Here is a 54629-nt window from a genome sequence, read left to right as displayed (position 1 = left end):
TGAATGTGGAGGTCACAACTTGTCCACCAGAGTGTTTTGGAGTTGTTGGATTGTGTATTTGATTAGTTTGATGAGGGAAAGGCAAAAATACCATGCGTCGTGCTCGTGCATGTGTCTCTGCCCCACTGATCTAAAAACAGCTTGCACCGACAATTAAAAGTAATCAACCTACTCCTAAGACTATAGGGATTATGGCAATAGGCAAATTTGCCAAAATGTTGAACTATCCCTTTAAAATCAGTCCACTTGTGTTTGAACAAATGCTGTACATGAACATGTGCATCTGTGTCACACACCCAGTGAACCAGGTGACAGGGATGTGGCTGCTGACGTTCATTCACAGCTCAGGCTCTGCACAATAACGTCATCTAGTGGAGCCAGGCTGTAATGACCGATTGGACGAAGAATAATCGACTGTTACCCAATGAAAACAAAGGCAGGCATATTTTAACTATTTATTTTCCATCAAGACAAAGACTGCTGTTGGTATGTTGGAAGATCTGAGGGAGGATAAACATTGTGTCTGCGGACCGGCTGCAAGCCTGGTGAGCGACAAGCTAAAAAATGTCTATGCACATTAAAATGCCTCATTTATACTGGAGTAATATGCAGCATTGTGTCTCCCTAGTGCACAAACATACACACTATGAAGTTGGAGATAAATACACACAGACACACACACACACAAACATACACTCTCACTCTCTCTTAAACACTCTCTCTGTCTCTCCTGCATTCATACTCTATATGTGCGTTTTTGTAACACCATGTCCTCCAACCACACACACACACTGATCTTGGAGGTGCGGTGGTGGGTGAGCTGACTGATGTACTGGCCCTTCAGACCTCATTAAGCATTTTAATTAACGTATAATTTAATCATGGAGGGAAAAGTTGTAGGAGAAAGATGACTGCAGCTTCACATGGCAGCAGCCTTCTTCTCCTTGTACGTAGCCATCATCTTCTTGATCTCAGCTATGGCTTTCCCTGGGTTCAGTCCCTGAGAGAAAGAGAGGTGGAAAGATCAGAGTCATTTTGATATTAAGAGAACTGGAGGGGGAGTTCAAACAACACCTGAAGTAAAGAGTGCACTCAAAAAACTGACCCAGGGCATGTGTTTGATTAACAAACTAGAAATATGTTCACATTAAATGAATGAATCATGTTTATGTTCATTAAATGATTTGTTCTTGTTGGTTTAACATGAATCAAGAAAAAATCAGATGAATTAGATTCATTCATTTCAATCCAATGAGACTGAGGTCCTTCAGATCAATGACTCTGATAGGGACAGCTACTGCGCATGCGCCACACCCACCGGAAGCAGAGACATTTCAAAAGAAGAAAAAAAAAGTCGGAGTGGAAAGTTTGATGGACGTTTGCCACCTGTGATATTGGTAAGTAATTTAGATGTATTGTATTAAATTAAACAGCGTGAGTGATGGATTGTACACATTAGACATTTGTGAGACATATTTTAGTCAGTCGTTTTTCTCAGTTAATGCTAACTTAACTTAACTTTGCTATGGCTAACAAAAACGAGTGGAGAATATGGGGGGGGGGGGGGGGGGGGGGGGGGGGGGCATCATCGTTTATGGTTTCTGAGTCCGTTTAGCATGTTAGCTTGTCCGTGCGTGTGTGTGTGTGTGTGTGCGTGTGTGTGTGTGTGTGTGTTCGCCTCGGTTGTGTGCTTTGGTTAAACAGCGTGTGACGTGCCAGGATGTAGTCATAGCCACACACAGTGACAGCGCCGCTCTACCGGCGTTTGTGATGGCTCGTCATTTTTCAGCTAAGAGCAGGCTAAATAACTGATCGACGACCGTGAGTTGGAGCTGCAGGTCTGGGAAGGTAGCAAACGGTCTAAATCTGTTTAAAACTATGATGCTATGAAAGCTGTGGTGCAGTAACTGAGGCTATGTGTCATCTCTATGAAGACATGTCATGTCCTTGCCCAGCTAACAGAAATTGTTTCATTAAGGTTAAGTAATAGTCTTCATATTTCAATGTATGTAATTGCAAATATTGTAATACTTGCCCTATTCACTACAGAAACATTATGTTGTATTAACCTTCTTAAAACAATTTCTCTTTTTTACCAGAAATAGCCTACATCCCAAAATAAAGGAGTGTCCTCATGCCCTGAGATTTTTGCACCTCAAAAATACATGGTAAGTTGTTAATATTTTTGTCTGTGTCTGTGTGCATTCATTTATCATTTGCTAATGTTTTTCTATTTTCTTTCTTTTCTTTCAGTGACGTGTATGTGGCAGTGCAAGCCTTGTGTCGCCAGAGTAGTAGGTAATTACTTAAACATTATAAACAACATCATCATTATGATCATCATTCTCTCTCCTCCTCCCTTGTCTCTGTCTTCCTTCCTTTTTTCTGTCCTCTCCCTTTTCTCTGTCCCCCTCCCTCGTCTCTGTCCTCCTACCTGTTCTCTGTCCTCAGACGGACAGCTGATACTATTGTGATAGTATTGTGAATCGATTTTTTTCCTTCCACCCATTGAGAGCCTAAGCAGAAGCAGGAAGTAACGGTCACCATGGGACCTCAACTCTGAAAAACTCGCCATTCAAATGAACGGGACTGAAAACTTTATTTCGTGGTCCGTTTGAATTGTGCCATGAGAAAAAAATATGACCTCTACCTGTTTAAAACATCACGTTTCATCCCGAGAAATCAGCAGTTTGTTGTAAAGCTATTGTAGAATAAAATTCAGAAGAATCTGTAACCAGAAAGACTACAAGTCGCGTAGGTGACGTCACACACCAAATGCCGCCCTTTCCCGTGTCAGTTGGTGACGTATTTTTTGTGGGACACAGATCTGTAGTCCGTAGAGCGGTCTTTACACAAAATACATTCTTCTGTTGCCGTTTTATGATAAACGGCTGATTTCTCTTCATGAAACGTGATGTTTTAAACAGGTAGAGGACATATTTTTTTCTCATGGCGCAATTCAATCGGATCACGAAATAAAATGTTCAGTCTCATTCATTTGAATGGCGAGTTTTTCAGAGTTGAGGTCCCATGGCGCCGTTACTTCCTGCTTCCGCTTAGGCTCTCTATAATATCATGATTGCACAGCTACAGTAGTAATTCACTGTTCATCCTTCCTGTGTTGTATATTGTTGTGATGTTCAAATAGGATGAGTGAGTGTATTGTTGATGTTTTTCAGATCGACAAAGAGTTCATACTGTACGCATATCAACTGTACCTCTGCTATCAACATTCTTTGCTGAGCTCGACCAACACTCTCCACTCATGATGGAGCTCTTTCGAGGGAAAGGTGGAGCGGCACGGGAAAAGATTAGACATATGGTGGCCATTTCCAAGGTTTGTATTTAATTGTTCAAAAGTTGTGCAAAAGTTCAGAGAGTCTGTTAATACTGTGGAGTTCCTTTTTGGAACTGCTGCCTAAAATGCAGAATATTGTTAAAATGGTTTCCCTTTTTCTTCAGGATGACACTACATACAAGACGAGCATGCATCCTCAAGTCCTTGCGTCTACCTGAACACAGACCATGAGAAACTCGTGAAATAATATATGGTGAGTTACATGCATGGGGTGTGACAAAGTAGCCAGTCAGAGAAAGCACATATTTACTTGTTGGATGTGTTAAATTTGAAGCAAAGGGTGGTAAATATTGCATATTAAAACGTGATACCCTACAACTAACCCTGTATAAATAAAGTACATTTTGCTTTGCCCTTGTTTTTCATCATCTGCTATTTCTCAAATTTCTGCAAGGCTGAAAACTAGAGATATAATTGGCTGAATGTATGTTTTAAATGTCCTAAAACAATATTATTAACCATTTTAATATATTTAGTACAAATCCTGGCCAGAATTGATGATTGTTGTGTAACATTATCATTTACATCCCTCAAACATAAATGACATCTGTTGTTTGATGCTAAGTACTGTTACTTTGAAAGCATAAATTAGAGCTCAATTCTTAGTTTTATTCATAAAATTTACTTTTATGCAGTGTTCTTGCTGTGGTTGAAGCCTATTTCCACACTTTGTCTAGACTCATATCAAATGTATGTATTGTCATATTTTAATCCATAGAGCGCAAACACAGAGGCCAAGACTTCAATGGAGCAATCTGTGATGGGAGTGTACGACATACAGAAGGAGGATGCAGAGCCTGGAGATGATCCAGAGGACATCGTCGTCCTGATTGAAGGTGTGGGGGTCCTCAGTGGTTTGGGGGACACTGCGATTGCCTGTGCTCTGTTATTTGGACTGTCTGAACCTGAGCTTACCCACCCACCCTCACATGCACTTTGGATGGGTGGAGGTTGTCATCCAAGGCACACAGCTCCTGAAAAACAAGCTTTTGAATAAGCTTGATGAAGACTGATTCAAGGATGGCATTTGCCCACATCTCTGCCAATGCAGATTTTTGTTTTTGAAAGTTCAAGATTAGAAGAAAAATGTTTCAACAGACAATTTAGTTTGCACAGTGGACTGAGATTAAGATTGTTGTCTCCTATGTTGAAAAGTCTTGTGTGTGTGTGTGTGGAGATGACACAGAACAGTGTTTTTGTGTATTCTACAAGCATTTGTGACGAAGGTTGAAAAAATGTTGCAAGTCTTCGAGAAAATGTGCTTTTCATTGAGTGCTGGAAGGATTTAAGACACTGTTTTAGTCAGCAGTTAAAGCAGAAGTAAGTGGTCCGGTCGTTTTCGCTAATGCTGCGTTCCAGCCAGGCTTTTGAAATCGTAAAAATTACAGCTTCAAGTCACAACTTACGACTTTGTAGCGTTCCAGGCAACCCACTCGTGTTTTTCCGACCTGTTTTACCGGTGAAAGTCACTATAACGGCCACTCGTAACTTCCGACCGGTGAACTCGTACCAGATCGAACTGGTACCACTTCACGGTCGGAAAAATACGAGTTTCCTTGAACGCACCATAACAGTCCTCGTCCCTACGTCACCACATTCACGGCGTCCCTTGGCTGCACACACAGCCCTGCATGCCGTTCTCTCTCCTCATTGGATAAAAACTGTAGGATACGATAAATGTTTTCTCCTCGGCTCAGAGCAGAGCAGAGGGACTGAGAGACCCGTGTTTCAGTCCAAACACTCTATGTAAGTGATTGCTGTCGGAAGATATAACTATTTAAGACTTATATTAACACAAATATATCACTTACTTCTGCTTTAAGTTGTACTGTGGCATATTGTGGAGATGCATCAAAGACAATAAGACAATGGTTAAGTGTCTATGTTGCACCTATGTTAAATAAAAATTGTAAACGTTTATGCTTGTTGTTTTATGTATGTTAGCTAAACATAATGCTTACACCAGCAGTGAAAACAACACAAGACAAGATATTAGTATACCAGACAAAACCTATATTAGTTAATCCAACATGATTTATATTAGTTTAACAGACAAAAACTATTTTAGTTCATCCAACATGATTTATATTAGTTTAACAGACAAAACCTATATTAGTTCATCCAACATGATTTATATTAGTTTAACAGACAAAACCTATATTAGTTCATCCAACACGATTAAATTGTGTTGTACTAACGTAATTTAATTAAATCAGACCAACACAATCAAGATAGATTGACTTAACATGATTTGTTTAGATGGGATATATATGGCATGATTAAATTACGTTCATCCAATGAATTCTTTTTTTGAGTGCATCCTTGTTTTCTTAGTTAACTTTAAAGTGATACGCCAACATTTTTCTTTCGTGTCTTGCCTCACTCCCGAGTCCATGACAAGCAGATAGACACCATCCTTTCGACTGTGCGTGCAGTAACAAGGCAGATAGAGCCGTATCGCCCGTAATTAGCTTAGCTCAAACGCTGGAAGTGTATAGGAAGGGATAGCCTGCCTCTTACCCAAGCCGAAATCAGCAGTCAGAAGCTGATTTCATTTTAGCTCTAAACTCTGTAAATATATCACTTTATCGACATTTCAAACATTTTTAGGCGAGAAAGTAGCCGTTTAGATCTGCAGTGTCATTAATTTGTCTAAATACCAGCTGTTTACAATTTTGTTCGGATGAATTTGGCGCTACTCAAGCTAGCCGTTGTGACCAACGCACTTCCGGTTACTTTCACAAAATAAAACACCCGTTGTCTTTTACATACAGAAAACCATGACGATAGAATTTGTGCTTTTACTTTGAAATAGGAAGCTAACCTACCCTCGATGAAGTTAGCTTGAACCAAAATAAACCGTCTTTGCTTGAACCCTCCATTTTGACCGATCTCATCCCGTTACCTGCGTTTGACCGTTCAAGATGCCTTACCGGAGAGTTTTGTCAGCTCTCAGACGAAGATCGGTCCGTTTAGAGTTGCTGAAGAGTGTCTCTGATGACTTTAGGTGGAGGCAGGCTAACACTACCGATACACTTCCAGCGTTGCATAAAAAATCTTTTTCTTGTACCTTGCATGAAAGACATAACTGAGAGACTGTGCATGTGAGTGTGGCTGCTGGTGTAGGATCAGTGCTGACAGGTTACCTTGGGGCAGGTCTTGGTGCAGTTCATGATGGTGTGGCAGCGGTATAGGGAGAAGGGATCTTGCAGCTTGGACAGACGCTCCTCTGTAAACTCGTCTCGTGAGTCGATCATCCAACGATATGCCTGACAGACCACAGCACAGGCAAGGTAAGGCTTGCTTTACAGGCATAGAAATACATACATTTAAAAGAAAAAAAAGCCAATAAAAGAGGGTTTAGAAGACTATAATGAATAGTTACGAATTAGAATGAATACTAAAATTATGTATTGAATTGAAGTAAAAGCAGCAAATAATAATGTTTTCAACCCTGATACACAACACACGCATGCTTCCAGTGTTTGGTCCTGAATTGAAGTGATTCAGAACACCGTGAGCCATCCTCAGTGTTTCTACGCTGCTACACACAGACACACACACACACCTGCATGAGCACTGCAGGTCCCAGGTATTTGTCTCCGTTCCACCAGTAACTTGGACAGCTTGTACTGCAGCAGGCACACAGGATACATTCATACAGGCCATCCTTCACAGGGAAGAAAATCAAGAAAATGTATTAATTTTTATTTTCAATGTGACTCTGAGTACGTGAAAGCCTTCTGTCAATGCCTTAACAATTTTTTTTTTTTTTTTAAATATAGCGACATACCAGCTTTTGTCGGTCCTCCACAGACTGCAGGTACTGCTCTTTCCCCTCCTTTGACTCGTCTTTCTTTTTTAGGTAAGGTTCAATAGACTTGTACTGGGCATAGAAGTTACTCATGTCCTGCAAAACACAATCATGAAGTCAGAAGAACAAAAATGTCAGAAAGGAACTAACAGAAGAAATCTAGTAAGTTACTTCTGAAACATGATACAGAAACGTCTCCATGTGTCAGAAGAGAAAACTTGTGAGAAATGTTAACCTGTCATCACCATGACATTCAAAACTTTATGAAAATGTTTAATGTTACTTACTTACATGACTAGGGTCATGGACAGTTACATGGCGTAGTGGATTGTTACTCACCGGAACGAGGTCTTTGACCACATACATATGTGGCAGGGGGTAAATCTTGGATGGCTTGGAGAGGTTGGTGTCAATCTTGTTCAGACAGGCCAGAGTGTTTCCTCCATTAATGTTCATTGCACAGGATCCACAAATTCCTACAGTAAAGAGATTTAAAAAACACACAGTGAGAATCATTTCAAGTCAATCTGAACTGTTTTCAACCTAAACTAAAACTAGAGTGTTTTATTACTGTGGTGGTTGGCTTCCACAAATTAGTAATTTTTTTTTTTTTAAAGCATCTGCAGGGCAAACTTAAACTTTGGTACATTTTCTTAAAAAAGATCAAAACAGAACAAAAGCTGCTCTATTACAACAGAGTTAGTTGACTCTAACTACTACACATTTATTACACAGATGTATGGATTGTTTTATTATTGGAGGTCAAATGAAACTAATGCATTTACAAACTATTTTTTTAGTTTATGAGACATTCCTTTCTAATGAGACTTTAAACAGTTGAGAATTATCGTGGCGTCACCCTCCAGCCTCCACGTGACTGACCTTCTCTGCAGGAGCGACGGAAGGTCAGAGTGGAGTCCATCTCGTTTTTGATCTTTATCAGGGCATCAAGAACCATTGGACCACAACTAGATGAAGAAGAAAACCAGTCAGTGAGTCAATAAAACATCAAAGTGCAACCGGGGACGACACTGCAGTGGTTTATTGCCATGGCGCCCTGGCACGGTGAGTCTCCTCAGGCTGATAAGAGTGGAAACGTGCCAGGCTGTCAGAGCCATCAGTGGTAAATCCACCTGAAGCCTGTTCTCAGTTCATCTATCATGTCCTCTGTTTGTAATTGCCCAGGTTACGGTTTACAGCGGCCTGATCACCAGTCACCACCAACACAGGTGAACATAACCAGAACTGGAAAAGCTGTTATTATTATTAGCATCAACATTGACCTTTAATTTAACTGCTGTTCATCAGAAGAGATAGGCTCCACTTTAACTCGGCTGTTGAAGCTTAATCTGTCTTCATTACTGTAACAACTGTAAACATTTACACCCACAGTCCCACAGGAGAGGAGGAGACAGGAGTCTCCACAGTGTTCATGTTTACAATAGGTAAGAACTGCCGAGGCAGTTTGAAAGCTGGAGCCCTGAGTGACACAGTGTTGCACATCGTCACTGTCCATGTCTCAGTGTTAAGAGCTGTAAAAGCTCTAAACCTACGTGTTGAGGTCGATCTCGTAGGTCTGCATGCGGGGCTTGTCTCCTGCCGTGTCCGGGTCCCATCTGTAAATCTGGAACTTCTTGACTCTGGGCTCTGGTGCTGGAGCTGCTGCTGTCTGGGCGTACCGCACCGCCTGGTAGGACGAGAAGAACAATCAGGAGGATTCTGTCCCTCTATCATTTTCAATATACACACAAGAAAACTGAATTTAATTTAATAATTTCTTTGCTCTTTCACTTTGTCTTCTGTCTTACTGAGTATTACAATTTATTATTTATCTAATACTCTCACTGCCCTGATAAGATACATATCAGGATAACGTCTAGCCCATGTGTTTCTAGGGTTCATCTGTAAAGTACTTTTTTGTAACATCAGTTTTTACTTAATCTTGCTGCTCCTTGAAGTAACTTAACTCCTACAAGTTATGGGTACAGAGGATCTTTTTTCCTTTGATCAGCCGATCAACTAGTCTATAAAATATCAATGAACAGTGCTGCATGTCATGAGGAAGTCTTCAAGAGTACCGTCGACCAACCCACACCAGATAAATGACATAATAATAAGAAAGGCAGCTAAATGTAATCATATCAAGGAAGGACTGAGCAGCAAATATTCAGCATTTTAATAGGAGTGACTGAATTGATCAACTGATGATCGAGCCGCTTGAGATTATGGACTAATCCATTCACCTACGCAGCTCTCATTTCAACCAGACACAACTACATCCCTCAGTATCAAGGATCAAACTCTGCTTCATGTTAACAGGCACTCAAATCCTCTGCAGGAACTAACTTTAAGAAGGACAAAACCATTTGCATGACAAAGGCGGTGGTAGTCTTCTCGTCCTTTCCCATTTGTTTTGCTTGAATTCCCCACATGACTGGAGCTATATTTAGCTGACCGGTGTTTACATTAACAACTAGAGCCACACCGGGGGTTTGTTGTCGACGTTTGATGCGGAACGCACCGACCAACAACCAGTAAACAACACTTTTTGTAAAGTTATTACATAGTTAGTGTTAACTCCTGCTGAAAGTTAGCGGTAGCTGGTTAGCAGCCAGAGCACAGGACTACGTAACACGGATGTCAGAGCATAGACGGAGCCCTCCGCTGTCACCCAGCATGGGTTACCCTGAGCCGGCTCACGGAGCTGCGCCACATGACCAGCACCGCCACAACACACACAATGTCACAATGTGTTTACTTATCCTGTTGTCTAACGTACCACCAGTCCTGTGGGGGAGCGGAAAGCCCAAAAACCACAGCGCCTCAAGGACGTGAGACCAGCAGCCGACATCTTGGAGTTTCTCTGACCTCCACTGCCTGCTAGTGCTATGGTGCTATCCCAGCATCCACCGCGTCACTGCTCTCAGGGGAGCGCGTGTTTCAATCACAGGCACGTGCCGGTGTTACTGAACCTCAGTGAGTTAACAGTTCGTGTTTTTTTTTTTTTTTTTTACTATTGTACTGTAAGTACTGAGTTTGTTGGTTAGTTCCAGTCTATGGTTAGTTCCAGGTAAACGGAAAGTCAGGGGGTTAGGGGGGCGACTCCAAGTCATTTGATATATATATATATTTTTTTTTTTAAGTAACACAATAGTAACTTTTTCATGGAAAATACGTTACTTTTTATTAATTTACTAACGCTGTAAGTTTTTGGGGGAAGTAACTACAACCAATAAGTATACAGTAACGTCCACTCCCTGCACACATCTTCCCCGACATTCCCGTCAGTAAACCCAACCGGAGCTTATGAAGCACCGCCGCCAGATAGCCCGGGTCTTAAACCGAGCGCACCCAGTCCGCCTCTGTCAGTCAGTCGCAGCACGGCGTGTTGAGTGAACCGGTCTCCTTGCAGGTGGAGCTGGGCTAAGGTCACTTAAAGCAGTGTTTTCGCTCTGACAGCAACAAGACTGCGGTGAAGCCTGGGCTTGGGAAACAAACATGGTTTTCCTGACCTTGTCGTGCTGGATCAGAAGCCGCGGACCCGACAGATACTGGAAAGTTCAAGAAGTTCTCAAACATGCGCGGGTAAGGCTGGGACTATTTCCTGGAGCACATTAGCTACCGTAGCTCACCTGCCTCCACACCGACTAAACACTGTGTTGTAGTCACCTCAGGAAACTAGACACGCAGCTGTTTATTCTCTGATATAAATAATGTATTTCTAATTTCTAATATGTGTTTCTGTGCGGTGGAAGCTTAACGCGTCCTCGTCGGCATGATGATCACATGTTAAAGCATCACGTCAGTGGTTGTGTTGTGTTGTCGGTTCCTCCACCAGCACTTCAGGGGCAGGAAGAGCCGCTGCTACGGCCTGGCGGTGAAGGCGGTGCGGAGGGCGTTCGTCTACGCCACCAAAGCCCGGAGACTGAAGAAACGTAACATGAGGACGGTAAGACACAAATACAGTATCATGCCGGGTAGGTTTTATCTGATGTGTCACCCAGTTTAAAATAGTTTAGCCTGTTCTCCTCTAGTCAGACCAATATTAATCAGTGGCAGTCCAGTTTTCTAGTGAATCCTGGGTAACATAACACAATGAAAACACTTGAATCCAGCTCACAGGAGGGTTTAATAATTATGAAGGGTCTATTACATAATATATACATTATAATGGACCTGAGTCCGTAATAAAGACTATCTATCTATCTATCTATCTATCTATCTATTACAGTACAGGACTTTGAGGTGTTCTTTTTAAAAACAACTGTTCATATACTCTGTAATTGTTGATGTGGTCTTGAACAAGTTAACCAGTGTGATACATCTCTTCTTCAGCTCTGGATCACACGCATCGCAGCAGCGTCTCGAGAGCACGGCATGAAGTATCCAGCCCTGATGCACAACCTTACAAAGGTTGGTTGTGTCGCACGTTTACAGCGTTGTTGTACCACTTCTCTCTCTAGGATCTCGCAGCTTCGACGTTTCACTTTACCATCTCTCTCTCCCTCCATACAGACCAGCGTCCAGCTGAACCGACGCGTCATCAGCGACCTGGCCGTCACAGAACCCCGGTCGTTCCTCTCGCTTGCTAAGCTGGCACAGGCTCGGCAACAGGAAGGCTTCGGTGCGGCGCTGGGTGACGGCAAAGAGCCTCCCGGTGTCTTCTCGCGTATCGTTTGCCTACAATAAAAAGGACTTGCTGCGGTTATGGATCTCCAGCTGATGTGTGCTTTAAAGAGCAGTGCCCTTGGAGTGTTGAGACGATCCTGAGTTGACCAGACTGACATCCACCACTTTGCTTCACAGTCACTTCATCTATCTAGGTATCTGTCATATAATAATCACATATGTTTACTTTAGTTTCCCAACCGAGCGACTTCCCTGGGGGAGGACGCTGCAGGACACGCTCGAAGGGCCTGTTTGATCCCTGGCCTCGGAGGACGGCTTCTCTCTCTCCATGTTGTGATTTTGCCATTCAAAGCTCAGTTTTCATATTTATATAAGAATATGACATAACCTAAAGCCAATTGTATTTATTGTCGATACTGTTCACTCTTCTGTGACATCTGTGACCATCCCTCAAGCTTCGTCATGACCCGAGCTCTCGGCTGACGATACGTAGCATAGCAACCGTTTGTCTGCAGACAGTCCTGCTCCTGCTATATTCACTGTCTTCAGTCCAACATACCTGTCAATGTGTGCCAGAGGTTTCCTACTGAAGTGTGTGAAACTGTTCCTAACTGCCCCTGCTATCATGATAGGAACACAACCTTTGTTAAGTTATGACTTGATGTTGTAATGAAGTTTTTTGAGGGGGGGAAAGGATGGAGGGTGATGATTTTTTGTGATGACTTTATTTTGTATCTATTTTACCCATTGTTGTGGTAAGACTGTCCTCATTATGTTTAGTTCATTAAACATTTTGATACATACTCTGTTCTCATTGGTTCTTCTCATTGAAAAGCATTGTTTTTATGTCATTCTACACATCTGTACAAACTGTTGCTGCCATTCCCCTGCAGATGTTCTCCCTGGTGGTGCATAATAACAAACACAAGGATGAAATAAATACAATTCAATTAACCAGTGGTGTTTTAGGAACACACACACACCCAGGTCTGCAGTCACACACTCCAACAGTTGTCCCTCTGCAGTTAGAGGTCAAATCCCACCGTGTCTGTGTCCTCTGTCTCACCAAACCTCCACCAGCCTGATGCAACCAAAGAATATTTGCTGTCAGTCCATGTGAATTGCAGCTATTGTGACCTTCCGCGGCTGCCGTATCAATTCTGGGTGGGATTACGTGAATGACCTCTGGTGAACACGCTGGTTCGGGCAGCCAATGAGAAGAAGGCGTGCTCGACCGGCAGCCAATGGCCGTCGCTGTTCTTCAGAGAGCCGCTGCGCTTCCTGGTGCACTTGCGCAGAAGTCCGCGGCGTGACACGCGTGTGCAGTGACAGATCAGTAGCTGCATGATCCTCCTGCTGCTCCACACGGAACCGGCCGACCTGGGTTTTTATTCCTGATAGCAACATGTCGTGGCTGTTCGGCCTGAACAGGGGGCAGCCCGAGCCGCCGGCCGGACTCCCGGCGCCGCCACCCCCGCCGCCACCGGCCGGGGGCTCCGGCGGCGGCGGAGATAAACCCAAGGACAAATGGAGCAGCTTCGATCCGACCGGGCTGGAGCGGGCTGCTCAGGCGGCCAAGGACCTCGACAAGTCCCGTAAGTGTTGAATGGCTGTGGTGGGCCTGTGGGGCTGAGTGGGCTCAGGGAGGTCCGTCCACATTGTGTGTGTGCAGCTGCTTCACACCGAGGCCTCGGACTCGGACCCGGACTCACCGTGCTCCTGTGGAAGTCCAGTAGCGGATGAGACCGAGCCTGTGCTGCCTCTCCTTCATTCACACTAGTGGGCTGGGTTCAAAGGTCATCACCTTGCGCCGTGGCTGACTGCAGCCTGATGTCCTCAGGCACAGTGACACACAGCTTACACTGCTGCTGCTGCCACCATTCATTCATTCATTCATTCATTCATTCATTCATTCATTCATTCATTCATTCATTCATTCATTCATTCAAAAATCAGAAAGGTCCAGTAAGAAGAGGAGGAGGGTTCCTGTCAGTCCTCAGATGGTGCTTTCTGGTTCTGGTTCTGGTTCTGTTCAAGAGTCTCAGAGCCTCTGTGCTTTATGGTGAACCAGTTTAAGTGGAACCAAAATGGGAGTCTCTGCAGCATTACTCTCCTACTGTCTGTCTCAGTAATCTTCAGCTTTGTGAATAATTTCGTCTTGGAGTTGGAGTGAACCCAGCCATGGCCATCTCTCAGAGTTAAAAGATCAGAATTACTTTACTTTATTTAGGCCCAATGGGAAATCCATACAACTTCTTTATTCTGCTTTCAGGCTTTCCTTGAAATTCTGTAGACGCCCAAATTGCCACAAACATTTAGTTTCTCCAGGTTGTGGTCGCTGCCTTTGTCCTTACTGTCTAGGATACGACATTGCCCATGATGTCACGGTTCCCAGGAAAGAACCAACTATTTCTAGTTGGTTCCCTTGAGAACCAACTTTTCAGGTTCTGCACCTGTTATGTTTCCGGCCTGAATGCGCTGTGTGGTGTGGAACCTGTAAGAGTCGGATCACTGAGCCACAGCCTGGATCAACTAGAGTCCCTCCTTGTGTGTAAGCTGCTGTATCTCTGATGTCTCCCTGTCCCTCTGTCCAGGACATGCTAAAGAAGCTCTGGACCTGGCTCGTATGCAGGAGCAGTCCACTCAGATGGAGCACCAGAGCAAAATAAAGGTACAGTACACACCTTACACACCTCCAGCCCTGCATCACTCCTCATCCTCTGCAGGACGGGGCTTGTGTCCTGGAGCAGCACTGACTGTCGGTGCTGCCCATGTGTGCTGTTGTGTTCTGAAAGTCCAACACAGAAAAAATAATGAAATTGAAAAGTAACGTGCTGCTCATTATTCACAGGATTAAAAGAGTATTAGAGCTAGAAATTTACATCAGTCAGTCGGAAGTCAGACAAATAATATAAGACAATCCTTTTTTCGTCCCCCAGTGGGGAAATGTACAAGGCTGCAAAAGCAAAAATGCAAAGAAATGTATATCACAGTAGATAGCAAATAGCAATAGCAGCAAAAAGAAGGCTGTATTTACAAAAGAGTATAATTAATGAATAAGAAAAAAAAAAAGTAAATAATACACATTCCGATTATGTTTTGTGTTGAGAACAGCTCTTGTTGTGGAGTCTGACAGCTGCAGGGAGGAAGGACCTGCCATAACACTCCATCACACATTTTGTTAAAGAAAATGTAAATTATGGCATTAATTGTGTCCAAAGTATTCATGTGGATGTGTAGCTTCAAAATACAGTCTCATATTTGCATCTCCACTTTAGCTCTATGTACGATGTGCAGCACAATAAAACATAAGCCCCATATGTAGCTCTGTATCCTTTTGAGGACTTTTTGGATAACCCAAGTGAATGTTGAATGTTCTCTAGTGTGTTCCTCCAGTGTAACTGATTGTTGGCATGTTTATATGTCACTGTAACAGGAATATGAAGCAGCAGTTGAACAATTAAAAGGTGACCAGTTAAGAGTCCAAGGTGAGGAGAGGAGGAAAACTCTGAATGAGGAGACGAAGCAGCATCAAGCGGTATGGACAGAACAGCTCTATCTTTTTCTTTTTTTTGTTATATTAAAGTAAAGAAGTATTAGAAATACACAATGGCACTGAACTAGAGTTTTATGGCTACAGTGATTTCTTTCTGCCCACAGAGAGCCCAGTACCAAGACAAGCTGGCCAGGCAGCGATATGAGGACCAACTAAGGCAACAGGTGAGTTTAGTTTGAAATGAATGAGCTATGTTTGTCACTATACCAGCAGTGCAATGGGAATATGTGCGACTCTCTCAGGAAATGCTTTGAAAAGAGCTGCAGTACCAAACTGATGGCTGTTTTACTTTCTGTTTTATTCCCATAGCAAGCCCTGAACGAGGAGAACCTCCGCAAACAGGAGGAGTCGGTCCAGAAACAGGAGGCCATGAGGAAAGGTGCGCAGTTCACCTCTGTTACACCGATGAGCGGGGTCATGTGGGGGTCATTCTGCAGCTGATGACCAGTGGTTTATGTACTTTGTTTGTCATGGCTTTTCCAGCAACGATAGAGCACGAGATGGATCTGAGGCACAAGAACGAGCTCCTGCGTATAGAGGCTGAGTCTAAAGCCCGGGCCCGCGTGGAGAGAGAGAACGCCGACATCATCCGCGAGCAAATCCGCCTGAAGGCTGCGGAACACAGACAGACTGTCCTGGAGTCCATCAAGTAAGACACACGGCCTCTTTTCTGATTTAACACTACAGTCTTTCTTATTTTTAGTATTAACAGAGTGTTAAAGGAGTCACTATCACACCACTCTATGACACAATAATACTCATGGTTTTATCGCTTAAGTAAGTGTCAACACCAGAAAGGCCCACTGACAGTGAATGTGTCTTTGCTTGTAGGACTGCTGGTGCTGTGTTTGGAGAAGGCTTCAGGGCCTTTGTTTCAGACTGGGACAAAGTCACAGCTACGGTGAGTCTGTTTCCATCCACAGTTAGTTTAGTGAGAGATTATATTAGAAACGCTGTCCAGTGATGGGAATAATGGCGTTAGTAACGGTGCAACAGTATTCCTCCGAGTAATCCAAAAAGTTACTGTTTCTCCCGTTATAACAATGTTACAGTTACTGACAGTAAAATGCGCTGTTACTTGCCTCAAGAAGTCCCATCACAAAATAATACACCCATTAAGAGTATGTTACATACATATTTCTTTTCAACTCGAAAATGAGAGGGGGCTACCCTGTGAAATAAAGTCAACTAGTTGGAAAAAAAGCCGTTTTATTTATTTTCGTTTGTTTATTTTCATTCGCTCCCCATCGGGCCGAAGAATGCCCCTTAGCCGTGGTATAATGAGCATATACCACAGCCTGTCGTGATATGTTGCTTTTATAAAACAGTTACCAATAATGGCAATATGAAAAAGGAATACACAATCAATTTCATGTCGTTTTTTATTCAATCAGAAATACATTATTCAATAAAATAGCCCCACTGTCAAAAATATAGTCCCACCTCTGAACTGCTCAATCCCCTCTACGATTGTTAACCCTCCCCAGAGGTGAAAGTTAACCTTAAACATGTGAATTCAACTACTTTAGTCCATTTTTTAACATCGTAAACATCAACTGTCTTTTGCTACGGACTGCAACAGTCCGTTGACATGGATACATGACAACACACTTCCATTCATACCAGTTGTTCGTGCCTGACGCGGAGTGATAGCCTATGCTGTGATAAGGCTTTAGAATAGTAGCCGTGGTATATGCTCATTATACCACGGTTAACAACCAATCAGATCGCCGGATTTCACCTTTCTGTTTTATAATAGTATTTATGCCACTGAGGACAGCCAACATATGAGTAACCATTCATGTCTGTCTTCATGTCACCAGGTGGCAGGACTGACCCTTCTGGCTGTGGGAGTCTATTCAGCCCGAAACGCAACAGGGGTGGCAGGACGTTACATCGAGGCCCGGCTGGGGAAGCCGTCGCTGGTGCGAGAGACGTCTCGCTTCACCGTGGCAGAGGCAATCAAGCATCCAGTCAAGGTAGCTGTTGAGGAATTCATCGTTTCATACGTGTTGTAAGTGCAGGTTATAACATGGTTCTGATCATTCTCCTCTTCCTTCAACCGTTCAGACGGCCAAACGTCTGAAGAGCAAACCCCAGGACGCTCTGGAGGGAGTGGTGCTCAAAGTAAGTGGACCTCAAACAAAACAAACGTGTTCTTATCAAAGGTCTGCAATCACTTGTCATCAAAGCATATTTTCTTTTTTCTTAGCCTTCCCTTGAGGAACGTGTGCGTGACATCGCCATAGCGACAAGAAACACAAGGCAGAATAACGGCCTCTACAGGAACATCCTCATGTACGGCCCACCGGGCACGGGCAAGACCCTGTTTGCCAAGGTACAGCTGAGTGATGGTGACTGTCACATACAGGACATGCACAGTGAGGCTTTATCTAACCGTGAGGTGTCTGTCTTTGTGCTGAGCAGAAGCTGGCCATGCACTCTGGCATGGACTACGCAATCATGACCGGTGGTGATGTAGCGCCCATGGGCCGCGACGGCGTGACCGCCATGCATAAAGTGTTTGACTGGGCCGGCACGAGTCGACGGGGGTACGTTACGATACCCGGCGGAGATTATTCTGATGATGTACAAACTAAGATAATGCTCAGAAAGATAAAGTAAGTTCTTTTTGTTTGCGTCCTGTTACAGGCTGCTGCTGTTTGTTGATGAAGCTGATGCATTCCTTCGCAAGAGATCCACTGTAAGTGTTAATGTGTTTCACTATACAGAAGTTCATCCCTTTTTTTTTATAACTGCACATCCCTTAATTTATCTTGAAGCACATGATTTGAAGATTTCATTCTTGTCTCTTGTAGGAGAAGATCAGTGAAGACCTCCGAGCCACCTTGAATGCATTTTTGTATCGCACTGGAGAACAGAGCAACAAGTAAACATGTTTTCATTCTGTGCCACACTGCTGCTTTAATCTCGAACCTTTACTGTTTCATACTCTTTCATCATCACAAAACAATGTCACTAAATTTCTTTGATTTTTTTTTTCCCCCCTGCAGATTCATGCTGGTGTTGGCCAGTAACCAACCAGAGCAGTTTGACTGGGCCATAAACGACCGTATAGATGAAATAGTCAATTTTGCTCTGCCGGGACCTGAGGAGCGGGAGAGGCTGGTGCGGTTGTACTTTGACAGATACGTGCTGGAGCCGGCCACTGGAGGGAGGCAGTGAGTAAAAATCCCAACACTAATTACACAACTGTTAAAGGGATATTTCAACATTTTGGCAAATTCGTCATAATCCCTATAGTCTTACTGTTGGAGTAGGTTCATTACTTTAATTGTCGGTGCAAGCTGTTTTTAGATCAGCGGGGCAGAGACGCAACGGAGGCTAATTGTACTTTCGCTCAAAACTCATCAAATACACAATTCAACAACTCCAAGACATTCTTGTGGACAAGTTGTGACCTGCACATTCACCACACTATGAAATAATCATGTATAATTATGTAACATTATGACGCATGAAGCAAATTCTGAACTACTTGCGTTTTTGAAATCACTCCACCCAGCAGTCCTGTCTGGAATGTAGTTCCGGCTTTGCATTTGCCTCGAAAACAACTCTGTCTCGTAATGTTAGATTATTATTTCATAGCGTGGTGAATGTGCAGGTCACAACTTGTCTACTAGAGTGTTTTGGAGTTGTTGGATTGTGTATTTGATGAGTTTGATGAGGTAAACGTGAAAGTACCGCTCACCTCCGTTGCGTTAGCTGAGCAGCTGCGTCTCTGTCCCGCCAATCTAAAAACAGCTTGCACCAACAATTAATGGTAATGAACCTACTGCTGTGACTATAGGGATTATGGAAGTAGACTAATTTGCTATGATGTTGAACTATCCCTTTTAAATAGGGCAGAAAACCTGTGCCACACACCAGGGATGCATATTGAAACAAGTAATAAGGTTCAGTCCTAATGTGTAGAGGGATGTACATTCTGTGGTTTAATATTCCTTCCTTTAAATGCCAGTGTGGGTTAGTTTACATTCAGGCCTGTTTGATTTGAAGGCCAAGAAAAGGCCTGCTGGGCACGTGAAGGTTAGCAGACATGCTGAGGCATTAATTGCAGATGTGTGATGGAGGCTGATGATAGGCCAGGAGGCTTTGAAGTGAGCTGCAAAAACACTACAAGACCTGAAAGACATTGCATCCAAGCCAGCCAAATAAACCCATATTGCTGTGTGTGTTTGTGTTCTGCAGGAGGATGAAGCTGGCACAGTTCGACTATGGTCAAAAGTGCTCTGAGATAGCGAAGAGGACAGAGGGCATGTCAGGCAGAGAGATCTCCAAGCTGGGCGTGGCCTGGCAGGTATGTTTCCTCAACTTGTTCCAGATCGGATGCTTTTTTTTTTTTTTTTTTTTACATTTTTATTCATTATTATCATCACAGACTACATTACACAGCTGATACTGATTTCTTGGTTCACAGATAGTATCAAAAAGAAAAAAAATCAGCATATCAAAACATAGCTGTTGTAAACATGTAATGTTAAATAAAGTGCTGAAAACAAAACCTGCAAAGTATTATATTATAGTATAGTATATTATATACAGTATTTGTAAGAAAGAAACAGAAACCAACTAAAAACAGAGACAAAAAGTGGGACAACAAAAGAACAATGATGAATCAAAGAGAGATAAGGGCTAGTAACAACAGGTGCATTCACTTGTAGGGAAACCTACAACTATATTGTCAATGTTTTGAAATATGTATATAAGATCTATAGGACAAGGCAATCCTCAAACCATCAGAGAGATGAACAAAAAAGTTAAGTGCACAGAGAAGTAATTTAGTTTGCCAAGTCTCCAGGATGTGACTGTGACGTTCGTACATAAGAGACCCATTTTGACCATGACTTTGTAAATGTATCCATTTGGATCGGACGCTTTTTATAAGATTTTATTTTCATTGCGTAAAGAAATGTGTAAAACACACGTTCTGCTTCATGTCGTCACAGGCAGCAGCATATTCCTCTGAGGACGGTGTCCTGACAGAGGCCATGATCGAAGCTCGGGTTGACGACGCCGTCAAGCAGCACCTCCAGAAGATGGACTGGCTGCACGGAGACGACGATGCCCAGACCCTCACCCCGCCTCCGGCTGGGACGACAGGCGGCGGAGGCAAAATGGGCTTCAACCTGCCTCTCAGCGAGGCACCTCAGGCTCAGGAGGTCATCGCTCCTGCCCTTGAGCTAAATGCAGAGTCGATCGCTCCTGCCCCTCAGATAAATGCAGAGGTGATCGCTCCTGCCCCTCAGATAAATGCAGAGTTGATCGCTCCTGCCCCTCAGATAAATGCAGAGTCGATCGCTCCTGCCCCTCAGATAAATGCAGAGTCGATCGCTCCTGCCCCTCAGATAAATGCAGAGGTGATCGCTCCTGCACCTGAGATAAATGCAGAGGTGATCGCTCCTGCACCTGAGATAAATGCAGAGTTGATCGATCCTGCACCTGAGATAAATGCAGAGGTGATCGCTCCTGCCCCTGAGATCAATGCAGAGGTGATCGTTCCTGCACCTGAGATAAATGCAGAGTTGATCGATCCTGCACCTGAGATAAATGCAGAGGTGATAGCTCCTGCCCTTGAGATGAATGCAGAGTCGATTGCTCCTGCACCTGAGATAAATGCAGAGTTGATCGATCCTGCACCTGAGATAAATGCAGAGGTGATTGCTCCTGCCCTTGAGATAAATGCAAAGCAGGAAGGCGACAATATACCACCTACCTCTGATACTGACCAATCAACAGAGAGCAAAAGTGCCACTGAACAGAACTGTGAAGATGCCGTCAAATCAGAAGCTACGACAGCAGAGAGTTTGGCCCAGCCTGCTGCCTCCACTGACAGTGAGGTCAAGGTGGAGAAGGAGGTCAAGGTGGAGAAGGAGGACAAGAGTGGAGCCTCTCCTCCGAAGGACGGAACTCCAGTTTGAGTCCAATGTTTTTTTTTCAATCAGGCTGAAAATTGAAAGAATTAGTGTCCTGCCCCTTTAACTAGTCTGCTACTTAATGTCCAATAATCTGATGGACTGTCTTTTATGACAGAAGATGAGTTAACAGGGTTTGGGGAGATGATCACTTAACAAACAACGTCTGAGACTTTAACTCTAACATATAATGTATACATTGTAAAGGTGTACTTTACATGGGAACCATTCTGTCTGTAATAACTATATAAATGTTGTGCACAGTGGAGTGTCTCTGTTGGAATGAATAAATGGGTCTGTGTTTTTATAAACACTACAAGTTTTGATGGTTCTTGCTGGGGCACTAAGGAAATGGCCAGTGGACAATGTAGCTGCTGGTGGAATTTAAAGGGATATTTCAACATATTGGCAAATTCGCCCATTGCCATAATCCCTATAGTCTTCCCTTTAGCTTTTAATTGTCGGTGCAAGCTGTTTTTCGATCAGCGGGGCGAGATACAGGCTGCTCAGCTAACACTACAGAGGCGCACTATATTTCCGGCTTTCCCTCATCAAACTAAATACACAATCCAACAACTCCAAAACGCTCTGGTGGACAAGTTGTGACCTGCACATTCACCACGCTATGAAATAATATCGTATAATTATGTAACATTACGACACACAAAGCAAATACTCGGAACTACTTGCGCTTTTGAAGTCACTCTGCTGAGCAGCCGTGTCTGGGATGTTGTTCCGGCTACGCATTTGCCTGTACAACTCTGTCTCGTAACGTTCTGTTATTATTTCATAGCGTGGCGAATGTGCAGGTCACAACTTGTCCACCAGAGCGTTTTGGAGTTGTTGGATTGTGTATTTGATGAGTTCTAAAAACAGCTTGCACCGACAAATAAAGGTAATGAACCTACTGCTATGACTATAGGGATTATGGCAATGGGCTAATTTGCCAAAATGTTGAAATATCCCTTTAAATCGATCTAATGGTCCAGTCCTACCGGTCTCTATGAAATGCTGCTGTAGAGAGATCAGTCTTATGGTTTTGAAAGCCAGGTGGGGACGGGCGGGCAGGCGGGCATGCAGAATAGGGCCACCCGACGTGGGATTCGAACCGGGGGCCGCCTGCAGTGAGGACTATAGCTCCTCAATACATGGGGCGGGTGCTCTACCAACTGAGCTAAACACCACCCCCCCATACATACCTTTGTGTAAACATTAATCAGTAAACAGTACAGTAATTCGATTTTGGGGTTTGAATTCATGTAAAATAAGTGGATGGGCAGTAAGAGTTTTATAAAAATGGTGACTGAGCCTGATAGTTTTAGATACTGACAATAATATCAGACGTCCTGTTGTGTGTCTGACCTGTCTTCTCCCTTCATTTTCTGTCAGGTCTTTCATGCTTTTTTAAAGAGGCACAACATGCCTCCATGAATACTTGAAAGCCTGAAATCAGAACGTCAAGGCTTTAACTTACTTAACAGAAAACACAGAGCAACAGGGGAAGTTGAGCCACACTTTATCTTTTAGGTCTCATTGGGTCTCATTAACATCATGGGAAAAAGCTTGCTTTCTGTGCTCCATTTCCCCACTCCATTGTGTTCTGGACTGGATGTAACTGCCTGGAGATGGAATAAGTGAAAGAAGGAAGGAAAAAATCACAGTAAGGCAACAGGATTCAATTTTGCTGAAAAGATGACATGAGAAAGCAGAAGCTGCTGGATAAAGTGTGTGATGAGAATATCATTTCCTGGGTCATGCTTGTGAATGAATTTGCTGTGACATCAAAACTGTTATTTCAAAAACCATAGATCTTACTCACGACCGTTCAGTTCGGCCACCAGTATGTGTGGCATGAACGCCAGAGTCTATCCAGATTCCATAGGAACCAGCTGATGCAGAGGCCCGACAGCAGTCCTAGCAGCATGCAAGTCTCCATCCGGGTCAAGATGCCATATAAATAGTCTTTGTGCTCTGTGAATTCCATGAGCCCATGCGGCTCATATGGAATCACACGATGAACTTGATGGCTGCATCACACAGAGCAGAAGCCAGTGAGAGATTTGGACATAGAGAAGTGCCAGTGAACCAAAATGATAAGGATGTTCTGTTCAGCCCTGATTGTGGAATAATATCTATTTTTTAATCTGACAAAAGCAGTGACCTAGTAAGTGATCTTATGCTAATAAGAACACACACAAATACCATATACCCAGATCCTGATGTAGCCTATCATGTCTATTTCAAGTTTTTAAATAACAGCTACAAAAGCATCACAAATGACTATGACATTTGCTTAGTGAAATTAAACATTTTCTCTGATTCGTTTTTTTTTTCCCCCACAAAATGTTCTCTTTGATGATAGTGGATCTAGTCTTTATTTTAGGTGAGGCAGCCAAACCAGTAAAAGTAATAATAAAAGCAATAATAAAAGCAATCATCAAACTTTGAAATACGATGTCACTGTCTGTGGATTTTTTTCTTTTTCTTTCAAAGATTTTAAAACAAACCATTGCTGATATATTGGTGTTTCCACCATAATGTATCCTATGTGCAGTGGTCGCATACATTATAATAGCAGGACAGAGGCGTGCGCCAGCTGTGGCTCTACACAGAGAACAGCTCAGGAACTGTGAGCTGACTCGGAGACTTCAGCCCAGGGTTCATTACAGAGAGTTTGGTCGTACAGTATCACGTACAAACAATTTCGTAACGTTACAGCCTGAGGGGGTTTTAGTTTTACCTTCCGCAGGCGCAGGAACAGGCGCGGTCCATTCCTCTCATTATCATAATCACGAAGTTGTGAATGCGGCTGAGAAGCGAGTCCATGTCTGCCAGTGTCGGGACAGAAAGTGTCTAAGGAGATGATACAGAGGAATAAAGTCAAACATCACTGAAGTGGTGAGAAACTGTCTCCACAGTTGATTTCTTCTCCGTCGCCGTGTCTACAGACACTAGTTGTTACCGTTACTTCACAATAACACCATGATCTGCACGGTGACTTCATGTCCAGCTAAACTTACATGTTAACGAGCTCCGGGACAACACGCAGCGGCTCCTCGGTCTACCGGTCTCTGTCGGTGCCGTGCATCCAGTCGGTGCTGCCTTCACTGACCCAACCAACCGGGGACGGACGCTGCTGTGGAGAACTGACGGCTGTCGAGGTGGACTGTTATTGTTCAAGTCACAGCAGTTGTGTGAATTGTCATGGTTACTACGTCAACTTTAGCAGATAGAGATTTCCTTTACTCATGCTGCTCACTTCAAATTATTGCCCTAGTTAGTGAAAGTCCTGCAAGTCCAAAGCTGTGTAGGTTAACATCTGACTGAACCACAGGGTGAGCAGATTGTATTGACTTCTGTATTGTAGTAGGCCAATATTCATTCAAGTTGCACGCTGGTCATCACTGGTCCGAACCACACATCACAGATGATCAAATAAACAGTCAGAGCAGGTTTCTTAGAGGTTTTTTACTCTCTTAAGTGGATTCATATGTACATACAGAAAATTCAGGCACTCTGAGCTGAGCTCGCAGTTTGCAGTTCATTACAATGCTTCAATTATTTAACATTTACAAAGGAAAAAAAATTGCCCTGAAAGATAACAGCCGATTTTAAATATGAATCAACACATTATACTGGAAACACGTTGGAGAGCCTCAGAGAGGTCTAGGTTTGGTTATTAGTAGCCCACCCACTTTAACTTAATCCTAACTAATCTACAACACAGTCTCACAAAACACGCATTCAATTCAATTATTTCTCTCTCTTTCCTTTCTGACCCCAAAGAAAGACATTTACATCGTCTCGGGTCAGAAATAAAAATCTGACATAATGCTGAAAATGAATTACAATTATGTCGTAAATCATCTAGAGAAAAAGAAAATCAGCATCAAAATGCTGTACTCAACAGAGGAACTTGTAAAGCGGTTGTTTGACTGGGGGGTGTGGGTGTTATGGCTCTCCCTGAGGAGACATGGCTGAGTGATTTCACTGAACTGGGATGGAGGGAGGACCTTGGCCTGACCTTGATCCCAAGGAATAAAGGCAGAGCGAGAGCAGCGAGTCCGTCCTCTGCATAGAGGAAAAACCCATCATCACCATTATGTCCAACAGCAGCCATTAGTTAGGTCCTAACCCAAAGCTGTGTGTGTCTGTGTGTGTCTGTGTGTGCGTGTGTGTATGTGTGTGTAGGCACACAATATGTATGTACTGTGTAACAGATGTTTAGGGAGCAGGTAGTGTGTGTCCATGATCTATTGTCTGATTGCTTGTGATCTGGGTTTGTGTTTATTGCAGTTTCCTGTGCATCAGTAGAAGCAGACAGTGTGAAGGAAAGGCCTGTTGCTCTTCTCCTCAAACTCTTGGAGGAGCTCATCGATTTCATTCTCCATGTCGTCAGTGTGCTGGATCTGAAGGGATGGAGGAGGACACGCATTAAACACAGCCAGCTCCTTCACCCACACTACATCACCCGTCTGTAACGTTGGCATTTTCACTAGGTGACAACTCAATCTCGTATGGCTTTGGTTACGTGCACATAATTGTGGCAAAAATGCCATTATGCTGCCACTCAATACCTTAACATGCCTGTCATGTAAATAAATATGCAAACGAAGCAAGTCTGTGGCAAATTCACTACACTTTGCTTCAAATGTTTCTGTACATGAGAATTTGAGGACGCTGGTAGGAGACACTCACACATTGACACAGCTCACAGATAAGGAAGGCGCCCAGCGTGGCTTCCTCGTGGTTGTCCTGAATGTCTACATTGATGACGTGTACGGGCTGCAGGGTCTCCTGCTCTCTGGAGTTCAGATCTGTGGAGATGCAACGAATGAGACAAAAGTACCACACACACACTCACAAGCATTGAGAGTACAGCATGATTGTACTGGGGCCGATGGCATGAAAACAACTAAAACCTGTCCATAAAAGTGTTATATTAGTACAATGTTTTTCTAAGTGGTTGTCAGATACCAACTTTCAGTGATTAGACATTTCTCATAAGAAGCCTCACCCTCCAGCACTTGGTCGTACACTCTCTCTTCACAGGTGATGACCAGGTCAAACTTATCCTTGCAGTTCTGAAAGCGCTCTGGCTTTGATTTGATGCGCTTGTTGCGGTCCAGCATGTGCAGGATGCCGTTCTGTGTGTATCTGAAGAGTGGGGAGGTCAAGGAACACAACAGGAGCCAGAGAAACATTTCAAGGTAATACAATACACTGATCACATTGTCAGACACAGGATTTAAGCCCCTACAAGACTGTGACCAAGTACTATATAATTAAAAAAGGCTTATCTATCAGCTGAAGTGTCAGTCACATCACAGAAGCAAGGAACAGTAAATGTAGATTTGAGGAGTCAGTGTTTGCATTAGTCAAACTGCAGCACCCTCTAGTGGGCAGTGAGCAGCCTGTCTGATAGTGGTCTGCTGTAAACACCAAGGTGGATAGAGCAAAACAGACTGTTGTTCATCCATTCAGCCAGGGTTTAATATCACAAGACCAGGGAGATAGTGGAAGGCTGACTTTGGACTTTACAAAGACAATCTCAGACTGTGTCTGTACGTCTGTACATGGCTACCTTGCTGGGCAAAGCTAAACACAAGGGAAAGGGGGGGGGGGCACTATGGGATGGGCTATATGTATGGAATCTATGCAAAGTTGTAAGAACACTAGAATTCTATGTACAACCTCTATTTATAATGTGATTACCGTTCACAACAACTGCAACAAGGTACCTTCAACTTGCAGGAATACTGGTTAGACCTCTCAATGTATTATGGGTAGGCAACATTTACACCAGCATCTCATTAATATTAGTATAGGACAATACTAAGTTAAAAACCTAGTGTTAAGTGGTGTTCTGGATTTTCATTTGAGACTTCTTTTTTTTTTAAACCAGAATAACTCAGGATGGCTTTTTAACCTGCCCTACATTTAGGAAACAAAACAATTATCTAAAAGTTGAATTTTAAATATTCTAGGGGGGGGAAAAGAGGCATTTAAAAGAAAACAACCAATGGGGCAGGTGTAACTGCTTACCAACAGAGCTTACATTGATATTAGAACAGGGTCAGTGAGGACCAAAGGTACCACCAGCTGGGACTTACCAGGGGCAAGAACTACAATCATTTGATGGATTTGAGGCAGTTTATGTATATATGTACACATAAAGTTCAGCAGGTATATACACTACATGCACTACCGCAATATGTACTCCTCTAACACATTACAGGCCTTTTGTAATGCAGGTCAAGATGAGTGCTCAAATCAAACAGGTGATTGTAATTGATAAGATTTAACTTACCTTGGGCAGTATAGTCAATACCTTAAAAACACCAGTGAATCAATTTTGTGCAATTAACAGCAAAAAGGTGTCTAACATGACAGAGGGAAAAATTACAAATATAGGAAAACTGCATTAGAAAAAGGGACAGCGGTGACAGGAAAGACCTCACATTTCAAACAATATAAGCTAGAATGTTAAAAGACAACAGATTTCAGGCTGATGTAAAAACCTTATGATCTTCACCAAAATGCATTTACTGCTGCACAGCTGTTGAACTGCAAGGTGTTTATCCTGTACTTCAGATGTCATAAAGTCAGTTTATCTCGTGCCCATTTTAAAATCTCTGCATATTTAGCCTCCAGTGGTTTCCATTCAGCTGCAATCACATTGTACCAACCCTGACAAAGATGAATCTAAGTAATATGTGTATACATGGGCCATGTTCACTTCTTATGGCATCTACTATCCGTGTGTGTGTGTAACGAAAGAGCGAGTGAGAAGGGGATACAGTTCCTTGTCCTTGCGGACCAAGTCGTTGTACATCTGTTCATATGTAGTTTTGAAGTCATACACATTTGGCTTATCCGGGGCAGGACCGGGTAGCTTGACATGAGACCCTGTCCCAAAAGAACGCACATCAAATCCACGTTTGCTGCAAAAAGGAAAAGACAACAGAGTAAATTACAAACACAGACAACAATGCATTAATCAGCATATTCCCATAGCTACAGTTGATCCTATCCATCTGCCTTATCACTTGTCTCCTTAGATTTAGAGTAAGCAAAACGGTGGCTTTGTGGGCCACGACACAGAAGACATCACCTCTTTTCTTTGCCGAGTCTGACAAAACCCTAAATAGGGGGATTTTTTTAATTTTATTTCATTAGATAAGTGTCAGCAACAAGCCATCTATAGGTCCTGTTATCTTACACAATGGAGTCCAGTCCATTAAAGCAAGTTGTCCAATGAAACCTTAACAGTAAATAATAAGAAGAAGTGTGCAACGAGCACACACCATTGTTTAAAAACTAAACTTCCAGATGTTGTGACTGAGAGGACTGATCAGAGACCAAGTCCCACTGTGTTGTACAGCTGCAGTTCCTCCCTTCCGGATTTTTCCTACCAGGGGGCGCTCTTGTCAACATGTGGGGGTGGAAAAAAAAGACAACTACCCGTTAAGTTGGGCCGGTAATTTTGGAAACCCTGAAATCTTTGACAACATCAGTGTTGACGTTAAATTTTGGCAGCATTTAAGCGGAAGGCTAGTGATAAGCAGCGCTAGCAGTGGCCGTGGCCCGGTGTAGTTGTCGAAGAGCGGGTCCATTGTTAGTGGGCGCTGAGGCCCGACGACTGTCTACATGTCACCGTGTCGGCAAGGCTGTGATCGGCTCAGAAAACAGCCCGACACGACACATATTCGGTTCGCCCGGTGGTGGTTTCCCGTTTCTCCTCTTCCCGGGCGGCGGCTCATCTTTACCTGAGGATATTGTGCGCTTCCATACTGCGGTTCTGGTTGCTCGAGCACACAACCGCTACACGCAGCGGGTGGCTCGGCATCGCGACTGTCCGGCTGAAACTACCAGATACAAGCTGAACAAACGTTGTTAGTTTGAGCCCTGTAAGAGAAAACACCAAGACAAAACCCTACGTCGAGCTAAACATTAACGCGTTCGACAACAAATACTGTGCGACGTGCTCGTCTTCTTTTGAAGCAGGAAGTTAAAATGGCGGAGCCCTGTGACTTGAATCCGGTTTTATCCGGTGATGTCATGTGAGGGCGGGGCTTCGTGTTTGCCAGGCCAAACTGTGGAAAATGTGACTTTGAAATACTTTTTACCCTACTAAGGTAACAACCAGAGTATTTTCTAACATACATTTTACATTATGTACTTTCTTGGCCTCCAGGTCAAAACAAATTTCCCTAGTCTCAACAGTTGTTCAGCCATGACACAGCAAAATCTAATAGGCCTACAGTTATTTCCTCAAGAAGTTCAAGTCTGAAGTTCTATTGCTTTTGAGTGATGATGTTCACAAATCTGTGACATCCTTTTACAACCAAGTAGCTCATTAAATAACAATGACAATAAAATGTTTGATTTCCCAGGCTGTTTGTTGTCATTTTTAACTTGTAAGCTAACAAGTTTGAACAAATTTGACAAGTCACAGCAAATCTTTGTTGCCTCTCTGCTAATGTATTCCATATCTGTGGTGTAGCAGGCATGGAGAGGGCACAGTAAGATAACAAACTGCATGCCATGTGGCTAGATTTTTTTATTTTTAATTGTAAACTTGACACAAGTAAATACTGACACTGCTGGTAAAACCCGAGTGAACTCTCCCCCTCCTAAGTCACAGCATTAATTAATTGACAAAAGTGTTTTTACATAACACTATAATGTTATATGAAGTTTCCTTTAATGTCAGCTGGGATTGGCTCCAGCCCCCTGTGATCCAACACGATGGATGCCATTATTGAGATATTACGCTCTCAAAATGGGACGAATGGATGACCTAGAGGCCTAGACTGTTAAGTAGGGTGGAATATATAGGAATACATGATGCAAACCTTAATGCTATGTTTTATGGCATACATGTTCCCTTTACTTGTTTAGTCCTAGTATTCATGCTGTTACCTAGAGATAAAACACACCCTGAGGCAACATCAGAGATTTTGCCATAGTGTTTAGGTGTGATGATCCCTGTATTATCTCTGGATGGATCAGGCAGTGTTGCAACATGGGATTTTGATATCATTAATGCATCAGTGTGATGCACCAATTTGATGTTCTCATTTAGTTTACCTGGTTGGCCAAAACATCTATTTCTGTTTTTCAGAAAATGACTATGCTAACCAGTATTGTGATATTATGGCAAAAATCCACATTTTCTTTTTGTGACTGCCTTGTAAAGGGTTGTGTTTATTTCAGTATTTTTAATTCCTGTTTGGTTCTTGTAGATGTGCTTGGGATGCGAATGCTGACACATGCACACACACACGCACACACACACACACACACACGCACACACACACACACACACACACACACACACACACACACAAAAGGAGAGAAATAACAACAGCTGCAATGTACTAGAAATTACCTCATGGTTCTTTATTCACTGACAGCAGGACATTAGGCATTATAACTTATCCTTACTTTGGCACAGTACTTGGAGATTGTACACCAGATTGTATTGCCCTTCACAAAATGGTACAAATACATATACTATATGCAGACCTTAAAGCAAAACAAGATGGTGGGACGATTTAGTTGAGCGAGAAAATGTAAATTAGTTCAGTTTTATTTTTCTATGACCCAACAAGGACAGGACCAGTCTTGACTCTTTCACGGGCTGCACATTTAGCAAAACTGCTGTTTCTGATGTATTCAAAGCCATTTAGTTGATTGTATTGCTGTATAAATGCTGCCAGCACACACATTGACAGATTCAGTCACAGACAGCCTCGAACAAAAAACAAAACACAGTAAACTACTGTCTTTACTAACTGTAGGTTATCAGTACATTTGGTTCAGTGCATCCTCGCAGAGGTTGACAAGGCATGTTATTTGCAGAGCCATAGTAGATTGTGCTTCAACTCAGTCATAACAGGATGTATAATATATATCATACTATGTAGCTGTTTGAAAAATAATTATTCCAGACAATGAGTGACTATGTTAGATGTATGACATTTTATTGATTCAGCAGTGCTCAGTGACGCGAGTGAGTGCGGTAGGAGTACGAGTGCTGTGTTGTGGGGCTCATGATGTTTTCTGTGATATATGCCACCAGCAAGCAAATGATGACCAGCATCACACAAATAGCTCCCCCAACCGTCGTCATGGCAATCACAATGTCCTGCATCCCGGACGGCGGCAGGGTAAACTCGACGCAGTCCCGCTGCTCTGCTCCCTGACCCGGCTGAGACTGGGCCAGGGAGCGCAGGCAGAGGCGGTACGGGATGTTCTCGTGCAGCTCGGTGAGGAGAAAGTCCCTGCAGCCGGATCCAAGATGAACGCCAGCGCACTCAAACTGAGTGTAGCTGCCATTCCACCAGCAGCTTAACTCGTAACCTCCACGTCTGTGGCGTCGGCCACTTGAAACAGTGTTGGACTGCAGAGTTTCCTCTCCTGTTGAATTTGCCCTTTGATCCCGGCTTCTCTTTTGACCGGCTGCGACCTCTTCTGACCTTCCGCCTCGGCCCGTCGTCATGGATTCTCCCTCATGGGTCCACTGTAACAGTACGCTGCCATTGATGAGGAGATTTGCCACCAGGTTTCTGACAGACACCGCTGTCCTGCAGTCTCCCTTATGACACTTGTAGCCAAACAGTGTGTCTCGAAAACACAGCTGCCCCCCAATGCCCCCCTCTATCACCCGGTAGGCACACAGTGGTGACACCCCTTCCGCCGGGCCCCGGCTCGGTGCCCTGCCAGACCTTTCAGATATCACAGTAGTAACATTGCCTCTGCTGGTGTTGAGAGAGAAGCTATTCACATGGCCCGTTACCTCTTCAAACTTTGGTGATGGCCTACTTTCAGAGCTGATGTTAGCCTGTTTCAGCCAGTTCTGGAGTGTCCCCACAGTATCTCTACCTCTCTGCTCCGATGCGGATGCTGTGGATGATGGTACTGATGATGATGATAATGATGATGTTGATGTTGAGCTGCTGCGATCAGACCTGCTGGACCCAGCCGTCTGGTGTAACGTGCAGAGCAGGAGTGCCGACAGGGCGAGCAGTGACGGTCGTTGTTGGCTTTTCATCTTCACTCCCTCTCATCGAATGATTTTCTCTCACAGTGGATCAGATTGGTACAGGGCGGGCTGATGTCTGCCATAGGATCAGCTCAGCTTCCGTGTGCAAAGTGGACAGTGCGTCCACGGGCGGGAGAGAAGCGGGGATCGGTGCATCTACGACAGAGAGAACATTCAGAACCAGACGTCCATTCACATTCAGTCAGTCAGATATCCGAGTATGACCTTGCACAGGAGAAGCCAGGAGGCTGCTGTACACAGAGGATGCTCGGCGACAGGAGCTCACTCACTGCGCTGTCGCCCCCCGACTCACAGGCGATAATGAAAAGCACTTACTTGTTTCGGTGGGACGTGAGGATCCGGTTATCGTGCCATCAGATCTGCTTCTCTCCTTCCTGCCTATGGCTTGACGTAGCAGCTTTGATGCCCGCTGTGCGAGTGTGCGAGAGTGTACGTGGAGGCGCGCGCGCCGCGGAGTGCTTGGGAGCGTGGGTGCGTGCACACACAAAAAAAAATTGTAGTTATAAACGGTCGGTCTGTGAGTCATCATCCTACACAGTGCTTCAGGCGTCTGTCAGTAGCAGAGAGGAGAGGAGTCCTGGACCGGACCGGTTAGACACCTGTGCTGCTGCTCACCTGCAGCCTCTCACACCTCAGTGTGCACGTCAGATCAGAGCTGCTACAAGGTGCAACAACACCCACCACTGTGTCACTACACCTACACAATACACCTGGTCCTAGTCCAGTAGAAATAGTGTGTTTGAAGTAGACTAGCTATTTAAATAGGCTGGACTTCAAGGTCAAAAATATAATAAAATCATTATGCTGTGTTGATTGATCTGTTTTGTTCATTGTTTTGGTAACCAATTCAACATGAGACTGGCCCACCTATAAATGTATGCAGTGGTAACACTTCAATCATCACAGTTTCAAATATAGGCCTACATAAAATGCTAAATCTGATTATTTTTTCTGATGAGGATGGCTCCAGCTTTTTATTGCCCTGCATCAGCCATGATGCTTTTACAGAAAATACAATTCAAATTCAAAATAGCTAGCTACACTAGTGGTTAATTTATAATAATTTCCCATATAAATTAGCTGAGTTGGATTCAATGCCCAATGACTGACTTGCAGGAGGAGAAATGGTTTCCAAAATGCCAAATGCACCCTCAAAAGTTTGCAGTTGTTACACCTCCCTGACACAACCTCTGTAAAAACTGAACTATGTAAAGGCACAAAGGCAGAAATTAAGGCAGGTTTTATAGCAGTACTATTATTGTGTTCCAGCAGTGTTATATGTATCTCCCATGTTTGCATGTATCAGAGGTCTACACTAAAATGATTATTAAATGAGCCCATAGTCAGTAGTAAGCTTCTTATTAGTGCTTACATGAGATTTTTCTCAAAATTACCTCATCCCAAGAGAGAAACCTCGCAACCCAGCAAACAATTATTATCAAGGGAGCTGATTAATAAGAGAAAAAAATGCTGTGTCAGTGAGACTGGCTCAGCACCACCTGGTCCTCAAAGGTCACATTAGATAATTACTTAAATCTGTGTGATCAGTAGTTTTGGGCATATATCTGACACTACACCTTATTTAACCAAGCTGTTCTTGGGACATCAACAAGATAAACTGAAAAATAAATGAGCCAGCTGAGGAAACACTCAGGATGGGTTACAAGTCCATCACAACATGCATTTCTAAAGCAGAGAAAAGTGACAATTAGTATAAATAATTTAATGTGAACAAACTCTTATGAACAGCTACTGAGACAAATCACATTTACAGTTGGTTGGTGATTTAGAAAGCAAATGTGGAAAATGCCAGCTCTGCCTACCCAGCAAATTAAACTAAATCAACCTTGAAGCTGGTCAGCAAAGATGAAACCTTGTGTGTGATGAACCTATTTGTTTGTGTGCATATATAAGATGAGAGACATCAGCAGCAGTAGTTGGGTGAATGAGGGCTTGATGTTTTCCTCTACTCTCTTACAAATGATCTGCATGAGGAAAAGGCAAAGCAAGTGGCCATGCAGAGGCTGATGCCATGTCAGAAGTCCTCACTGTAGATGCTATTTTGTTTGGGCTCTTGGTCTTTTCTGGCATCCTGGGAAACATCTTGGTCATCCATGTGGTGAGAGCATGTCGATTATTGTATGTTCTTGTGGGATGAGTGTGTTTGGTTTTGGATTGTTCTCAGTCTGTCTTGCTTTTACTCCCAGGTGTTTCAGTCAGCCAGTGAGAATCCAGCTCGGAGACTCCCTCCCTCTGACACTATCTTAGTGCATCTATCACTGGCCAACTTGCTGACCTCGCTTTTCCGCACAGTGCCCATCTTTGTGTCGGACCTCGGCTTGGATGTGTCTCTATCCCCTGGATGGTGCAGAGTCTTCATGCTGCTGTGGGTGTGGTGGCGAGCCGTGGGCTGTTGGGTGACGCTAGCACTTAGTGTCTTCCACTGCACTACCCTGAAGCGACAGCATGTGGCATTTGGACCGCTGGCACAGCAGAGGGAGAGGCGACGGGTATGGATCACTCTGGGGCTGGTGTGGGGGGCCAACCTGGTCTTCTCCATTCCTGCGCTGGTGTACAGCACTCATGTTCATGGCAATGCCACCGTGGAGCTGATGGTGATCAGCTGCACCACCAGGCCTCTGCTGGGCTGCGTCTGGGAGTTTCCCTCTGAACAGCAGGGCTCAGCTTTTGCCTCCACCTCACTGGCGTTTAATGAGGTGCTGCCGCTGGTGCTGATGGTTTTCACTAATCTGGCCACGCTTCATGCTCTGGCCAAGCACATCAGAGCTGTCACCTCCGGGGGGGAGGCAGGAGGAGCTCATGGAGAGCTGGACAAGCACGTGTCCACTGAACGCAAGGCAGCTTCTGTCATCATGTCGCTGGTGTCGCTCTTCGTGGTCTGCTGGGCGCTACAGGTTGCTGCGGTGACATACTACAACCACGATGGGGGACACCATGCTGAGGGACTGCTGACCGTGGCCCATTTCTCTGCCTCTCTGTTTGTAGGGTTCAGTCCAATGGTGGTGGCCCTGGGACATGGTAAGCTGAGGAAGAGAATCATGAGCATGATTCTGGGGTTGTCTAAATATCTGAACAGTCACAGTGATAAAACTGAACAAGGGAGAAAATCCCCAAAAACTGGAGGAAAAAAGGAAGAACCAACCATTTCCATTGTTCCAAAAGAGAGGACAGTCAGAAAAGTAGAGGAGAAAGGTCAAGCAAGCAAATGATGCAAGAATGTATAAGCACTGATGCATCATCAGCTGGAATCTTCCCTGCCTGGACAACTGTTACCAAGTATTATTTTACATTGATTATTGTTAAAAGATTTTTCATCACAATCAATGGAAGTCAAACTGAGATGCAACAGTTTGAGCTGAGATGTTTTCTAATAATACTTTGAGTTTTCTTTATCTCACTTATATAGGGTTGTTTATGTTGTCGATTGTAGCTATTAATGTATTTTCTGTTTTCTGTTTAAAGGGATAGTTCAACATTTTGGCAAATTTGCCCATTGCCATAATCCCTGTAGTCATAGCAGTAGGTTTGTTACCTTTATTTGTCAGTGCGAGCTATTTTTAGAACTCCAAAACACTCTGGTGGGCAAGTTGTGACCTGCACATTCACCACACAATGAGATAATAACAGAACGTTACGAGACAGAGTTGTTTTAGAGGTAAATTCATGCAAAACTGCTGATGCGGCAGTTTTTCAGCAAGCAGTCTCTGTATTTACATCTGAAACAACTCTGTCTTGTAACGTTCCGTTATTATCTCATAGCATGGTGAATGTGCAGGTCACAACTTGGAGTTGTTGGATTGTATATTTGATGAGTTTGTTGAGGGAAACCAAGAAATCCCATTAGCCTCCGTAGCGTAGCTCTGAGCAGCTCGCGGCTTGGCTTGGCCGTTCTAAAAATAGCTTACACCAACAAATAAAGGTAACGAACCTACTGTACTGCTATGGCAATGGGCCCATTTGCCAAAATGTTGAACTATCCCTTTAAGAAAAACATTGTATTAACAATGTAGTAGATAGGGAAAATGAGAAGAAACTGAAGCCACTCAATAAGCGACCCTTGAAGGTTTTGTAGGTTTGACAATGTCTGTTTCTTCATTATATGAACCACTTCCCCCCTGTGTTTCATTAATAAAATCTCTCATAAGGATCTACAAACAGACCCCAGAACTAGCATTGTACAACATGTTTCACAAATCCTTGTAACCTGAATGCCATCAGCACTTTGTCTTTCCATGGAGTTCTTCTCCAGTCACACACATATTTGTGGAGGTTTAACATACATTCACAGCTATGCCCACGAACCACCTTCAACCACCCAGAGAACATGAGCTCATGAATAGCTTGTGGCCAGCAGAACTGTGAGAGTTTCACCTCCTGGGCCTCAGCATCGTCAGCTGTCGGCCTGCAGCGCTGTCAGTGAAAGAGCAGAGACTTGATGAAAGAACGCAGCCGCCTGTGGCCAGTTGCCAGAACACAAGGCGACATGGCGATGAAGATGATGTTGGCAAAGCGAGCAATAACCAGAAGAAACTCCGCTGCGTCGCCACGGTTGTAGTTGTAATAGTTGACAGAGATAATGCTGGTTCCCCAGGATGCAATGAAGAGCATGATGAGACCAAGAATCACCTGGAAATCACACAAGACAAAGAAGAATTTGATTTGATGAAAATAGTCACTATGAGTTGAATCCAATAAAAATGTATGTAGATATTGGCTATGTTGTGCAGTTAAATGCTGTACATTTCAATCCACTCATTTACCACCTGTTCAAATACAGTAGTTTAACCACCACAGAAAATTCTAGAAACCCTCTTCTTCCTCACCTTGGCTGCTCGTCGCTCTGCCGGCACACGTTTTATCACTGGTGCGTCCTGCACTGAACTTCGCGTCCTGCCGTGGGTGTAGAGGGTGTAAAGGGAGCCCAGGTTGGTGAAAGCCATCAGAATGATGGGGAGCGACTCGTGGATCACCATGGATGTGGTGGCATAGGCCAGACCACTGAAGCTGGAGGGGAAGTTCCACACGCAGCCCAGCAGGGGGCGCGTTGTGCTGCTCACCAGCATCAGAGTCTGAGATGAGGAAGAAAGGGCAGTGAGAGCAGAACATGGAGGAACGAGAGAGGAACATACACAGCTATTTAGCTAAACAGACTCTTTCCTCAGAAGAAGTAGTTCCACCTTTGATACTTCGGGTGAATTAAGGGTGATTGGGGCAGTTTTTGAAATTCTGCCTTGTGAAAGCTTCTTTTGCCATAGTTGAAGAAAAATAGCCCAACGCATGAGACATTTCTGTAATACTGAAGATGTTACCTATCCATTTGAAGAGGAAATCATATTCCAAGAATGAGTGGCATACCCTTTTGTGTATCTGACCCAAAGCCTTTTTATTTTGTAACATTTGGGTGATTGGGACAGCACATCTTATCATTGATTTAGGCTAGTGTAAGCATACAAATTGCACAATTTAATTCATGCAAAGCTTGCTTTCGCTGTTTATCATTATGCATTAAAACTCCATGTTCGTATCTATTTAACTTTAGAATTGAATGTTTGAAAATCCATCCAATTCATACATTATAAAGCTGCCTTTCCTCACTGTCACAAAGACCCCTCTTTACCTATCCATAACTCAATTCTCACCCCTCAAATTAGATGAAAAAAACAAACTTGAGGTCCAAAATTCATGGAATACATCTGAGATAAAACAAAAATATTTGAAGTTCAATTTCATTTACTACATTTAACTGAGACAAAACAATACTACCAATACTTGATTAGATACTATTAGTACAATGTATTACACTGTGCTATCAATAGGCTGAACCATGCAAAACCACTGAATTCACCTCTGTGGTGTTCACGCCCCCATTCGTGGAAAATACATGCGCTGGAATAGAGTAAAGAAAGTTGATAAGCCAAACGAAGCCGAGACCCAGCAGTAGCTTGGGAGCCCCCTGGGGCCCTTGAACGTTCGCCACAGTCGGAGCCACGCGCCTCAGTGTCTGCAGGTGGAACGCACTGAGGAAGAACGTTGACCACACGTTGACAGAGCGCAGCCACACCCACACACCCATCAGGAACTGACACCATTCTCTGGATGTGTACAGCTGTAACAGAAAGAAAGAGTGTAAGAATAAAATCCAATGCCAATGTCACTTCTCAGCTACTGTAGCTTTGTTGAGGCAAACAAACTTCTAGCAAACAAAGTGTGACTGACTGGAACTCTTCAAATCTATTGATCTTGAAGATTACATACCTCCAGTCCCATGTCTGAAATAACAAGCAGTGTGTTCCTCATCATTGACACCATCAAATTAGACGCTGCCATGTTGATGATGATGATATCCGAGTTGCGTCCTCTTCCACGGTCCATGATCACACCTTTACCAATCACTCCAATCACCGTGGCATTACCCAGGATGCCCAGCGTCACCAAGACAATGTAGAAAGCCAGCTGTGTAGGGGACACAGAGACACGAAGTCCCATCCCCACAAGCGTCTCGTCTTCATCCTGCTGTAGTGGGTCGATCATTGTAGCCACTGGTTTAACAAGCTCGTCTGTGAGGCAGTTTTACCAGCTGATATAAAGTCTTAAAGTTTCCCTCATTCCCATTTTTTGATGCATGTCAAAGTGAATAAAACTCAGCCATGGTCCTCCAACATGCTGCCAATATGTGAAGTATTTTGTTCTGCTTGATCTTTGCAGTTGTCAGCTAAGACGCTCCTTCTTTGGGCCAATGGAAGAAGGTGAAACAACTTGTGTCATCATGACAAAAAACTGACAGAGGGTTGTCTATATGTGATGCTGTAAGACAACACCAGCCTGTCAGGCCCTCAGAAAGCCACAGCAACACTATGTTTTATCCCCGAGGGAGTGTGAGGTGCACGTAAATGAAGCACAAGAGATTAATCAGCTTCCCTGAGTAAAATCTGCTTTTACATCATTATCCTGAGGGAAGTGGAAGCTTTTTGTATGTACTTACACATGGATGGATTTCAGCAAATTGATGCAAACTTAATTTGACTTTAATTCACAAGGCCAGAGGTGTGTGCTCATAAACACTAAAATAATTCTTGCCACTTAGTATTCAAAGGACCACAACAGTTACAGGTCTCTTGGATCACTACCATTATAAGAAGACTATATTTATTGTCGCTGAGGCAGCTACTACCATGCACTTGAGTCCATGACAAATTTCCCCTAGGGGGCAATAAAGTTCATTCTATTCTATTCTTATTCTATTCTATTCTATCCTAAATATGACTTTATCCGTCACAAGAGTCAGCATGTACTACTGTATATCAATCAAATCTTCGCATTATGCTCCTATAAAAATATTGAACATGTCATCATTAGCAGCATGTGATGGTTCCAGTGGTTAAATTGCTGCTTGGGGTCCACAGTTGAAATCCTGTAGCCTCCACAGTAACTGGTTCAGGGATTGTAACAAGCAGAGAATTAACACAAGAGATATTTCAGATTGAATGTACTGAAAATAGGATGTTTTAATTTAAGAAGTCAAAATATTAGAGGAAGAAACCGGATGTCTGTCAGCAGCAACATTCTGATCGATACCCACTCAGCGGTTACACCACCCATTTTTTAACTCAACGTTGGTCTCAGCTACAGACGTGTCACATCTGCCCATCCTGGGTGAGGGATCCCTCCTCTGTCTCTCACCCTGAGCTTTCTCCTGTTTTTTCTTGGGAGGGCAGAGGATGTTGTTATAAAGCCCTTTGAGACAAAATGGAAAACTGGTATACAAATAAAATTGCCTAGCCTATATATTGCTCTTACAGTGAGAGGTCAGTGTTTGAAATATCTGTTTACAGTCTATCACCACTAGATGGCCCTACAAACAACCAAAACCACACCACCAGCCAGAACAACACTTTTTTATTTATTTATTTATTTTTTATTACAGAACATTTTATCCCTCTATAATTACAAAAAGGTCAAATGCATGTAGACACAGTGCAAACACCATTTTATTTTTATTTTTTTAAATAGAAATATTGTTGTTTAATTTGCTAATTTTACACAGGAACATATACAGTAGGAACATAAGTTAAATACAAAGCAATAAAAATGTAAGAGTAAGATATAAGAATCGATGTGTATTTAGATTTTCTCCTCATACTCTGCACAAAGTACAGAAATGGGATGCCAATACAGAAAGGGTGGCGCCCCAACCTCAAGAGCAGATAACATAAAATACCATAATCATCTTCATGCAGGCATCACATCCTTCCTGCTCCTTATCACTGATAGCAATGCAGAAAGGCATCTGTCTGTGATTGCCATATTGACTGCTTCTTTGCTTGTTGGCTGCTAAATGTCCATCATATGTGACACCCAGAGAATGTTGAATGCAGCTTGCCTCTCTTAGCAAAAAAAACAAACATAAAAAACATTCACCATCATGACTCATTCATAATGAGCTTTAAACAGAACATTTGGAACATATTAAACTCCTATAATCGACCAGTGAAGAGACACTTTACCAGAAATAACAAGCAGAAACTCGGCCTCTGATAATCATTCCAAATTGACTATGATGCAGCATTATTTTGTTGGACTATTACCTTCACCATGATTTGTTGTCTGCAGCCCACGGATTGAAGGTGGTAACTCCGCACTGACACCACTGTGTGTTTTAATAATTCATTTTGATCATTTTCACAAATTAACACTGCGTTCACAAGATTAAAAAAAAAAGATGACTCATTCTCAGTCAGAGAATCTGAGGAGCACATTAATAGGCGAGGTTAACGTCCTCTGCATTTAAAGTATCGTCAGCTTAGCGTAGACTAACACATTTCACAGCATTCATATAGTGGTGCAACGAGTGAATGAAGACATCATTAAATGTAAAATACTGTGTTGTACAGGGGTGTGAAAGATCTAGAGACAATACTGCTGTAGTGCCAGGCCTCCAAGCTGATGACCATTTCTTTTCTTTTTATTGAGTTATTGAAATGACTAATGCTGTGAAAATGAAATGCAGGGCAGCCTGATTATCAGCAGCTCAACTTGTATATTTAATTGCATAGCATTAGCTCTGCGACTCACGGGGTGTTTCGGGGGTTTATGGTACCTCAAAGACTTTAAATGTGTAATTTTCCCCGATTCTCATCTTATCTTATTCCAAACAGTGCAACTGAATTCTAACTACTGTCACTTCTCCACCCAATTTACAGGTTTATGGATTCAAACTAATGATGGTGATATTGCTAATTGTGATTTTGCTCTGGCACAGGGCCGGTAGGGAGGCACTGTAAGTACGCATTCATTTAATTTCAAATAAATACAGCTGCAATTATAACAATAATTGTGTAACAGTTCAATTTAAGATTAGGCTGACATTACAGGCTGTTCAACAGAATAATAAATAACTAGTAACAGTAGTTCCTCATATCGCCTGTACCTGTGTCTGCTCCTGGCTAAAATGTCTGAACAAATGTGTGTGTTGCTGTGGCAGATTGCCTTCTAGAGAAGTTAGTGATATTTTCATCAAGAAAAAGATGATTATGTTACTACATGTTATGTTAAAGCAGATATCAGTGGAATGTTTTTGTTAATATAAGTCCTAAATAGTCCTATTTTCCGTCAGCAATCACTTACATGAAGTATTTCAGCCAAAACACGAGTCTCTCCGTCACTCTGCTCTGCTGTAACCCGAGGAGAAAATTTTCCTTGTGGGATACAAGTGTTATCCTATGAGGAGAGAGAACGGCATGAAGGGCTGTGTGTGCAGCCAAGGGATGCGCGTGAATGTGGTGACGTAGCACGAGGACCAATTGATGCCTGACAAGGGCGGGGGCTGCTAACTCATGGTGCGTTCAAAGAAACTCGTACTTTGTGTTTTTCCTTCCTGTGAAGTCATACCAGTTCGATCTGGTACGAGTTCACGGGTCGGAAGTTACGAGTGGCCGTTATAGGGAACTTTCACAGACAACAGGATGGTAAAAACACGAGCTACGAGTTACCTGGAACGCTACCAAGTCGTAGTTGTGACTTGAAGCTGTAACTTACGGTTTCAAAAGCCTGCCTTGAACGCAGCATTAGCCGAAACGGCCGTGAAGCTGATATCTGCTTTAAGTATGTATTATGTTACAGAGGGCTTAGGTGATGTGATAAGCTTTCTATAATTGTAATTCATTTCGAGATTAAACTTGAACTTAACTTAAAAAATAATATTCATTCCTGCAGTTATCTACATCCAGAGCAATTAATGCTTTATTTAATTCTTTTTTCTTTTTTTGCTGCAGACTCTGGCTGTTAACCCCACTGACTGGAATCTATCAGAGAGCAGAGACAGAGAAACAGGAAATCACACTTCCCCTATTGATTCAAATCTAGTATGTATGAACATAATAGCAGGAATAGTGGAAAAAGCAGATAACAGCCGGCCTAACCTTTATGAGTCTCTGCAGTGCAGCATAACCCGTCTCCTCGGCCCGAGCTATAGACCGGAGACAAACACACTCGGCTGCTCGGGGCGAGGTGTGTGAGCCGTGTGGATTGAGAGGTGGGAGACAGGTAGACAGAGGACTTTGAGGAGGACCTGTCAGAGTCTTCTCTCTCCCAGCTGAGCCAGTAGCCTCTCAGTCCTTCCTGACGGCCCTGCCACACTACCTGCACCTCTCGACGCTCCATCGGGGTCAGCTGAATGTTGGCCAGAGCAGGCAGAGTGGCTGCAGGAGAGAAAGATAATAGAAAACAAGAGGAAGATTTAAAGCGTTTGTTCCTGTGAAGCTGATACAATGTGATTCATAAAGCAGTAAATATTAAAAGGTCAGGTTTCACAAAGGAGAATACACAAGATTAATTGCTGTGATGAGGGAATTACATAAAACATGGTGTACAAAGACAAAGCGTACCCTCGGGAGTGCACGCCTTCACAGACATGGCTGTTTCTCTGCCATTCATATGCAGAGCGCTGACTGTGATCAGGTACTGGGTGCCCGGCTCCAGGCCCGTCAGTAAGGTGGAGTTTCTGTGGCTGTGTAATGTCACTGTCTGGACGTGTCCGCTTGGAATGGCTCCGTACTCTACCGTGTATCTGTGGACCCGGGCCGGCTGCAGGGGACCCCAGCTCACACGGATCTGATGAGGGCTGGAGTCTGACACAGAGACCACTGCCGGGCTTAAAACATCTAAAGTAAGCGCAGGAAGGAGGGATACAGGTGAGATAAGGACTACCAGCATCACGTTTAGATGAACTCCTCTGAACTTAGATTAGATAAAACCTGGGAAACACAAGAAGTTACCTGTCTGAACACTTCACCTGGGGCAAACATCACACAAATGAAACCCTAGTGTGCTCTGGATGAATGTGCAGCTGCACGAGTCTGGGGCTGTGTGTGTTATTACAAACTGTAAACGTGCAGACATGTGCACTCACTGGAGAAAATTGCTTGGTGATGACATGAATATCTGTATAGAAGAAAATCAAAAGCCCGTTTGACAAGTGCCGGTTGAATAATTCGGTCTGCAGTTTTCTGATTTGAGAAAAATGGAAATTCAAATGTCGACATTTCCACGAGAAAACTCTATTTTCTCAGGAGGATAAGTTCCGAGTGGATCTGATGGTACAACTTCTGCTCTTTTCAGAGCTTTAAGACACATGTGCAAATTCCTTGTAAGTCATCTCACCAGGAAGTGTGGTGAAGTGGACAGACAGTGTGTTAAACAGGCGCTGGTTGGACTCGGGGCGGAGGGTCGCTCTGTAGGTGGTGTCAGGCTGGAGGTCAGTCAGCTCTACCCAGCTGGAGTCACCTGAGAGTGTGCGTCTACTCTCAGCTGTTTTTAATATAGAGTTGTACCAGAGCTCATAGTAACCCGTGTCTGCGCTGAGAACAGGGCGCCACTGCAGCACGGCACTGTGGGAAGTCAGGTGAACCACACTCAGCCGCTCCGCACGAATGATTTCTATAGATTAGACAAGACAAGGGGACAGAGAGAGAGGATATAGAGACAAGAGATTTAAAAAATAGTTAATAATTCTGTAGTCAGAAACACCTTCTCTGTCTAAAACTAACTTTCTTAGCTTGCCATTGCTTGTGCTTTTTCTTTCCATACTTGCCATTGCATGTCCTGTTTCTTAATGTCTCCTATTGTTTTTGCTAATGTCATAGCTCTATGTGCTATTTACATTTTCCTAGCTGCATTTTATGTTTGCATGCCAGTGTTGATATGTGTCACCTGCAATCATGAGCTGCCATTATGTTAATTTTTTTATATACATGTCATCTGTTATGAGCTTTTATCAGGTAAATCCATATGTAAGTTGTATTTTAATGCATTACTAAATTGTTGGCCTTTTTTTGGTTTTAGGTGGCCTTTAACATGGATGAAACTTAGCCCTAACTCTGGTTCACTTGCAGTTTTTTAAATAGGCTACTGACAATTAGCGTTGCATTGTCCCTAATAAACCAATAAATAAATAACATCTGGAGCTACTGTGCTGCGCCACAAACATGCACACATACTGATGATGGCCTCCCTCAGATCCTCTGTGATGATGCCGATGTCATCGATGTCCACAAAGTAGAGGTGGGACTCCAGAGGAGGTGTCACTACACGCTGTAACACCTGGTAGTTACCATGGACTGTGGATACAATTAACACAGACACTCCCTGTGCCCTCAGCTCGGTCATGGGCCTGTCCACGTCACCGGGCTGCACGCCATCAGTCAGCCACAGCACTACTTTTGGGACGTTCTTCTGCGTCTCTGTTAGGAGTCGCCGGGCCACCCCGAGGGCCGCCACAGTATTGGTGTCCCCCTGCAGGTGGGTGACACTTTGCAGGGCTTTTTGCAGACTCTCTTGATTGTCGTGGACATCTAGGCCGAACTTCAGGTTTGGGGTGGTGCCCACCTGCAGCAGTGCGACTCTCACATGCCCACGGCCCAGTGAGAAGGGGCGGAGCAGCTCCGTGGTGAAAAGCAGCAGGCGTGAGAACTCGTAGTTCGCTATACTTCCGGAGGAATCCAACAAAAGGAGAACATCCCCTTCACAGCAGTTCAACACTGTGGACAACAGGAGGAAAAACAGAAAGGCTACTTTAAAGGAGACATATTCTGCCCATTTTGCACAAATTAAAATAGTTCCCAGGTGTCTTAAAGACATATGTCTGTGACATGCTTTGGTCAAATACCCCAAGGATCAAACCTCACAGCTCTTTTCATCCGCTCAAAACAGCCCTGTTCAGGACGGCTGGTTTCAGTGCCTGTCCCTTTAAATGCAAATGAATCACTGCTTGCCCCGCCCCTTCTACTGGTACCAGGCAAGGGGGCAGTTGTTGGTCTGAGAAGTGAAGCTCACTTCCGTGTTAAAAAAACTGCAATCCCCTCGGCTTCCTCTGGGGGCTGGTGTCAGAAGGGAGCATTCCCCATAGACCCCCATGTTAAAATCGCCGATTTTACATCCTCAATAAACATGTTAAAAGCCTGGTGTCAGAACGTTTTTTTTGTCTCAATCGATTGTTTCTACCCCCACACACACTCTGAGGGGGGTGATTTTGTTTTTTTAACTCTACCGTTTTACTGTTATTAGGTTAAAACTCTGGCCAATTAGGGCGCGGAAACGTTGAGTGACAGGTCCGAGCAGCTCTGTGGACAGCTGCTTCGAGGCCAGTGGGCGGGTTCTCGGCCGGCCAATCCAACATGGCGCTGTTCAGGCCGCCATATTTGAGTCACAAAAACGACTCCCCAAAACCAATGGGTGACGTCACGGGTGCTACGTCCATTCTTTTTACAGTCTATGGTACCAGGTAGGGGTGGTATTATGCAAAAAACCTAGCTACATCACTGGAAGACAACTGAGGGAACAGCTCGTAAAACCACATGGATTTCAACCTAGGGAGCCTGAAAATTACAATTTTTTTGGTCAATTCTCACATTTTGGGGTCCAGAAGGCAAAACAAACACCAAATATATGTTAAAGAGCCTTCAAAAAGTTATATTTCTATAATATGTCCTCTTTAATATGTAAATCCTGTGTGAACCTCACACTCTCCATATACTAGTTTCACAATTTTACCTGCAAACCTTTAACTCAGGTTTCCTTTAACCTTTAGGTACATTCCCCCCATTCTGGATCAAGGTACACACAGAAAAGTTTTAAATTAATGGTTGATGTGGGATTTTTATAAACCTTGGTGAATTATTAGGTGTCTATGCTGCATTCTGTGAAGATACTATAAACTGCTGACAGTGATGAATCACCACTCTTTGCTATGGCCACAGTAATATCTCAGTCGTATAAAAAAGGGACACTGATTTGTGGTACCTTTGACAAGACTGATCTTATTAAGGCTACAGATGCAATTACTGTTATTGGAGAAGCATTAGGATCAAGAATGAGAAGCAATAACAGGTGAGTCAGAGGTTCTGTTTCATGCATCACACTGGAGGTCCTGGAGACAATATGCTGTGGAGCTTGCAGGCTTTACAAGACTTTGAAAGAAACTACCTCAGTGGATTTATGACAGTGACGACCCAAGAGAGTTGGTCACAGGAGTCGATTCATCACATGAAACCAGTGTGAGAATTACTTTGTAAATAAAGCAGTAAAAAAGAGACAGTGCGGAGAGAGGAAAAGAGAGCACATCCTACATCATGGGAGCTCTCCACATGAATGGACACACACTGGTTTCTCCATTTCACCCATGAGCATTTCTCAGAAGCAATTGTGCTCCATTTTGTTGTCACAATGTCATATTACTGGAATAACACTGAATGTAAAAAAAAAAAAAAAAAATCAATTCCATCTTCAAGCACCGTCCTGTACAATCAGATTTATGTTGATTTCATCTGGTGACTCAGTCATCTGTTCCTCCAAGAAAACAATGAGTGTTTCCTGCTCAGCACAAGAGGCGTTTTGTACATGTGGTGCCTTTACTTAACAAAATATTGGTTTTATATTCATCATCAATTCTAAATGATTAATACTGTGACATTAGCTCTTAGAATAATTTAGGGCGAGGACCAGATTACATGATAGATGGGAATAAATTCATTCTTACTTGTCTGCAACATAATGCAAACATGACTTCTTCTGTGTTTGTTCACACTTCTCTGTCTTTTCCATGTGCAGCTGCCGTGCTGAACACACCCATTATTTTATTGCAGTAATGGCCTATAATCATTAAACTTTCATAGGAAGGCAGAAATTGAAGCAGCAGGCAAATAAACAGGCAGAGAGGAAATGAGGGAGAAATACACAATCAGATGAAAAAGCATCAGCCGACATTAACTTACAATCATTAAGAGGAGGCAGATGCTGCAGAGGAAAGCTGCAGACAATCAGCAGACCTATATATACCCATACCGTGTGTGTGCTTGTGTGTGTGAGAGAGAGAGAGAGAAAGAGTGCATGTGTGCGTAACCAAGAGAGAAAAGTGAGATGGAGAAATGCGACAGAGAGATAAGGACACATTAGAGGTGGTGATGGAGATGTGGAATTGCTCCTTACCTGCCTTTCTCGTATAGGAGAAGTGTATTTGGAATTTGTGTGTGTGTGTGTGTGTGTAAGGCAGAGAGAGCATGTCATCTGTCATTTAATTGGTTTCAAGCTGTGCCAAGGCCATATGCTACACAGCAGAGCTGCAAAGATGAATAGAAAATATGTAAATGTTTCCTGTGAAGTTTACTGAGTGCACCGTCATCATGTCCTGACATCAAACAGCCTGGATGGACAGACACTATCAAGTCTCCGTCAGATCTACTAAACTACTGATGATATTTTTACACACATTCTGCATGTTGCTTTTTGTTCCTTAAAAACAAATTACAGACTAGGAGGGAAACGGCAAACTGATTAAAAATGCCACACATTCCACCAGGCTTCTTTAGGAGGGATGTTTCTAACTTAGCTAATCAGTCAAAATATTTTCTTTTAATTAGCTGTGGCCCCCTCAGTGTCAGAGCGCAGTAATGCACCTGGAGAAGAATTAAACAGGAACAATGTGGAGGATCCGGCAGGAAAACATGCGCTGTCACTCGGGAAGAGCCAGTTCATTTTGACCATATTTCCTGCAGTTTGACTGGTGACGGAGGCAGTTGATATGACAACATGGCATGGCTGACCGTAGACCATCAGACTGCGTTTGAAGGATACTATGACCAGTGTTTGAGCATCCTGACTGGTTTACAATACTGATTTGTTCAGCATCATCTGCAGCAGCCAGCTCCAAACCAACATGCAGCCAACACACTGGTAACCAACACAGTCCTTGAGTATAGTAGCCTAAGGACCACTCAACAAATTTTACAAATAAAGGTTGGGTTGTAAATCAGATGGTGTGGAGGTGCTTTGTCAACTAATCAAGTCGAGGACTGGATTGTGAGAATATAGGATCTTGATCCACTAGAAATAAATCTGTCCTTTACCTGGATATGAGGTAATAATTAGCTTGATTAACCCCAGACACTCAGACAGATAAGATGTTGTAGGGCAGACAGATGGGAACACTGGACACACTGCTTACTTACAGGTTTCTATAAAAGAGGTGGAGCTCAGATTTGTCTGTAATATCTCTAGTGGTGTCATCATTTGGGGAAAAAAATACATCATGGTTACATTTCATAGCCTCCAATAATTTGTTCCATAGGAAGTCGCATGTCCCAGCCTGTGATGTGAATAGATGTACAACTGTAACTATAGGCCTGTGGTGGTGGTGGTGGTGGTGTTGTTGTTGTTCTGTTTTGTCTTGCTATAGATTGTTAAATTCTGTGTTGTTGTGCTGTGAAGTCTAATTAGAAAAAATAAAATACAGTAAAGATAATCAAAGTGAGGGACATTTAAATATTTCATATTCTGCAGATTAAGCTTCAACAATGCAACATATTTTATGTGTTTTGTGTGTAAAATGATAATTTGCAGAGTATCCGGGGGCTGTCAGATGAATGTGGTGGAGTAGACAATGCAGCCTAATAGCTCCCTCTGAGATGAGACAGAGCTGAAGCACATTACACTGAGGTGCTCAGCTGGAGTATTGTGTTTTCCTCCTCACTATCCCCTGTAACACTCATTAATAGTCATTACTGATATTGAGTAGATGATAAACTGTGGCATTATTTATGTTCTGAATTCAAAGTGATGAGCCACTGTTATGTAGCCTAATAATAAACACCAAACCACTGTGAACACCTACTTGTTCAGACCAGACTGCTGATGGTCCTGGCCTGTTACTACTCTGAACAATGATCTTGTTGATCTGACTTATCACCATGTGACTGGAAGGAAAACGTGTCCTCTTGTTTTGGATTGGAACAGTTTATATGGTTATGGAAACTTTCTTTCTTTCTTTCTTTTTCTAACCCTTTAATTTTCTCTATTAAACCCCAAAGACGGATTAGTTAGTTAGTAATGTAGTAGTGTTAGCAGCCTACTCCCTTGTCCCGTATAGAGTGGAAGCCTCTGTTATGAACTCACCTGTGGCAGGTTCAGGTTCAGCATTTAGCATGTGGTTCGGCGGCAGCAGCATCGCCCAGAGAAAACCGCAGCGGAGTAAAAAGGCCTGCATGATCCTCGGCCAGCATGAAAGACCACTGAGTGTGTTGAAGTAGACGGCAGACATCAGACATCAGACATCAGCCGAGGTTAATCGCCCACACCGGCTCCCCCCGCTCCCATCGGACTGAGCCTCCGCTGAAGCCGCTGCTTCCCTCAGAGAACACCTGCGTCACTCACACTGCTCACTGCAGGACTGTTTCCGCGGTGCAGGCATTTCACTCAGTTACTATTTAGTCTCCACAACTGTTGCATGACTCTACTCTCCTGACTCTGGTCTCTAGGGAACTCATATTACTCCTCCTCCTCCTCTTCCTCCTCCTTCTCCTCCTGCTGCTGCTGCTACTGCTGCTGCTGCTGAGCCAGGAAACATAATCATTGTCACCCTTTTCCTGGACTTTGGTCTTTGATGGCATTTTGAAGAAGTTTTATGCATGGGTGCTTTTTCTATGTTTCCTCTTGTACTGTACTGTAATTTCAAAGCATGAGGGTCATCCCACTCAATCATCCAAGCATTCAGGCACTAGACCTGTAGGACAAAAGATGGGTTCCCCCAGAGGAAGCCAGAAAGTCTCATCACAACAAGCAGAGCAGATGTAAACATGTTCCTGGCTGCAGGGAAAATAACATCTGCTTTACCTGTATGTAATCTTGTGCTATAGGAGTGTGGGTAGATTATGACAGTGGTTCTCAACCTTTTTTACACCAAGGACCCCTAAATTGACACAAATTAGACCAAGGACCCCCATTGGACAAAAGTTTCAAGCAAACACCAGAAATACACAAATATTTGTTCTGAGACTGACTAACGTTACTTTTTTTGTACATTCAAATTAGGGCCAATGGCGTGAATTTTTGGAAATATTATAGAGAAATTTCTGGGAAAAGGTGGTACAATTTCTCCAAAAATGTTTAAACATTTGTAGGAAGAAGTGGTTAAAAAAAATCTAAAAAAATAAAAGTTTAAAAAAAAGTTAAAGATTTTCTACAAAAAAAAGGTTAAATTCTCAAAAAAACAAACAAACAGAAAATAATAATGATATTAAAAATTCTAAAGAAAAAAAAAGTGGTAAAATTTCAAGAAAAAGTTGGGGACCCCCTTGAACCCTCTCAAGGACCCCTGGGGGGGGGGGGGGGGGGGGACTCCATGTTGAGAACCACTGGATTATGAGACAATGGGTCTCTGAGCACAAATGGCAAGGTCTCCTGCTGCTGTAAGACAGGAGCAAGGTAGCCACATTGAAAAAGATACAAAATAATTGGAAATTACGCATCTGTGTGTACTGGTTTTATGTCTTCTGATTGGTTGCTTCACATCACTTTATCTGGCCATTCTCTTTATCCTATTGTCATACATTTGTACAATTGTACAACAAATATGCAGATTTGATTCGACTTTGGAACAAGAAGTAAATGCTCTGGCCCAGTGCCCCTCTGTAGCTCAGTTGACCCATTAAGCAGTCGGTCCATGGTAAGACAGATAACTGTGAACATTATCTGATCTCCGTTTTCTCTATAGGGACTCCTTGAAGCTCGTCAAACTGAACACAGAACTGGAGCCCACTTTGAGAAACAGTAATGTGGCAGGAGCAGGACATGCATTTGGATGGAGCAGCAGCAGAGGAAGCCGTTCAGCTGCTCCATTAGACCGGATTACAGTAAATACTGCAGCTTCCACTTATTAGAAAGAAAACTTGGAGCAAGTGCAGGCTATTCAAATGCAGTCATCACAGTTGACTACAATAGGGCCCACGTCTATGCCTCCTCTGAGTGTGTGTAACCAGATAAAGGTAAAAGCCTTACTAAATGGAGCGCACTGACTGAAAGTATCCTCGTGAGATGAGATTGCCCTGCATGCAGCCCCTCTGTTCCTGCACTGGAAATAATCACCATGGTCAGAATTTGCCTGAATATGACAAACTTTTTAAAATTTGTACAGATATAGTCTATAGTGGTGGAATGGCAGATATTATTTTTTAAAGGCAGATTCTGCCTTGGTATTTGATACCAAACAACAACAAAAACCACCTGTGCTACCTGCACAAAGGTCCTGTCTGTCTGCAGGTTTATGGATCCTGAAGTCCTCTGGAGGGTGAGGTGAACGATGTGGACTAACTATTCAAAGGAATAGTTCAACATTTTTGGAAAATTCAGGTTCTCACAAAAAATCACTGAAACTTTGTTCAGATATGGCCTATGGTGTGCCGTTTGTAAAGCGGCTCATGTTGAAAGTAACAGCAACATTTTGTCACATTTTGAAACGTGATTTGAAGCTAAATGTGACAAAATGTTCTTATTATTTTCAGCATGAGCCGCTTTACAAATGGCACCCAGATATTCACAGTCCCCACAGGTTCTGTCAGATATTAAGATACTGTAATATTGCACCTTTAAGAGATCTTAGTTTGTTGATGATCTCATGTCTAATGTCTTCTACTGTAAAGAACATTTCTTATATTTGATAGTATTTAGTATTTGCTAATATTGAGCAGACATGTGAGTTTACCAAGTTTAATGTACACGGGTGATGGACAAGCAGCAAAACGGCAAATGAGGCAAATGAGTAGAATCTACAAGATAAGCCTCTCAGGGAAATTGTTTAGTTTTTTCCATTTTTAGAAAGGCATTACCTCACTATTCCAAGATCTAAAAGATTGAGGAATAGGGCGGATTTCCACAGCAACGGAATTCTCCTGCGTGCAGTTAGTGAGGCAAAAGCAGTGACATGCATTTGAATTTTTGCTTAGTTGATGCTATGGCCTACGTTTATACTTCCAGGTTCCATTTCTTGGTTCAAAGTGAAATTTCTTGTGAAATGGTTTTGATATAAAAGGAGCATGCATAATAAGCTCCCCTTCTGAGTGTGCTGTCCACGGACACTCTCATCCTACAAGTGCAATACAGAAAGGAAAGGAGGACCTGCTGCAGGAAATCAATTTAAGTATATTTTTTGGGGCTTTTTGGCCTTTAATGACAGGTCAGTAGAGAGAGAAACAGGAAATGGGAGACAGAGAGGGGGGGGGGTGACATGCAGGATATGGTATGATATTCTGTTCGTCCAGTGATAAAATAACAACGGTGTGTTGACATGTCTTTGTATTGTAAACTGCTAAAACAGTGATGCTTATGTATCCATTTAACAACAGACACAGACCACAGCTTCACCCAGATGAAGAAGACGTGACTGTTTTCACTGGTTTTGTGGTTGCTTTGCATCTTTCACTGCACTTCCTTTTCATTTGATTAACTTTACCACAGGAGGTGATAACAATCCTCCTCAGTACAACGCATGTATTAAATACTGCGCAGAATTACTAATAGTAATTTGCATTTGGGACACAACTTGTTAATATAAAGCCTCACATTAAAAAGCCCTTTGGTTCTAATCAGATAAAAAAGATGGTCCAACAGTTCCCATAAAACACATACAGCCACACACTGCTTCATGTTTTAAAGGCAAGGCAAGGCGATTTTATTAGTATAGTCCATTTTTACAAACAGTTTGTCTCAAAGGGCTTTACACAGCATCATAACAGCATCCTCTGACCTTAGACCCTCACATCGACTGAGGAAAAACTCCCAGAACCCTTTTAACAGGGTGAAAATTGGAGAAACCTCAGGGTGAGCAACAGAGGAGGATCCCTCAGGACGGGCAGACGTGCAATTAATAGATGTTGTATACAGACAAGAAAACAGTTCATAACACAGAATATGGTGATGAAGGCAGCTTCTGCTGGGAGGGAGGGAGGCAGGGAGAGCAGGCAGCTTCATGAGAAGGGTGAGGTCTACTCCCCATCATCAGCACTTAATCACTAACTCTGGTACATTGAACACATGCTGTTTTTGTTTCCACTTAAAAAAGACTGATAATAACTTCCACTGCATTTGGCGTCTATTATGTGTGTGTGTGTGTACGTGTTCATGCTCCCTAACTCAATTAATCTGGAGGAAGGCTGTGCAAGCAATATTATAAATTCCTTCTGTGCATGCAGCATGACAACATGCTATGTGATTAACAAACTAACAGCACTTTATTCCTCATAGTGTAAAGAGCTCATGGCTTGACTGTGCACAAAGAAGGAAGACATGCTATTAGAAAGCCATTTTATTAACACCATGTTGATGAGCTCTGCCACTGCCGAGGAGTCCTGCTGATTGAGTTTTAGATGAATGTTCTCTCAGTTCTCTGCCTCTGTTGTACAAATTAACAGGAGTTGTTATCACGGCAGCACAGTGAGTGTGTTTATGTATGCATTAGTATCCTGATTTTGAACCTCATCCTGTTCTTGATTACATTCGGGTCAGGCCGTCACATGTAATATGCAAAACATGATTTTTCATATTCACATAATCCAGTATGCAGGTTTCTGATTGTGATACTGCAGGTGCGTGTTAATTTCTCGCCACCTAACGCACCATGACAGGGTTCACACACGTTGATACATTTCACAGTGCTTTGATTTTTTTTTTATCAGTGCACTCCATGTGGTCTATCCAGGTTTCTCAGGCCTGGGATAAGGTTTTATTCAGATATCTGACTTTTACATGAACAGTTTACATGCACAAAACATTACCAGGGAAACTCCAAAACCCCAGTCATAAGCAGGGGCGTTTTTTAGGCTCTCTGGAGGCCCCAGACAAGAGCCCCTCTCCCACAAAGCCACAAACATTAACCGCTAATTAACCCAAAACCACTGATGACTCAATTTTCGAGTAACAATGAT

At 43.2% G+C, this 54629-nt stretch overlaps 8 protein-coding genes and 1 long non-coding RNA gene across 10 annotated transcripts; 4 read left to right on the top strand and 5 right to left on the bottom strand.

Annotated features, from left to right (window-relative positions):
• Positions 1-443: 443 nt before the first annotated feature.
• On the bottom strand, positions 444-10077 carry sdhb (succinate dehydrogenase complex, subunit B, iron sulfur (Ip)). Its single transcript, XM_083972449.1, has 8 exons — positions 9952-10077; positions 8726-8859; positions 8055-8140; positions 7512-7648; positions 7152-7268; positions 6927-7028; positions 6505-6627; positions 444-1000 (listed from the first exon to the last, which is right to left on the bottom strand). The coding sequence occupies exons 1-8, from the start codon at positions 10021-10023 to the stop codon at positions 920-922; spliced, it is 852 nt and encodes a 283-aa protein (XP_083828575.1). The 5' UTR covers positions 10024-10077; the 3' UTR covers positions 444-919.
• LOC310985462 lies at positions 3297-4309 on the top strand. The gene is made up of 3 exons (XR_014595360.1): positions 3297-3337; positions 3463-3551; positions 4077-4309. It is a non-coding gene; the product is annotated as an uncharacterized lncRNA (long non-coding RNA).
• A 470-nt stretch (positions 10078-10547) lies between the features above and the next one.
• Positions 10548-12562, top strand: mrpl20 (mitochondrial ribosomal protein L20). Its single transcript, XM_083971328.1, has 4 exons — positions 10548-10757; positions 11011-11121; positions 11508-11585; positions 11688-12562. The coding sequence occupies exons 1-4, from the start codon at positions 10671-10673 to the stop codon at positions 11859-11861; spliced, it is 450 nt and encodes a 149-aa protein (XP_083827454.1). The 5' UTR covers positions 10548-10670; the 3' UTR covers positions 11862-12562.
• A 558-nt stretch (positions 12563-13120) lies between these two features.
• atad3 (ATPase family AAA domain containing 3) lies at positions 13121-21582 on the top strand. Of its 2 annotated transcripts, XM_083972225.1 has the most exons (17): positions 13121-13396; positions 14396-14472; positions 15238-15339; positions 15462-15521; positions 15667-15736; positions 15841-16006; positions 16189-16258; positions 17181-17336; positions 17428-17484; positions 17570-17695; positions 17785-17909; positions 18010-18061; positions 18177-18247; positions 18372-18539; positions 19570-19678; positions 20328-20936; positions 21003-21582. In XM_083972225.1, the coding sequence occupies exons 1-17, from the start codon at positions 13207-13209 to the stop codon at positions 21297-21299; spliced, it is 2505 nt and encodes an 834-aa protein (XP_083828351.1). In that variant the 5' UTR covers positions 13121-13206; the 3' UTR covers positions 21300-21582. The 2 variants fall into 2 exon arrangements, with proteins under 2 accessions (XP_083828351.1, XP_083828350.1); XM_083972224.1 differs by having other exon boundaries at positions 20328-21582.
• Positions 21583-24752: 3170 nt separating this feature from the next.
• On the bottom strand, positions 24753-29331 carry ssu72 (SSU72 homolog, RNA polymerase II CTD phosphatase). The gene is made up of 5 exons (XM_083971966.1): positions 29063-29331; positions 28094-28237; positions 26311-26450; positions 25992-26110; positions 24753-25702 (listed from the first exon to the last, which is right to left on the bottom strand). The coding sequence occupies exons 1-5, from the start codon at positions 29140-29142 to the stop codon at positions 25601-25603; spliced, it is 585 nt and encodes a 194-aa protein (XP_083828092.1). The 5' UTR covers positions 29143-29331; the 3' UTR covers positions 24753-25600.
• A 1968-nt stretch (positions 29332-31299) lies between these two features.
• Positions 31300-32352, bottom strand: fndc10 (fibronectin type III domain containing 10; the record flags this gene model as incomplete). Its single annotated transcript, XM_083972162.1, has 1 exon — positions 31300-32352. The coding sequence occupies one exon, from the start codon at positions 32350-32352 to the stop codon at positions 31300-31302; it is 1053 nt and encodes a 350-aa protein (XP_083828288.1).
• A 2044-nt stretch (positions 32353-34396) lies between these two features.
• Positions 34397-35594, top strand: ora4 (olfactory receptor class A related 4; the record flags this gene model as incomplete). Its single annotated transcript, XM_083972161.1, has 2 exons — positions 34397-34483; positions 34572-35594. 2 exons carry the CDS (start codon positions 34397-34399, stop codon positions 35592-35594), a joined length of 1110 nt encoding a protein of 369 aa, XP_083828287.1.
• Positions 35595-36798: 1204 nt separating this feature from the next.
• On the bottom strand, positions 36799-38916 carry LOC310986312 (olfactory receptor class A-like protein 4; the record flags this gene model as incomplete). Its single annotated transcript, XM_083972160.1, has 4 exons — positions 36799-37011; positions 37209-37454; positions 38231-38491; positions 38641-38916. The coding sequence occupies 4 exons, from the start codon at positions 38914-38916 to the stop codon at positions 36799-36801; spliced, it is 996 nt and encodes a 331-aa protein (XP_083828286.1).
• A 3882-nt stretch (positions 38917-42798) lies between these two features.
• LOC310986311 (von Willebrand factor A domain-containing protein 1-like) lies at positions 42799-49879 on the bottom strand (the record flags this gene model as incomplete). The annotated part of the gene is made up of 5 exons (XM_083972159.1): positions 42799-43082; positions 43269-43544; positions 44044-44319; positions 44880-45419; positions 49828-49879. The coding sequence occupies 5 exons, from the start codon at positions 49877-49879 to the stop codon at positions 42799-42801; spliced, it is 1428 nt and encodes a 475-aa protein (XP_083828285.1).
• Between the last annotated feature and the right edge of the window lie 4750 nt (positions 49880-54629).

Source organism: Trachurus trachurus (genome assembly GCF_905171665.1).
Source record: "Trachurus trachurus genome assembly, chromosome: 5".
In the NCBI taxonomy this organism is placed as follows: Eukaryota; Metazoa; Chordata; class Actinopteri; order Carangiformes; family Carangidae; genus Trachurus; species Trachurus trachurus.
Note: the sequence above shows the minus strand (reverse complement) of the source record. Positions and strands in the feature narration are given on the sequence as shown.

What these genes read in the sequence shown, in the direction of transcription:
- atad3 (XM_083972224.1), top strand. Translation starts at nt 13,207, where the DNA reads ATGTCGTGGCTGTTCGGCCTGAACAGGGGGCAGCCCGAGCCGCCGGCC. An exon ending in TCCTTCGCAAGAGATCCACT is followed by an intron (nt 18,062 to 18,176) that starts GTAAGTGTTAAT and finishes TGTCTCTTGTAG; the next exon opens with GAGAAGATCAGTGAAGACCT. An exon ending in CCGGCCACTGGAGGGAGGCA is followed by an intron (nt 18,540 to 19,569) that starts GTGAGTAAAAAT and finishes TGTGTTCTGCAG; the next exon opens with GAGGATGAAGCTGGCACAGT.
- mrpl20 (XM_083971328.1), top strand. Translation starts at nt 10,671, where the DNA reads ATGGTTTTCCTGACCTTGTCGTGCTGGATCAGAAGCCGCGGACCCGAC. An exon ending in AGAAACGTAACATGAGGACG is followed by an intron (nt 11,122 to 11,507) that starts GTAAGACACAAA and finishes TCTCTTCTTCAG; the next exon opens with CTCTGGATCACACGCATCGC. An exon ending in TGATGCACAACCTTACAAAG is followed by an intron (nt 11,586 to 11,687) that starts GTTGGTTGTGTC and finishes CCCTCCATACAG; the next exon opens with ACCAGCGTCCAGCTGAACCG.
- sdhb (XM_083972449.1), bottom strand. Translation starts at nt 10,023, where the DNA reads ATGTCGGCTGCTGGTCTCACGTCCTTGAGGCGCTGTGGTTTTTGGGCT. An exon ending in TGGTCAAAGACCTCGTTCCG is followed by an intron (nt 7,269 to 7,511) that starts GTGAGTAACAAT and finishes TGTGTTTTGCAG; the next exon opens with GACATGAGTAACTTCTATGC. An exon ending in GACCTGCAGTGCTCATGCAG is followed by an intron (nt 6,628 to 6,926) that starts GTGTGTGTGTGT and finishes GTGGTCTGTCAG; the next exon opens with GCATATCGTTGGATGATCGA.
- ssu72 (XM_083971966.1), bottom strand. Translation starts at nt 29,142, where the DNA reads ATGCCGAGCCACCCGCTGCGTGTAGCGGTTGTGTGCTCGAGCAACCAG. An exon ending in GTACGACCAAGTGCTGGAGG is followed by an intron (nt 26,111 to 26,310) that starts GTGAGGCTTCTT and finishes GCATCTCCACAG; the next exon opens with ATCTGAACTCCAGAGAGCAG. An exon ending in TCTGTGAGCTGTGTCAATGT is followed by an intron (nt 25,703 to 25,991) that starts GTGAGTGTCTCC and finishes CCATCCCTTCAG; the next exon opens with ATCCAGCACACTGACGACAT.